The sequence below is a fragment of the Lithobates pipiens genome, unplaced genomic scaffold, assembly GCF_037356315.1.
Source record: "Lithobates pipiens isolate NorthernLeopardFrog02 unplaced genomic scaffold, aLitPip1_a1.2 Scaffold_22, whole genome shotgun sequence".
Taxonomy (NCBI): Eukaryota; Metazoa; Chordata; class Amphibia; order Anura; family Ranidae; genus Lithobates; species Lithobates pipiens.
The window spans coordinates 313,866,565-313,938,653 of record NW_027507784.1 but is presented as its reverse complement, the minus strand read 5'-3'; the positions used below and the strand labels follow the sequence as shown (position 1 = coordinate 313,938,653).

General features: G+C 44.6%; 1 non-coding gene across 1 annotated transcript; it reads left to right on the top strand.

Moving 5' to 3' along the window:
- Positions 1-49,851: 49,851 nt before the first annotated feature.
- TRNAV-UAC (transfer RNA valine (anticodon UAC)) lies at positions 49,852-49,924 on the top strand. Its single transcript has one exon. It is a non-coding gene; the product is annotated as a tRNA-Val (tRNA).
- The last annotated feature ends 22,165 nt before the right edge of the window (positions 49,925-72,089 follow it).

The following is a 72,089-nucleotide window of genomic DNA, read 5'->3' as shown; positions in this document are numbered from 1 at the left end:
AAGCTTTTATGAGCAGGGTCTTCTTAACCCTGTATTTTTTTGTATTGTAACTGTACTGTCACCCTGTATATGGGGTCAGCTCCAGGGGGCTCGTGTGGCCACCCTGACATATTAACATACCCGCCTCCAGAAAATCTAAGAAGTCATCCCGCCCTGGGAGATGGGAGGCTGAGCTGGGAGGGGAAAAGGATTTATACCAGGAGAGGTGATGGGGGGACTTGGGAGAGGGAGGACAATCTAGTCAAAGATGAGGATTTAGGGGTGGAAATCATCACTCTGTACATAGCACCCTCCTGGACCCTGAACTCTGTACATAGCACCCTCCTGAACCCTGCACTCTGTACAAAGCACCCTCCTGAACCCTGCACTCTGTATGTAGCACCCTCCTGAACTCTTTACCCTGTACGAAGCACCCTCCTGGACCCTGCACCTATGTTCACATATCCGCCCGCACGTTCTAGCACTAGTTCTCTACCCTCCCAGAGTACCCATCCCCAATACGTATCTGACTACCCCAACCCCTTAGCACAAGTCCACTTTCCTTACAAAGAGCCCCCCAGCACTTATTCGATCCCCTTCTCTGACCAGCCCCACACAATAATCTATCCATCCGATCTGCAATGTCCAGGAACCAGGCACCTGGTAAAAAAACATACTGTTCAGTGTTCACGGTGTTTGTGACAGATTGCCCTCTCTGTCCCTCTAATAATTAAATCCCCTACCACAAGTATCCGTTTATCTTTTTTTGTAACCTTGCCCCCATCTTTACCGGAGGAGATGTTCCCATGGTTCCCCTTGCATTTTGGTGGAGTCTCAATGTCTGGTACAGTCCCAATGTGCACATCACACTCTACTGGAGTTTGCACATGAGTGTCACACTCTGCTGAAGTCTCAACGTTAGTGTCACACTCTTCTGGAGTCTCAACTTGAGCGTCACACTCTTCTGGAGCCTGAACGTGAGTGTCACACTCTTCTGGAGCCTGAACGTGAGTGTCACACTCTTCTGGAGCCTGAACGTGAGTGTCACACTCTTCTGGAGCCTGAACGTGAGTGTCACACTCTTCTGGAGCCTGAACGTGGGTGACACACTCTTCTGGAGCTTGAAAATGGATGACACATTCTTCTGGAGCTTGAACGTGGGATTGTCTGAATGTGGGTGACAGTATATTGGAGTCTGAATGTGGATGACACACTCTTCTGGAGCCTGAATGTGGACGACACACTCTTCTGGAGCCTGAACGGCCCACCATTCTGGAGCCTGAAGGGCCCACTGTGCTGGAGCTTGAATGGCCCACCCTTCAGGAGTCTGAATGGTCCACCCTTCTGGAGTCTGAATGGTCCACCCTTCTGGAGTCTGAATGGTCCACCCTTCTGGAGTCTGAGCGGCCCACTCTTCTGGAGCCTGAAAGGCCCACGCTTCTAGAGCCTGAATGGCCCACCCTTCTGGAGCCTGAACAGCCCATCCTTCTGGAGCCTGAATGGCCCATCCTTCTGGAGCCTGAATGGCCCATCCTTCTGGAGCCTGAACGGCCCACCCTTCTGCAGCCTGAATGTGTGTCTGAATCACTGAGAGCATGTGGCCTGGTACAGTTTAGGAGGAGGGGGTTGCTCTCTTGTCCCCCCTTTTCCTGTGGCCTGCCAGGTTGCATGCTCAGATAATGGTCTGCCATGGATTTTGGGGGGTCCCTCACACCATTTTTTTTATTATATCTTTTCATGTGGCAACACTGTAGAAATTACACTTTGTTACAATGTAAAGTAGTGAGTGTACAGCTTGTATAACAGAGTCAATTTGCTGTCCCCTCACCGCTGGTAACAAAAGTGAGTACACCCCTAAGTGAAAATGTCCAAATTAGGCCCAATTAGCCATTTTCCCTCCCCGGTGTCATGTGACTCATTAGTGTTACAAGGTCTCTGGTGTAAATGGAGAGCAGGTGTGTTAAATTTGGTGTTATCACTCTCACTATTTCATACTGGTCACTGGAAGTTCAATACGGCACCTCATGGCAAAGAACTCTCTGAGGTTCTGAAAAAAGCTAAGCTATAAGAAAATTGGCAAGACCCTGAAACGGAGCTGCAGCATGGTGGCCAAGACCATACAGCAGTTTAACAGGACAGGATCCACTCAGAACAGGCCTCGTCATCGTCGACCAATGAAGTTGAGTGCACATGTTCAGCGTCATATCCAGAGGTTGAGAGAGAGAAATTCTTACTGCAGAGTATGCCTAAAATTCAACTTGGATCTAAGACCCCTTTCACACCAGGGCGTTTTGCAGGCGCTATAGCGTTAGAAATAGCGCCTGCAAAACGCCCTAAAGAAGCTGCACCATTGTGTGTAGTGTGAAAGCCCCGAGGGCTTTCACACTGCAGCGGTGCGCTGGCAGGACGTCAGAAAAAAGTCCTGCCAGCAGCTTCTTTGGAGCGGTGAAGGAGCGGTGTGTTTACCGCTCCTCCACCGCTGCTGCCCATTGAAATCAATTGGGCAGCGCTGTATTGCCGGCGGTTTTAACCCTTTCGCGGCCGCTAGCGGGGGGTAAAAGCGCCCGCTAGTGGCCGAAATGTGCCGCAAATCCGCCGCAAATCCGGCGGTAAAACGCCGCTAAAAATAGCGGCGTTTTACCGCCGATGCAAGGTGCGGTGTGGTGTGAAAGGGGTCTTAGTGCAAACATCTGAGAAAATCATTAAGCCAATAACACGAGAAGGAAATTACATTTCTGGGGGTGTTCTGTACACCAGCAATGTACAGAATGTCACCAGGTTGCCATATTGAATCACATTTTTTGCCAGTTTTACAAAATCGCATCTTCAGATGGAAATATAAAGGAAATTTTTTTAATAACAATTACATTTCAAAATGACTTGTTTGGCAATATTATATGCTACATTACTTTCTTTAATTAAAGTAGAATATCCCTTTAAAGCTAAAACGTATTCAGTTTTAGATATATTAGGGCAAGGTTTAGAACCTCTGACTATTTTTATTTTTTGCTGTCTCTGTTAGGCTCGGTTCACACCTGCAGTTTGCTTTTGGTCCTTTCTGCAGTGCTTTTTGCTGTGCATTTTGTGTTTTTGCACACCATTTTACCCTGATTTAGCCATGATATACATTTAAAAATGTTTATCCTTTTTTTTTGACCAATTTGTGGTCAGGCAGATTTAAAAATGCAAAATGCAAATTGTGCTGGTAAAATTGCGGCAAAATCGCAGCAAAAACGCACTACGTGCTTTTCTGCAGCTTCTCCTTTGAAGTCTATTGAAACAAATAAGATTAATAGGAAACCCTGTGAAATGAGCTGTAGTACGTTTCAACAAAAAGCACCAAAAAACACATAGGTGTGAACCAGGCCTAAATGGGGCTCACCTTCTTTATTTGTAATGATGACCATTGTCACAAGGACAAAAGGTTATAGAAAATCCAAAACGTCATGGATTTATCCTCGGTTTACACTAGATGCGGTGCGAATTGACAGCGAATTTGCTGCGGATTTCACACCCCATCAAAATCTCAACCTGTTCCTGCAAACCGTTTGCGGAGTGTGTGTTAAGTTAACAACACCCCAAAATTAGTTTGCAAAATATGCAGTGCGATTTGCAGAATCAAATCGCATGGGTTTTCCGATTCTGGCACGGACAACAAAAGGGTCCTGCGCAAGTTTGTCGCAAATGCGGTGCGATTTGAGCCATACAAATCCATAGCTCAATTGGGACACCTGTTGAGGTGACAACTGTCCATCTTAATGCAAGGGCACTCCTGGGCACTGCCCAGGGGCCCCAGGTACATTGGGGGCCCACAATAATCTTGCATTAAATCATACTTGCCAACTGTCCCGGATTTGCTGGGACAGTCATGCTTTTTACTGACTGTATAAGGGTCTGGTAGGTGTTGACTGGTCTTTGATTTATGGAATGTTTTCTTTTTGTAAAATCGATTTTATTGAAAGTACTAATGAATATGTGTTTAATTCTATCAACTATTTATACTTTATTTCTTGAAAGTAGGTGTGGAAATTGGGGCACGCTGGTAGGGGCCCAAGTGCATTACTTTGCACAGGGGCCCATGATGATATTAAGAAGACCCCAGTCTAAGGAGGGAGGGATAAGGAGGACTCATCTCACTTCTTGAATATTTGGAACACAAACTCAAGGGAGGAAACCTCACCAACGAGACACAGACAGAAAACAAAAACTAACAGCGGTTTTGATTCTTCCCTACCCTATCCAAACCCAAAACAAAAATGGATTTAGATATACTTAAGACTCCAGGAGGCAGATGGCAGAAGTGTACTCAGCTGTGCCTTTCTCTGTTCTGGCAGAACAGTCACTACGGGGTCTCCAATTGTTTCCATGGAGGTCAGCTTAGCGGGACACCGTCCCTTCTTAAGCGAGTAAAAAGTGCGCCGTGTTCTTATGAGTTGCCAGCGAACCCATGCAATGGCTAGTCTACTCAGCTATTTCCTCTTGTCGAAGAACAAAAAAACGATATTTGGCGTTTAAGCAGCTCTGCTATGCAGCCTATTGTTTCATGTTGGCTGCCAATGAGGCTCGCATGTCGTTTTCTTCCTTAAGATTATACAGAGGAGATGGCTCCCTACATTTTACTTCAATTCCAGCCAAGATGAAACATCCATTTCTATTAGCCTGTGAACTGTACTTAGTAAATCATTGGTGAGAATATCACTAGAGTCGAATTTACAGAACTCTTGCAGCATTTTTCCTATACATAATCAATTTTTATTGATTTTTATTTATTAATGAGAGTTTTTTTTTTTTTATAAATACAAAAAAAAGGAAGAGAAAAAAGGACTGAAGGACTCACAGTAGCTTAGGTGAGTCTGGGCAATTGCTGTTGGTTCAGATACCACAACTTAGTGGGTGGGGGTATGGCGTTGGCAGTCTGAATATTCAAGGGGTCTATGAATATCCCTGGGCAAGGACAGCCCAAAAGGTGGGGAGATGGCCCTTAAATATTGAAAAGGCTGGCCAGTGGTATTTTTTTTTTTTTGCTGTGGCTGGTTGGAATATGGAGTGCTGAGCTGAAGATCATGAGGCCTGGGAGGGGACCCTGGGGCTGGGGGGCTCTTCCTCTAGGCTTAAGCTGAGGAAAGAAGGAGAGGAAGAGGGATTAGAGGGATCTTCACCACTCTTCACTCTTATTCAGGAGACACCTTGTCTGGCATAAGAAGACCTGTACAGCAGGAGGCTTGAACAGCAGTCTTAGCAAAATTAGCAAGAGTCAAAGGTAAAGTGTGAGTATATCTACCTATCATCCCCAGAGACAACTAAGGCCTCATGCACACGAGACGCAGTTAAACGCGCGTTCAGATGCAGTTGGACAGTTTTTTCAACTGCACCTGAACTCATTCAATGTTATCCTATGTGTCCATGCACACAGTCTCGTTTTTTTCCGTTTATATGCAGTTGCGTTTAATCTCGTTTTTCCAGAAGCAAAAAAATGCGTTCAGAAACAAAAATTTCTGCGTTTCAGACGCAAAACGCGGCTAAACGCGGCACCCGCGTTTAGCCGCGTTTGCGTTTATATGCGTTTTTAAAGGTGACCTTTTTTTTTACATTAAAAATCTCAAAAATGATTGCAAATGATGAAAAACCATTAGAAAAATATTTTATTCCACAACTTGTGGCAAGTGACATGGCAGGTGGCAAGTGATGTGGCAAGTGGACAATCCACAACTTGTGGCAAGTGACGTGGCAGGTGAAGTGGCAAGTGACGTGGAAAGTGGACAATCCACAACTTGTGGCAGGTGACGTGGCAAGTGACCTGGCAGGTGACGCGGCAAGTGACTTGGCAGGTGACGTGGCAAGTGGAAAATCAACAACTTGTGGCAGGTGACTGGCATGTGACGTGGCAAGTGGACAATCCATAACTTGTGGCAGGTGACGTGGCAAGTGACGTGGCAAGTGGACAATCCACTTGTGGCAGGGGACGTGGCAAGTGACGTGGCAAGTGGACAATCCACTTGTGGCAGGTGATGTGGCAAGTGACGTGGCGAGTGGACAATCCACAACTTGTGGCAGGTGATGTGGCAAGTGATGTGGCAAGTGGACAATCCACTTGTGGCAGGTGACGTGGCAGGGGACGTGGCAAGGGACGTGGCAAGTGGACAATCCACAACTTATGGCAGGTGATGTGGCTGGTGACGTGGCAAGTGGACAATCCACATCTTGTGGCAGGTGACGTGGCAGGTGACGTGGAAAGTGGTGTGGCAAGTGGACAATCCACAACTTGTGGCAGGTGATGTGGCTGGTGACGTGGTAAGTGGACAATCCACAACTTGTGGCAGATGGCATGGCAGGTGACGTGGAAAGTGGACAATCCACATCTTGTGGCAAGTGACGTGGCAGGTGATGTGGCAAGTGACGTGGCAAGTGGACAATCCACAACTTGTGGCAGGTGACGTGGCAGGTGATGTGGCAAGTGATGTGGCAGGTGATGTGACAAGTGGACAATCCACATCTTGTGGCAAGTGACGTGGCAGGTGACATGGCAAGTGACGTGGCAGGTGACGTGGCAAGTGACATGGCAAGTGGACAATCCACATCTCGTGGCAAGTGACGTGGCAGGTGATGTGGCAAGTGACGTGGCAAGTGGACAATCCACAACTTGTGGCAGGTGACGTGGCAGGTGATGTGGCAAGTGACGTGGCAGCTGACGTGGCAAGTGACATGGCAAGTGGACAATCCAAAACTTGTGGCAGGTGACGTGGCAAGTGACGTGGCAGGTGACGTGGCAGGTGACGTGGCAAGTGATGTGGCAAGTGGACAATCCACAGCTTGTGGCAAGTGACGTGGCAAGTGGACAATCCACAACTTGTGGCAGGTGACGTGGCAGGTGACGTGGCAAGTGAACAATCCACAACTTGTGGCAGGTGACGTGGCAAGTGACGTGGCAGGTGATGTGGCAAGTGACGCGGCAAGTAGACAATCCACAACTTGTGGCAGGTGATGTGGCAAGTGACGTGGCAGGTGATGTGGCAAGTCACGTGGCAAGTGGACAATCCACAACTTGTGGCAGGTGATGTGGCTGGTGACGTGGCAAGTGGACAATCCACAGCTTGTGGCAGGTGGCATGGCAGATGACGTGGAAAGTGGACAATCCACATCTCGTGGCAAGTGACGTGGCAGCTGACGTGGCAAGTGACGTGGCAAGTGGACAATCCAAAACTTGTGGCAGGTGACGTGGCAAGTGACGTGGCAGGTGACGTGGCAAGTGATGTGGCAAGTGGACAATCCACAGCTTGTGGCAAGTGAACAATCCACAGCTTGTGGCAGGTGGCATGGCAGATGACGTGGAAAGTGGACAATCCACATCTCGTGGCAAGTGACGTGGCAGCTGACGTGGCAAGTGACGTGGCAAGTGGACAATCCAAAACTTGTGGCAGGTGACGTGGCAAGTGACGTGGCAGGTGACGTGGCAAGTGATGTGGCAAGTGGACAATCCACAGCTTGTGGCAAGTGACGTGGCAAGTGGACAATCCATAACTTGTGGCAGGTGACGTGGCAAGTGACGTGGCAGGTGACGTGGCAAGTGATGTGGCAAGTGGACAATCCACAGCTTGTGGCAAGTGACGTGGCAAGTGGACAATCCACAACTTGTGGCAGGTGACGTGGCAGGTGACGTGGCAAGTGAACAATCCACAACTTGTGGCAGGTGACGTGGCAAGTGACGTGGCAGGTGATGTGGCAAGTGACGCGGCAAGTAGACAATCCACAACTTGTGGCAGGTGACGTGGCAGGTGACGTGGCAAGTGAACAATCCACAACTTGTGGCAGGTGACGTGGCAAGTGACGTGGCAGGTGATGTGGCAAGTGACGCGGCAAGTAGACAATCCACAACTTGTGGCAGGTGATGTGGCAAGTGACGTGGCAGGTGATGTGGCAAGTCACGTGGCAAGTGGACAATCCACAACTTGTGGCAGGTGATGTGGCTGGTGACGTGGCAAGTGGACAATCCACAGCTTGTGGCAGGTGGCATGGCAGATGACGTGGAAAGTGGACAATCCACATCTCGTGGCAAGTGACGTGGCAGGTGATGTGGCAAGTGACGTGGCAAGTGGACAATCCACAATTTGTGGCAGGTGGCGTGGCAGGTGATGTGGCAAGTGGACAATCCCCAACTTGTGGCAAGTGACGTGGCAAGTGGACAATCCACAACTTGTGGCAGGTGCCGTGGCAAGTGACACGGCAAATGCAAGTGTACAACTGCTCTCTATGCTGCTGCTGCTCACTCTGATCAAAATAGCAGAAATAGTTAAAAAAAATGCTTTGAGAGCTTGGGGAGGGTCTACATGATGTTATCTTTATAAACGCGTTTAAACGCAAACGCGTTTAAACGCAAACGCGTCTAAACGCGTCTAAACGCGTCTAAATGCGACATGCAAACGCGGCAAAACGCGCGTTTCTAAATGCGCGTTTCAGCTTTTTTTTAACAGAGGTTTCATCTGCGTCTCGTGTGCATGAGGCCTAAGGGAGAAGGCAGTGGGATGCAATATTCAGCCAGCCTTTAAAGAGACAGTGTCACAGTTTACCTAAAACCCTTGCTCTGGGACACATTCAAGGAAGCAAGGTGCGCCTGTATTTTGCCAAAATAGGTAGCATAGAGCACCTGCAAACAGTTGGGATGTTGCCATTTGCACTGCGGGGGCAATTGAGCTCCTGCAAACAGTTGAGATGTTGCCATTTGCAGTGAGGGGACATAGAGCTCCTACTAGCAATTGGGACATTAGATACTACACAGGGTGACTTAGCCCACGTACACACGATCAGAGATTTTGCCAACCAAATCCGTCGGATTTTGCCCATCGGATTTAGTCTGACGGATTGTGTCCGAAACTGTTGCATACACACGGTTGGGCCAAGTTGGCGAAAAATCCGATCTTTCAGAACGTGGTGACGTAATTTCGTTACGATGGGACTACATTCAGGCTAGTAGCCAATAGCTTTGATGTAGGAATTTGATCTGAGCATGCGTGGCACTTGGTCCGATGAAAATGCTCTACACATGATCGGATTAGGTCCGTCCAGCCCAGTTGGTCGGGAAATATTTCCAACATGTTGGAAAATTGAGTCGGACGGAGATTCGGACGGAATCAGTCCGATGCATACCACACACAGTCGGATTATCTGACGACACGGTCCGATAAGACTCATTCCGACAGATTCTCTGACCGTGTGTACAAGGGCTTAGACATAGGAGGTGCATGAGGAGCTGAAACAAGGTTTTCCCAACCACCCCAATGGATATTATATAAGTTATTCCATCACACTAATCATGTAAGGACTGAAATTTTCCCAGAGGGAGTAATGTCTGGGATTCATTTTTCTTTCCTGCAAGCAGTATATAGTGAAGTTTTTCCTCTTATCTATTGAATTCAGTTTTGGGCATCCCCTAAGCCCTTTTTCCTATCCAAGCTTTATTCCCCCAATAAAACATAAAAACAAGCCTGCATTGGTTTATTGACCATAAATGCAAGTTAGAAAATGCGTGCTACCTGGCTGTGCAGATGTAGGGGGACCAAAATCTAGCAGCTCTATAGGTGGTAGCTCTACATTTATACCTAACTGCTCTGTGCCCCGATCCTCCTCTTCCTGGGTCTCTCGCCGATTACTTCTTTTTCTTTGGAGAGTGCCCCATAGGTAGCTGCTTCCTATGGGGGGCCCTCACCCACCTTGTCTGCATCCAATGACACAGACAGGGCGGCTCAGCCCTGCCCCCTGCTCCCTCGTCACAGATTTAGATTGACAGCAATGGGAGCCAATAGCTGATGCTGCTATCAATCTGAGCGGTGAGGAGGGACAGACCCAGGATAATGCTGGATCAGGATCAGGACCTGGCTCAGGTAAGTATAAGGGGAGGGGGACACATGTAGCACAGATGTTTTTTTAACTTAATGCATTAAGGTAAAAACCCTAATGCCCCATACACACGAGCGGAAATTCTGCAAGCAAAAGTCCGATGGGAGCCTATGTGTCGGAAATTGTGACTGTGTGTATGCTCCATCAGACTTTTGCTGGCGTAATTCCAGCCAGCAAAAGATTGAGAGCATGTTCTCTATTTTTTTGGTCAGAAAAAGTTCCAATCGTCTGTACCAATTCCAATGTGCAAAATTCCTACGCATGCTCGGAAACAATTCGTCGCGTGCTCGGAAGCATTGAACTTCATTTTCTTGGCTCGTCGTAGTGTTGTACATCACCGCGTTCTTGGCGTTTGAAAGTTCAGAGAACTTTTGTGTGACCGTGTGTATGCAAGCCAAGCTTGAGCAGAATTCCGTCAGAAAAACCATCCAAGATTTTTCAGATGGAAATTCCGCTTGTGTGTATGGGGCATTAGGCTTTACAACCACTTTAAGGCAATATACTGTATGTAGAAGTTTGTAAAGAGGTACTGCATATTGTTTGTTTCAGTTAGGTTTTGTATGTCGACCTATTGCTAGCTGCCTTCTCTATGCCTCTAGCGCAGACTTTTTTTTTACTATTTGCAAAACTAGGGTTATTACAACAGGAAAGACAGCCAACTTCAGATTTGATAGTGAAGAAACAGTAGACAGCTTCTGCCTCCTTGGATCAATTATGAACAACAAAGCAGTCAAGACATCTGATGCAGACTGGCCCTTGGAAGTGCAAGGATGAAAGACCTAGAAAAGATCTTCAAAAGTACCGAGGTGTCTACAAGAACAAAGCTCAGAAATGTCCAGGCTATGTTTTTTTTTTTTGTCATTTTCTTAGGATGTGAAAGCTGGACAATGAAGATGCAAGACGAAAAAACATTAATGCCTTTGAACTTTAGCGTTGGCAAAGAATTTTGTGAATACCATGGACGGCAAAGAAAACAAATGAACCATCAACAAATGAAGCCCAGGCTTTAGCTGGCCATATACTGGCTGAAATTCACCCGGTTCAGCAGGAACTGGATGATTTTGATCCATCTATGGGCAGGCTGGTTTTACATTGGCAGGCTGGTTGTACTGGAGTTGATCTGTCAATCAACTTCAGTACAACCACCTTGCTTTTTTTTGCTTTTTTTGTAAGATCACTGCTGGCGGCTATAGATCATTATATTTTGATGGCAGGGAAACCTCCTGATGTCAGAATACAATAGCGCAGCGAGAGGGATTTCCCCATCTATGCTGGCTGTCTGATTGTCTTTTCTTCAACCCGTAGTTAAGGTTTCTCACATTTCCAGAATTGCATTACCTTTCTACAACACAGAACTGCACTATACGAGGGGGTGCTGATTAGGGATGAGCCGAACCCCCCCCCCCCCCCCCCGCCGGTTCGGTTCGCAGTAGAACATGTGAACAGGCATGCAAACACTGTTAAAGTCTATGGGACCCTTCAGGTCTGGTAAAGTGCCAAAATTTCTAATAAATGGTGTTGGGATCCCCCCAAAAATCCCTACCAGACCCTTATCCAAGCACGCAACCTGGCAGGAAAAGAGGGGGTGAGAGAGCAGCCCCCTCCTGAACCGTTCCAGACCACATGCCCTCAACATGGGGAGGGCGTTTTGGGGTAGCCCCCCAAAGCACCTTGTAGATGGGGACAAGGGAAGACCATGTAGATAGGGACAAGGGCCTCATCCCCACAACCATTGCCCGGTGGTTGTGGGGGTCTGCGGGCGGGGGGCTTATCAGAATCTGGAAGCCCCCTTTAACAAGGGGACCCCCAGATCCTGGGGCCCCCCTGTTTGAAATGGTAACAGATACATTGTACCCATACCATTTCACAAAAAAAATTCAAAATATAAAAAAAAAGACAATTTGGGACAAGTCCTTTATTTTAAAAAAATAAAAATGTCCCACGAAGTCCTTGCATGCTCGGATAAGGGTCTGGTATGGTTTTTAAGGGGGACCCCTACGCCATTTTTAAAAAGTAAATTGGCGCAGGGTTCCCCTTAATATTCATACCAGACCTGAAGGGCCTGGTATGGAATTTGGGGGGGACCCCCCCACACAATTTTTTTTTTTACCTTTTGGTTCAGGGTTCCCCTTAATATTCATACCAGACCCAAAGGGCCTGGGGGGATCCCATGCCATTTTTTTCAAAGACTTTTACCTGTATTGCCGGTACCCGACAATTCATTATAGCCGCTAGTAGTTTTAAATTACTTTTTTCCTTTAGAAATTTCATTTTGTGCAGGGACTGTTCTAAACACAGGAAACATGCGCCACTTTGCAGTCCCAGTTCCAGTTCCCATCCTTCTTGTGGGCACGTGAAGCATAATCTTCCGGGATACGGTGCTGAATAACCAGCATGCGCCGCCCGTTCTCGCGCATGCGCAGTATGCACAGCTCGCAGCGCAGGAAACTGCTAATCTCGCAATGATTAGCAGTGGTGATCCACACGGACTCCTGGGAATTATGACACTAAGCTCATAATTAGCGCCACCGGATATGACGGAGATATCCGCAGGTGAAAGAAGGAGGAAGCAATAGGGAAATACTTGGAAGGAAGGAAAGAAAATTATTGTCCCTTTTTAGATGTTTTTTTGAGATTGGGAACAGATAATAGTTAGAAGGAGCCAGATCAGGCGAATAGGGTATTCAGTTATTTGTTCATCTCAGCACAAGCTAGTGTGATAGACTGTATTGCATTGTCAAGGCAAGTCTGTCATTTTCATATAAAGGATAAATACATACATTTGCTTTATAGCGGTGTTTTCTGGAGAAAGTCGATTGCCTGGGAAGATGGTTTCTTTCAAGATAAATCAATTTTAAAAGGACGACACACTTAAAATGCTTTTTAGTTTGCAGTATCTTATGCCGTGTACACAGGGCCGGACTTTTCGTCAGTAAAGGTCCGACGGAACTAATCCATCCATCGACCATGTGTGGGCTTCATCGGACCTTTGCTGTCAAAAAATCAAAGGGACTTTAGATTTAGAACATGTTTAAAATCTTTCCAACGGACTTGAGTCCGGTCTAAAAATCCATTCGTCTCTATGATAGTCCGGTGGACGAAAACCAACGCTAGAGCAGCTATTGGCTACTGGCTATGAACTTCCTTATTCTAGTCCAGTCGTACTTTATCACGGTCACATCCCTTGGACTTTGGTTTGATTGTGTGTAGACAAGTCCGATTCGACGAAAGTTCATCGAAACTCTGTTGAAAAGTCAGACGGAATTCAGTCCTTCGAAAAGTCCGTTGTGTGTACACGGCATCAGAGTAGAAGTAGGGCCAAAGCTTTTTTGGCCCTACTTTTCCTGGGGATCACAGGAGTGCATTTAGTTCTGCATTCCTGTGACACAGTTTCTGTTGACAGTGGGCTAAAGCCTGCTGTTGGTTGATGTCACTCAGCCGGTCCAGGCTCTGGAGAGATCCCGACTTTTTTGAATGAAGAGCAGAAGAGTGTGTGGGTATATTGTGGAAAATCTCCAAGTGTCTAGCTGAAGGAAAATCAGAGAGATGCCCAGGGAAGACTATACTCAGCAATAGACATGTACAATTTGTTTAGTTCCGAATTAGTTTTTTAATGAATTTTGACAAATTCGTTAATTTCCGAATTTTTCAATTTCCGAAATTCAGAATTTCGGAAATTTAGAAATTCAGAAATTTGAAATTTTGGAAATTCGATAATTCGGAAATTGCAGAAATGATGAATTTCGGAAATTCAAAATTCAGAAATTTGGAATTCGAAAATTCGGAAATTTGGAAATTCGAAAATTCTAATTTTTGTATTTCTGAAATTTCCGAATTCCAGATTTTCAAATTTACGAATTTTCTAATTTCTGAATTTCCGAAAAAAGCTAAAAAAGAACGAAACGAAAACGAACACATTTTTTGTTAGTGCACATGTCTACTCAGCAACCCCTATGGGGGCAGTGCTGCATACACTAACTATTCTGTAGAGGGAAAATATATATACTTACTAGGGCACTCCAGTGCAGTCACGTGATCTCCCCGGTGGCCAGCTTCAGGAGAGATGGATGAAATGCCAGGGCAGTGACGTAACCCATATGCTTACTATGGGGCATTCCTTGACGGCAGTCCCTCCTCTACACTGAAGCTGTCTACTGGGAGCTGACCACATGGCTTGACTGGAGCACCCTGAAAATAGGGAAATATAAGCATCTACCTTCTATTGGGTAGTTAGTATATGGGACAATCTTAGAAGAAAACCTGTCATGCCGCGTATACATGGTCGGAATTTCGGCCAGCAAAAGACAGATGAGAGCTTTTCATCTGAAAAAGTGACCGTGTGTAAGCTCCATTGGAATTTTGCTGGCCGAATTTCTGCCAGCAAAAGATTGAGAGCAGGTTCTCAATTTTTCCGACGGAAATTCCGATCGTGTGTATACAGTTCCAACGCGCAAAAACTCACGCATGCTCTGATTCAACTAAGAGACGGAAGCTATTGGCTACTGGCTATTGAACTTCCCTTTTCTAGTCCCGTTGTACGTCACCGCATTCGTGACAGTTGGAATTTGTTGTGACCGTTGACAGCTTGAGCGAAATCCCGTCGGAATTCCGTCGGGAAAACCATCAGAGCTTTTTCCGACCAAAATTCCGATCGTGTGTATGGGGCATTAGAGTCTGCAAAAGACTTGAGACTGGGTGGAGGTTCACCTTCCAGCAGGGCAATGACCCTAAACATACAACCAGAGCTACAATGGAATGGTTTAGATCAAAGCATATTCATGTGTTAGAATGGCCCAGTCAAAGTCCAGACCTAAATCCAATCGAGAATCTGTGGCAAGACTTAAAAATTGCTGATCACAAATGTTTTTCATCCAATCTGACAGAGCTTGAGCTATTTTTCAAAGAAGGATTTCACTCTCTAGTGCAAAGCTGCAGAGAAAGGCAGTTCTACAAAGTATAGACTCAGGGGGGCTGAATACAAATGCACCCCACACTTTTCAGATATTTATTTGTAAAAAATCTTGAAAACCATTTATCATTTTCCTTCCACTTCACAATTATGTGCCACTTTGTGTTGGTCTATCAAATAAAATCCCAACAAAATACATTTACGTTTTTGGTTGTAACATGACAAAATGTGGAAAATTTCAAGGGGTATGAATACTTTTTAAGGCACTGTCTAATCCTAGCACTGCAAGTCAAAAACAGTGAGGATCCTAAAGGATCCTGATTTTATTTGAGGTCGAACCTTTCGCATATACAGCTACTTATAGGGGGGTTTACCTTTAAAATGCCCCCTCCTGCGATCAAAATTTTAATTAATCCTGAAAACACTAAAGTGACATTCTATTGAGTCCGCAGTGGTCTCTTGTAATGGGAATTGTCTAAGGCTTAAACAGTTGGCGTGTAGCCAGCATAATTATTAGGTTCCCCTGTAACTGATTTCATCCCCCGAAGCATGCTAATCCCCTGGTGTTGTGCAGCGAGACCTGTCTGCATCACCCTTGTCTCCCTTCATTAGGAGCCAGGCGCTGAGGTAGAAGGCAGAGAGCTCGCAGGTATGGAAACTTCCCTGCCGAATGTGGCAAAACATCTGGAGAGTGTTTGTATAGCACTGCACACACGTGATTAGTACTTGCCATTATTACATTGTGCATCATAAAAGTTATTACAAGTAGTGTGAGTGTCTGAAGGATAGGAAGTACCCACATAGCTCCCAGCTCTGTCTTTGTTGAATTCAACCCCTCCTCCGCTACTCGTACCTTCATAGCTGTCCTTATTTCAGGTCTGCTGTATAGATCGCTACATAAATGTACTATGCAAACTTTCTCTCTTTTGCATAGATTATGGTTAGAACCCCTGTCCATTTATTTTTTTTCTATGTCCCCATTTGAGAGATTTCACTTCACTTCCTGTCCTGGTAACCAAAGAGGAAGTAAAAAGAATCTCCACAATGGGGGGCATGGACAGCAGTTTCCACGTTTATCAGCGTATAACACGCACCCTCATTTTCAGAGGGAAGTTTCAGGAAAAAAACATATTTTTAAAATAAACAACTTTGAAGCAAATTAAGGGCCAGTGCCCATCAATGTCCATCTGCAGCCTAAATAAAGTCCTCAATGCAGCCTGATTAATGCATCAATGCAGCCTGATCAATGCATCAATGTAGCCTGATCAATGCAGCCTGATTAATGCATCAATGCAGCCTGATTAATGCATCAATGCAGCCTGATCAATGCATCAATGTAGCCTGATCAATGCAGCCTGATTAATGCATCAATGCAGCCTGATTAATGCATCAATGCAGTCTGATCAATGCATCAATGCAGCCTGATTAATGCCGTTTTTTTTAAACTACCTTAATCTGCAGCCTCACCATGTTTCATAAAAACAGCCTGAATCAGGAAATCACCGAGCTGCCATCTCCTCTCTACTCAGCTCTCACGTCACACACACACAGTCCCGCCTCTGCCATCGGCATTGTACCAGCTACTGTTATGGGCAGAACCCTGGTCCAATGCCAGTGGCAGAGGCGCGACTGTGTGTGTGTGTGACATGAGAGCCAAGGAGCCGAGTGGAGAGGAGATGGCGGCTCGGTGAATTCCGGCGGCGCTCGTCCCCCTCCGAGGTACGATGTCGGAGGGGGGCATATCTCAGAGGGGGTACCTCGATTTTCAGGGGAAAAGGGTACGTGTTATACGGCAATAGATGCGGTAAATCCCACAGATGCTTTCCATTCCTCACTTTGAGTTGACCTTCTACTATAAGCAAAAACTTACACCAATATTTTTTTTTTTTTTATTAAAGTGGAGGTCCACCAATTTTTTTTGTTTTTTAAAGCTAACATCTAGAAATACTGCAGCTGCTGACTTTTAAAATAAGGACACTTATCTGTCCAGGGCACCCGTGATGTCGGCACCTAAGGCCGAACCGCCCCTCGGTCCTCGGATGATCCCATCACCATCTTCGGTAAGGGAATCAGGAAGTAAAGCCTTGCGGCTTTTCTTCCTGATTCCCTACTGCGCATGCGCAAGTCACATTGTGCAATCCAAATGATCCCTGCTGTCTCTGGGACCTGTGTGTCTCTCAGCAGACAGCGGGGAAGGTACGGGAAGTGATGTAGGTCACCGCGATCACCGCTGTGATCTATGCCAGGAAGTTGGTGCAATTCTACACCCCCCTCCCCCCCTGAAAAGTGGCAAATGTGACACTGGGAGGGGGGGAGGGTTCCTGAAAAGCAGAAGTTCCATTTTTGTGTGGACCTCCGCTTTAACAAAAAGAGAACTAACTCTACTGATGCCAAAACTTTTTAGACTGCACTCAGATTTAGACTAGGGAATGTATATTGTTTTAGTATACAGTATATGAAAAAAATTGCATGCATATAAATGATATGTAGAGCAATAAAGTCCTGTTAGCTGTGATGAAATATTGAATCAAAGTTCCAGAATAAAGTGTTTTCCAACGAGAAAAAAAGGGTGGTGTCTCCCAGTGTCCAAAGAAAACCTTCCAGCTTGAATCTTAACACGCCACCACTTAAGCTCAGTGCCCAGCAATGCACTCACCAGATTCTATGCTGCCATTAGCAGTCTCATCTGACCATAACACCTTTTTCCATGTGTCCTCAGGATCTTCAAGGTGCGTTTTAAGGTGGTCAGATGAGACTAAAATTGAATTGTTTGGCCTCAACAACAAGCAATATGTCTGGCAGAAATCCAATACAGTTTACCATTCAAATATCACCATTCCTACAGCATGCAGGTGGTAATATCCTGGCATGGGGGTGTTTCTCTGCAGCAGAGACTGGAGCACTTGTCAGGATAGAAGATAAATGGATGGGGCAAAATACCATCAAATTCTTGAGGAAAATCTGCTGCCCTCTGCCATAAAGTTGTCAATGGGGAAGACGGTTTACCTTCCAACATGACAATGACCCAAAGCACACAGCAAAAATGACCACACAGTGTTTGAAGGAGAAAAAGGCGAATGTCCTTGCATGACCTAGTCAGAGCCCAGACTTAAACCCCATTGAAAAGCTGTGAAATTACTTGAAGACTGCAGTCCACAAGCGTCACTACCAAATTTAGCTGAACTTGAGCAGTTCTGCAAAGAAGTGTGGGCAAACATTGCAAAATCTAGATGTGCAAAGTTAGTAGAGACATATCCCAGCACACTAAAGGCTGCAATTAAAGCAAAAGGTGGTTCAACAAAATACGGACATAAGGGGGTGATCCTTTTTCCAACTCAGTGATTCTGTTTTTGATTTTTTTCTGACATGTTGGTGTTATATCTTTCACTTGGATATTATAATTTGTAAATACAGCTGGATAAAACAAGAACTGTGTCTGTCTTCATTTCAGGCTGCAAAGCAACAAAATGTGATTATTTTAAGGGGGGGGGGGTGATTCTTTGCTCTACCCACAGTAATTTTGTATAGATGTACTACACATTATTGTTTATATACCAGTATACCCTAGTTTTATTAATTTTTAGCTGAAATCCCATCACTTCACTCTGTTCTTTAACTGTTAATATGAGCGTTTTGAAGTCTTCCAAAGTTTTCAATTATGAGAGTAGTGTCATCAGCATATTGAAGACTGTAATGCCGCATACACACGATCGGAATTTCGGCCAACAAAACACCGATGAGAGCTTTTCATCGGAAAATGCGACCGTGTGTATGCTCCATCGAATTCCCGCCAGCAAAAATTTGATAGCATGTTCTCAATTTTCCTGATGGAAAAACTTTCTATCAGAAATTCCGATCGTGTGTATGCAATTCCGACACGCAAAAACTCACACATGCTCAGATTCAACTACGAGATGGAAGCTATTGGCTACTAGGTATTGAACTTCCTTTTTTTTGTCCCATCGTACGTGTTGTACGTCACCGCGTTCTTGGCGGTCGGAATTTGGTGTGACCATGTGTAGGCAAGACAGTTTGAGCGGAATTCCGTCGGAATTCTGACGGGAAAACCATCAGAGCTTTTTCCGACAAGAATTCCGATCGTGTGTACGCGGCATTAATGTTTTTTCCACCAATCTTGAAATTTCTCTCATCTTCCTCCGGCCTTTCTAATCTCGTTATATCCACTTCTGTGTTAATGTGTATGTCGGGGTACATTTAAAAAAGTAAAGGACACGGAATTCTTTGTGATCGCGCTGAGATGTTCAAATGCTGTGGATAGTCAGTGCATTGGAGGTGAGCAGCCAACAGATTTTGTGTCCTGCTAATTAGCAGGACAAGGCATACAATGTGGGCGTTCTTCAGCCAAGCTTCAGGTAGATAAGTTCTAGTTTACACTTGTGGTTGGAAGGTGGTAAAAAAAGGTGGCTGAGCTGCATATGTACTCCCTCCCAACCGCCCCTTCCTTAAGCCGTAAAGAATGCGTGCTTTGGCAACTCCCCCACTGCCACCACCTCCATGTTTGGTGGGCAATACTGCTGCCATTCAGTAGTCAGCTGTAAAAAATGGGCATCTAGAAGGTGGCATTTAAAGGCAGCAGTATCGCCTCCTGAAGGCTTATCAGCTGCCACCTTTCTGCTCCATGAAAGGGGATCCACCTCTTTTCACAGTCATATACAAGTGTAAACAAGCCTTTACGCAGCATTTTATAAAACTACAGTACATTTTACTTGGAACCTTTTGTCTGAAAAACCTATTTTACTGAAAAAGATGAACATAACCTTTAAATGCATTGCAATAACATGCATATAGAAAATCCATAAACACGGATAACCTTTATCCTCAGAAACCAAAGAGAGAGAATATAAAAAACATAAATCCTTGAAAACCAGATGGGTGGGACGATGACAAATCTTTTAGCAGTATAGACTAGACATAGCTAAAACAGTCTCTGATGGGATCCAGTCACTTTCTCACCTGTAGCAGAGGTGGAATAGCATCTCAGATGTGGGAAGTAAAGCCTCGTACACACGATCAGATTTTCCGCAGACAAAGCCTCTGACTTTTTTCCGAATGGCGTTGGCCAAAAACTTGTCTTGCATACAAACGGCAAGCAATTGTCGGCCAACAAACACAAACGTAGTGATGTATTGGATGTACGACGAAACTACAAAGAGGAAGTTCAATTGTCATGCGCCACCCTTTGGGCTCCTTCTGCTAATTTCGTGTTAGTAGACGTTTGGTGAGTGTTAATTCGCACTTTTCATTTTATCGATTTTCAGTTTGTTTCTGAATGGCCGTTCATCAACCAGACATGTTGCGGAATCGGAGGAGATAACATGTTATTTATTATTGCCTTGGAGTTATTGCTTTGACCCAAGTCCAGTCCAAGAACAGGAGGAGGAGGAGTTCTTAGACCAAAAATTTGTTGCTTTATTAATCGTGACCAATTATGTCATATGCCTTTGCTGCGGGAGCTCCAGGAGAATAATCCGGAGGATTTCTGGAATTATCTCCGGATGCCGGACCCCTGCTTTCATCAACTCTTGGCATCGTTGACCTCCTATATTAAGAAGCAGGACACATGCATGAGGCTTTTATTTTATTTTTTGGTTGACTAATAATGATTTGATTTGGTATATTTTCTATATTTTTGGATGCATCAAATGCACTTTTTGGTTAAGTTCTATTGGCATATTTTTTTTTTATTTATTTTTTTATGCACAATAAAAAAAATTGTGGAGATTAATACTTGGCTATGTGTTTTACTTCAAATATCAGTTTGGGAGTAGGCAGTTACATTTTAAAAAACACAATGTAAAATTGACAAGGGACACCAACATGGCTGTATCTTTGATCTTAAAAACTATGGGATAATGGTGTTGTGGTAACTTGCCCAAAAAAACAAGCATAATAATATATTCTTGATATCACTAGAAAAAAAAAAGCCTTTGAAAATATGTTTGGCAGAACTCCATCAGTATCACCAGCAAAGCAGCTTCATTATTGTCACATTAAAGAAGAGAATTGTGCGCTGCATTTCGAGATTTCATAATTTTCCACGTCACAAATGTTAATTCTCCATTACGAGCGTTAGTTTACAAGACCGACTGCTTATGGCTCGTCCTTGCTTCCGAGCATTCAAGTTTGTACTTTGGACTTTTGTCTGATGGACTTGTGTACACACACGTGGAAAATCCAGCAACAGAAATGCCATCCAAAATTTGTCCATGGAAAGTTGGCCAACAATTGTCCGATGGAGCATACACAGTCGGATTTTCCACCAACAGCCTGCATTCACACAATTCCCATAAGAAAATCTGACCGTGTGTACGAGGGTTAAGGTACAGTGTTTTACAGACACGAGGAACCAGCTTAGCATAGAACTTCACCCAAAAGAGGAAAGTTCTGCTCTTCTTCTTTTGCCCAGTCCTCATTTTTTTTGAGAGGGGGGGTAGTGGGGACCTGATTTGACAGGTCCGACCCCCCACTTCAGGTCGGATTGCTGCAGTGGATCCCCCGGAATTTCCCCCCCCCCCCCCGCCCACAACCTTCTGGGATATGTCACGGGTCCCAGAAGGCTGCAGGACCAATCACAAAGCGTAGCGCAGATTGCGCTGCACAGTGGAAAACCAGCTGTAAAGCCACAAGGAGTCACATCCGTCTGCCCACAGGTATTGTGCCAGGGACCAGTGAAGAACCAGCTTGGGTGAGGATGGCGCTGGATCCTTGAACAGGTGAGTGTCTGTTTATTAAAAGTCAGCAGCTACAGGTTCTGTAGCTGCTATTTTTGAATTTTTCCAGAAGTGACTGAAGCTCCTCTTTAAGGAATAAAAAGCATTCCTGCATGATGATTGAGGAGGCTAGTTCCAATCATATTATTAGGTTTCTTACTGCTAGCAGGATTCCACAAGTTTCCTCACGGCAACGCTCAGTAACTTGCAGCGCCACTCCAAGTGCTCTTCATTACTGTCACTCAGGTGATCCACAAGCTCATTCAGCTGGCATTGAATCATAATGTGTGACAGATGCAGCACACTGCTGGCTCAGTGCTTGATAAAATGGCCTCAGCCTTGGCTCCTCCTAGGCCACAACTGACTCATTTCGCTTGCCGAAGAGGAAGAAGCGCCGCGGAATAGGAAGAGGCAGATTAGGAAAACTGCCTAGCAACAGCGGTTTCAGGTAAGTTAAAAAAAAAAGAAAAACATTTATTTTTCATTTTTTTAAGAATATTAATGACATTTTTTATTTTAGGGTGACCCTCCACTTTAAGTTCTATTGGCTGATAGCATGTTTAATTCTTTTTTTTTTTTTTTTAATGCACAATAAAAAAAAATAATGTAGAATAATACTTGGCTATGTGTTTTACTTCAAATGACAGTTTGGGAGTAGCAGTTACATTTTAAAAAATCTAATGTAAAATTGACAAGGGACACCAACATAGTTGTATCTTTGATCTTAAAAACTATGGGATAATGGTGTTGTGGTAACTTAAAAAAAAAAAAAAAAAAAAAAGCATAATAATATTATTCTTGATATCACTAGAAAAAAAAAGCCTTTTTGAAAATTTGTTTGCAATAACTCCATCAGTATCACCAGCAAAGCAGCTTCATTATTATCCCATTAAAGAAGAAGAGAATTGTGCGCTGCATTTGGAGATTTCATAATTTGCTACATCACAAATGTTAATTCTCCATTACAAATGCTAGTTTACAAGACTGACGGCTTCTGCTTCCGAGCATGCGTGTTTGTACTTTGGACTTTTGTCTGATGGAGTTGTGTACACACGATCGTCAAATCCAAACATTTGTTGGCGGAAAATTTGAAAACCTGCTAGCCAACATATGTAGGCGGAAAGTCTGACAACAATTGTCCGATGGAGCGTACACACGCTCGGATTGTCCGCCAACAGCCTGTCATCACACATTTCCTGTCAGAAAGTCTGATCGTGTGTACAGGGCTTTAGAGTGGACTTCTACTTTAATGGCTTTATCTCTGAGTAAGCTACCAGACACTCTACATGTAGTTTCATAGTTTAGTGGTAATCATGTCTGCTGTATAGGGATGAGCTTCGTGTTCGAGTCGAACGTACGTTCGACTCGAACATTGGCCGTTCGGCCGTTCGGCGAATTCCGAACGTTTTGGCCGTTCGCGTCAAAATTCGAGTGACGCGCGCGCGGACCACAATGCACTGCGTTGGCGCAGTGCATTGCTGCCCGATGATTGGCCAAGCATGCACTGTGACCCCGCATGCTTGGCCAATCGCAGCGCCGGCAGCGAGGAGAGCCATGATTGGCCACAGGCATCCTGCCTGTGGCCAATCATAGCTCAGGCTGTGTAGTGCACGCCCCACACTATATAAGGCCGCCTTTAAGGCGGCCTCCTGTAGTGTGTTACTTTGCATCTGAAGCAGTGGGTGTTCTGTGTACCTTCAACACAGTACACACCAATCGTTTTTGGCTGATTTCCTATCTTGCTGCTGTGTAGTGGTTGTTGTCTGTGCCCTGACTGCAGTATACACCACTATATTCACCTCACCTATATAGCTAGTGATCTAGCTTTAACCACTTAACAACTGCCCATTGCCGATTAACGGCTTCAGGGCGGTTGTTTAACTCAGAGAGGCCGTTAATTAACGGCCTCCCAGAATTCTGCTCTCGCGTGCCCCGAGGTGTGCGCACTCGAGAGCATCCGTGACCGCCGGGTCCATAGGACCCGGCGCATCACGGTAAACGGCCGCTCATAGCGGCCGTTTACCACGTGATTGCTCCGTCAAATGACGGAGTGATCACTTGGAAACAAACCGGCGTCATGTTATGACGCCTGTTCCTCCCTCCCCTTTCTGTACCGATCGGTACAGCGGAGGGGAAAGAGATCGGTGTCAGCAGCGATGTGGGCTGCATCTGCAGTGCCCACATCGCTGCTCACCGAATTTAACCCCTCAATTCCCTGCCAATACTCTGCAATACCAGTGCATACTCTGCAGTACCCTGCCATTACTCTGCAGTACCCCGCCATTACTCTGCAGTACCCCGCCATTACTCTGCAGTGCAGTACCCCGCCATTACTCTGCAGTGCAGTACCCTGCCATTACTCTGCAGTGCAGTACCCTGCCATTACTCTGTAGTACCCCGCCATTACTCTGCAGTGCAGTACCCCGCCATTACTCTGCAGTGCAGTACCCTGCCATTACTCTGCAGTGCAGTACCCCGCCATTACTCTGCAGTACCCCGCCATTACTCTGCAGTGCAGTACCCCGCCATTACTCTGCAGTGCAGTACCCCGCCATTACTCTGCAGTGCAGTACCCTGCCATTACTCTGCAGTGCAGTACCCTGCTATTACTCTGTAGTACCCCGCCATTACTCTGCAGTACCCCGCCATTACTCTGCAGTACCCCGCCATTACTCTGCAGTGCAGTACCCCACCATTACTCTGCAGTGCAGTACCCTGCCATTACTCTGCAGTGCAGTACCCTGCCATTACTCTGCAGTGCAGTACCCTGCCATTACTCTGCAGTGCAGTACCCTGCTATTACTCTGTAGTACCCCGCCAATACCCCACCAATACTCTGTAATACCCTGCCATAAATTGCCATACCCAGCCATACTCAGAGATACCCAGCCATACTCGGTGATACCCTGAAATACCCAGCCATAGACGCCCCCCACCCCTCACCGCCCTCCGGTGCTTCTACCAACTCGCCAGTACGATCAAAGCCAGAATCTTTTTTTTATTTTTTATTTCAGGCTTCCCAGCCTAGAGGTGAGATGTGGGGTCATATTGACCCCCCAGATTTCGCTGTAAAGAGGACCTGTCACCCCATATTCCTATTACAAGGGATGTTTACATTTCTTGTAATAGGAATAAAAGTGATCAAAAATATATTTTTGGGAAAAAAAATGTCAAACTAAAATAAATAAAGTAAAATGAACAATAAAAAAATAAAATAAAAATTAAAGCGCCCATGTCCCCATGTGCTCGCATGTGCCACACATGTGAGGTATCGCCGAGAATGTTAGAGCGAGAGCAATAATTCTAGTCCTAGACCTCCTCTGCAACTCAAAAGATGTAACCAGTAAAAAAATATTTAAAGCGTCGCCTATGGGGATTTTTTAAGTAGCGACGTTTGGCGCCATTCCACGGGCATGTGCAATTTTGAAGAGTGACATGTTTGATATCTATTTACTCAGCATAACTTCATCTTTCACTTTATGCAAACATTGGGCTAACAAGTGGTTAATAATAGAGCTTGCAGTCAGTAGTGTTAGGAGATAGTGCGTGCTGTCTGCGTGCTCTGTACCCAGTACATACCGCTATAATATAGGGCAGGCCCCTACTTTCAAACATCCAACTTACAAACATCTCCTACTTGCAAACGCAAGGAGACAGCAGCAAGTGAGATGAAAAAAGATGGACGACAAAACAAATTATACAGGGGTGATAACCCTTCCCTATGTTTTCCAAAAAGCTTAAAGATAGTTTTTTTGACTGGAGCTACACTTTAAAAATGTACCGGTTGAAAATGACAAACAGATTCAACTTAACACAACAAACCTACACAGTCCCTGTCTTGTTTGCACCGCCTGTATACTGCTGTTCTGAGTATATAGGGCCTGGGGGCCACACGCATTTCCTTTTTTTAATATGGGTACGGGGTTCCCCTTAATATGCGTACAAGACCCAAATAGGCTGGTAATGGGCAGGGAGGGCTACCCATGCCATGTTTCTCAATGATTTTCAACCATATTGCAGGAACCAGATATAACATTAAAACCGCAAGCAGTTTTAAATGGTGTTATTTCCGTTTAATGTCATTTTGTGCAGGGACTGTTCTAAACACGGGAAACACGTGGCACTTCACAGGCATACTACAGATACCCCCCAGGCACCATATTTAAAGGAATATTTCACTTTTTTTTTTTCACTTTAATCGTCATTAACCAGTTGCCGACCGCCGCACGCCGATGTACGTCGGTAGAATGGCACGGGCAGGCATAAGGACATACATGTACGTCCCTTGCCTCCCGCGGGTCGGGGGCCCGGTCGGGCCCCCGCCCGGTGCCTGCGGCGGTCGGTTTTCGTCCGGGAGCGATCCGGGACGAGGGGGCGGCCATTCATTCATGGCCACCCCCTCGCGATCGCTCCCGACGAATAGAAATCCCCGGTGACATCACTTCCTCTCCTGTAATGTAAACACAGGAGAGGAAGTGATGTATTCTCTCCTCCGTGTCGGTATTTTTCGTTCCGACACGGAGGAGAGCGGATCGGTGAGTTGCACCAACACTCTACACACACAGTAGAACATGCCAGGCACACTCACACCCCCCCTTTACCCCCCGATCACCCCCCCAATTACCCCTGCCCCCCAGTCACAGTGACACCAATGTCATTTTTTTTTTTTTTTTTTTGCATTGGTGTCATTTGTGACTGTAATAACTGTTAGGGCAGTTAGGGTTAGCCCCCTTTAGTTCTAATGTACCCCCCTAACCCCCCCAATAAAGGTTTAACCCCGTGATCACCCCCCGTCGCCAGTGTCACTAAGGCTGGGTTCACATTGCAGCGGTTTATGAGAACGAATGTGATTCGCACCGCACTGCAGTGCAAATCACATCCGATCTCTGTGCGATTCGAGTTCAGCCATTCGCCGCACCCGCCACACCCGCCGCACCCGCCGCAAATTCGCACGGGACCCTTTTTTTGGCCCGCAGCAGAATCGGATCGCATGGGTGTTCACACCATGCGATTTGAGTTTGCAGATCGCACTGCGATATGCGAACTGATCTGGGGGTGTCAGTAACATTTCACTGACACTCCCAGCAGTTCGCATAGGGCAGTGTGAACTGCCGCCGGGAGGCATGCGATGCGGGAACCCGCCGCGGATTCGCGGCGTTTCCGCATCGCTCCAGTGTGAACCCAGCCTAATAAGCGATCATTTTTCTGATCGCCGTATTAGTGTCACAGGTGACGCTAGTTAGGCAGGTAGGTATTTAGGTTCGCCGCAGCTTTTTATAGCGCCAGGGACCCCCATATACTACCGCATAAAGCCCCCTGATTGCCCCCTAGTTAACCCTTTCACCAGTGATCACCATATAACTGTTACAGGTGACGCTGGTTGGTTAGTTATTTTTTTATAGTTTCAGGGCACCCGCCATTTATTACCTAATAAAGGTTTAACCCCCTGATCACCCGGCGGGTGTCATTTGTGACTAATAACTGTTAGGGCAGTTAGGGTTAGCCCCCTTTAGTTCTAAGGTACCCCCCTAACCCCCCCAATAAAGGTTTAACCCCGTGATCACCCCCCGTCGCCAGTGTCACTAAGGCTGGGTTCACATTGCAGCGGTTTATGAGAACGGATGTGATTCGCACCGCACTGCAGTGCAAATCACATCCGATCTCTGTGCGATTCGAGTTCAGCCATTCGCCGCACCCGCCGCTCCCGCCGCAAATTCGCACGGGACCCTTTTTTTGGCCCGCAGCAGAATCGGATCGCATGGGTGTTCACACCATGCGATCCGAGTTTGCAGATCGCACTGCGATATGCGAACTGATCTGGGGGTGTCAGTAACATTTCACTGACACTCCCAGCAGTTTGCATAGGGCAGTGTGAACTGCCGCCGGGAGGCATGCGATGCGGGAACCCGCCGCGCATTCGTGGCGTTCCCGCATCGCTCCAGTGTGAACCCAGCCTAATAAGCGATCGTTTTTCTGATCGCTGTATTAGTGTCACAGGTGACGCTAGTTAGGCAGGTAGGTATTTAGGTTCGCTGCAGCTTTTTATAGCGCCAGGGACCCCCATATACTACCGCATAAAGCCCCCTGATTGCCCCCTAGTTAACCCTTTCACCAGTGATCACCATATAACTGTTACAGGTGACGCTGGTTGGTTAGTTATTTTTTTATAGTTTCAGGGCACCCGCCATTTATTACCTAGTCTCACTAGTGTACCCCTAAATTTAGGGGTGTCTACTTTCCAAAATGGGGTCATTTGGGGGGGGTTTGTGCCATCTTGGCATTTTATGGCCTTCAAAACTGTAACGCCCTTAGAAAGCCTGAAGGCGGTGCTTGGTTTTCGGGGCCCCGTACGCGGCTAGGCTCCCAAAAAGTCCCACATATGTGGTATCCCCGTACTCAGGAGAAGCAGCAGAATTTATTTTGGGGTGTCATTTCACATATGCCCATGGCATGCGTGAGCAATATATCATTTAGTGACAACTTTGTGAAAAAAAAAAAAAAAAGTTTGTAATTTTCCCGCAACTTGTGGCAAAATATAAAATATTCCATGGACTCAACATGCCTCTCAGCAAATAGCTTGGGGTGTCTACTTTCTAAAATGGGGTCATTTGTGGGGGTTTTGTGCCATCTTTGCATTTTATGGCCTTCAAAACTGTAATAGGTAGTGAGAAGTGAACTCAAAAATTTACGCCCTTAGAAAGCCTGAAGGCGGTGCTTGGTTTTCGGGGCCCCGTACGCGGCTAGGCTCCCAAAAAGTCCCACATATGTGGTATCCCCGTACTCAGGAGAAGCAGCAGAATTTATTTTGGGGTGTCATTTCACATATGCCCATGGCATGCATGAGCAATATATCATTTAGTGACAACTTTGTTAAAAAAAAAAAAAAAAAAAAAAGTTTGTAATTTTCCCGCAACTTGTGGCAAAATATAAAATATTCCATGAACTCAACATGCCTCTCAGCAAATAGCTTGGGGTGTCTACTTTCTAAAATGGGGTCATTTGTGGGGGTTTTGTGCCATCTTGGCATTTTATGGCCTTCAAAACTGTAATAGGTAGTGAGAAGTGAACTCAAAAATTTACGCCCTTAGAAAGCCTGAAGGCGGTGCTTGGTTTTCGGGGCCCCGTACGCGGCTAGGCTCCCAAAAAGTCCCACATATGTGGTATCCCCGTACTCAGGAGAAGCAGCAGAATTTATTTTGGGGTGTCATTTCACATACGCCCATAGCATGTGTGAGCAATATATCATTTAGTGACAACTTTGTGTAAAAAAAAAAAAAATTTTTTTTTTTGTCATTATTCAATCGCTTGAGGCAAAAAAATAAAATATTCAATGGGCTCAACATGCCTCTTATCAATTTCCTTAGGGGGTCTACTTTCCAAAATGGGGTCATTTGGGGGGGTTTTGTACTGCCCTGCCATTTTAGCACCTCAAGAAATGAGATAGGCAGTCGTAAACTAAAAGCTGCGTAAATTCCAGAAAACGTACCTTAGTTTGTAGATGTGACAACTTTTGCGCAAACCAATAAATATACAATTATTGACTTTTTTTTTACCAAAGACATGTGGCTGAATACATTTTGGCCTAAATGTATGACTAAAATTGAGTTTATTGGATTTTTCTAATAACAAAAAGTAGAAAATATCATTTTTTTTCAAAATTTGCGGTCTTTTTACGTTTATATCGCAAAAAATAAAAATCGCAGAGGCAATCAAATACCATCAAAAGAAAGCTCTATTTGTGGGAAGAAAAGGACGCAAATTTTGTTTGGGTACAACATTGCATGACCGCGCAATTACCAGTTAAAGCAGCGCAGTGCCAAAGTGTAAAAAGACCTCTGGTCATTTACCAGCAAAATGGTCCGGTCTGAAAGTGGTTAAAATCAGTGCTCCCGCCAAAACGGTAGTTTTTAAAACTTTTTTTTGCAGTGACCCATGTCCCCTGAGGCAGGAGGCAGGTCGCCAAACCCTTTTTAGGACACTATCTTGCATATTAGCCGTTAAAATGAGCACTTTCCAATTCGAACGTTCGAGTCCCATAGACTTCAATGGGGTTCTAACGTTCGTACCGAACGCGGGGGTCGTTCGCAAGTTCTGGTGCGAACCGAACCGGGGGGTGTTCGGCTCATCCCTACTGTTGTACATGCAGAAGGTCTTGGGTTCAATCCCTAGTTAAACCAGAGCATTGGGTGACATTGTTCATGTGTGTTTTAAATAGATTTCTATGTACTCCGATGATAGAAGCAGGGGTGGACTGACACCTCATGGGGCCCCCGGGCAATCAGAGATTATGGGGCCACACAGTATACACAAACACACATACATGTACACAAAGTATACACAGACATGTGTCTATTGGCTGAGAAGGTACTGGAGAGGTGGGGCAGCTATAATCTCAGGATTTTTAGACCAAAAGGATGTCGGTAAGGGACATTTCTGAGACAGATGTAAAAAAATCACAGATTTTTACATACCGTCCCTGGTTTTACTGAGGCTGGTAACCCTGATGAGGCCCCCTAGTGGCCCGGGGCCCTCGGGCAGTGCCGAGTGGACAAATGGTCAGTCCACCCAGGGATAGAAGTAGAATTCAAGGGAGGTTATCGTAGACTGTTACATACAAAGGGATGTTTTTTTTCGCAGGTAAAAAAGACCATTACTATCTGTGATCAGAATCAATTACGTATGTTTTACAGTCATGTTATGTCTGACACAGTTGTGACGTGAGATTTGGAGGAGGTGAAATCTGCGTTTGGTCTACCTAGACTACGGTTTTGTTAGAGCATTTGTGCCGAGAGATGACACTTCTAAAATCAATTTGGTTCGGGCATGGGTTCTCATACTGTGCAGTTGTGGAGCTCATAGGGTTTGCAGTAAACAAGAAGACTTAAGCCCCATACACACTATCAGATTTTCTACAGATTTTTTCCTTCAGATTTACCAAAACCATATAATATGAGGTCAAACCTTAGGAGTTTCAATGTGTATGCAATCAGGCAGGCCCTTCTACTACATGGTTTTGGTAAATCTGAAGGAAAAAATCAGCAGAAAATCTGATAGTGTGTATGGGGCTTTACCCATTCTTCGCTCTGGCATTATCATCAATGAACTATATGAGGCTGGAGATGCTCAGAGTCCTCACACTGTGCAGTTGTGGAGTTTGGGGTATTCACTTCAGGAAATGAAAAGCTTGGTCTTGGTCTTATCGCTAATGAACTGCAAGATGAGGGGAAAAAAAAAAAAAAGATTCTCAGGCTTGGCTGTTTAAAAGATTTCATAGTGTAGTGTTTATCATGTCTGCTTTACACGCCTATGGTCCTGGGTGTGAATCTAGGCTTTCTTTGAGTGGTTTGAGGTCTTTGCTCATAGTGCTTGGTTTTAAAACTGCATCCGGCCGTGAAAGTAGTAGAATTTAGCATATATTTTGCCATATTCAGACATACCAAAAAATGTTTCTTGCATTTTTGTAAGGTTTTATAGTGCGGTGAAGAAAATGGAAACATTTATGACAAATAATTACCGTAATTTTCTTTACCTGACGAGCTCCATGGCAGAACAGCTGGGTATAGTCCCCCCCATGCTTATGGGTCCACATCCGTCGGAAAAACATTTTGTTGTCGGAATGTCCGATCGTGTGTACACTGCATTAGTCTTATCGCAAGAATATAAAAAAACAATAAAAGGACTGGTATCTATGTTTCATAGTTTAGCGCTTATCACTTCTACTTTACAAGGAGAAGGTTCTGGGTTCAATCCCCAGTAAAACATAGCTCCCAACTGTCCCTGATTTAGAGGGACTGTCCCTGATTTGGAGCAATGTCCCTCTTTCCTCCTCATTTTGGTCTGATCTATATAGTTGTATGTAAAATACAATTTTTATCTTTCAAAAAGTGTTTCCCAGTGCTAAAACTTTCATCCAAATTCTAAATTGCTGCATTTGTAAAATTTAAAAGCCAATATAAAGGAATAGTCATGGTTAAAAAAAAAAAACCCTTGTGGATTTAAATAACCTTCTTTTTTTTTGTGTTAATTCTCCTTTAAGGGGGTGTGGCAGGGGGCATGTCCTATGCATTTATACGTTTGCTAGTAGGTGTCCCTCATTCCCATCTCAAATTTTTGGGAGGCATGAGTAAAACCAAAGTTTATTTGCATGGTCAGCAGCCTTCCCTGCTCATGCTGGATTTATAGATTTCTGTATTAACATTACAGCACATATGGGTCGGCGTCTCCAGCGACAGATGTAGGATCCAATGTAGTTTATTCCAGACTGAGACATACAAAAAGACCATGAAAAAGACCATCACTATCTGTGGTCAGGTTCAAGTGCTTTTTACTGTCAGTTAAAGGGGTTGTAAAGGTTAATTTTTTATTTTCTAAATACCGTATATACTCGAGTATAGGTCGACTCGAATATAAGCCGAGGCCCCTAATTTACCACAAAAAACTGGGAAAACTTATTGACTCGTGTATAAGCCGAGGGTGAGACATGCAGCAGCTACTGTTACAGCTTAAGACCCCATTCACACCTGAGCGTTTTGTAGCCCTACGCCTGAAGCTACAAAACGCTGGAGGGGAAAAAATACATTATTCTCAATGGAGATGGTTCACATCTCCACTCCAAGTCGCCTGAAGCCCTACGCCTGAAGCTCAAACAAGTTCCGGACCCTTTTTTGTCGCGCGAATCGGGCTGATTTGGGCGTTTTCATTCCCATAGAAACTAGTGGAAACGCTCAATTCGAGCGTTTAGCGCAACAACGAGCGTTTCTATGGGCGTTTTGACGCTGTATCTGCTCAATGCTTAACATTGGTGACCTTTGCCCTGCACAAATTCGCGACAAAACGCGGCAAAAAACGCTGCGAATCGCGGTAAAAAACGCAGCAAAAAACGCTTGAAAAAGCTACGCTCAGGTGTGAATGCAGCCTAAAAGAGTGGAAAAGAGGATCAACAATGCCCATCTGCAGCTGTATACCTCCCTGTGTCCATCACTGTGTCCAGTGATGGCGAACCTTGGCACCCCAGATGTTTTGGAACTACATTTTCCATGATGCTCCTGCACTTTGCAGTGTAGTGGAGCATCATGGGAAATGTAGTTCCAAAACATCTGGGGTGCCAAGGTTTGCCATCACTGACTGTGTCCATCCCTGTGTCCATCACTGTGTCCATCCCTGTGTCCATCCCTGTGTCCATCCCTGTGACCATCCCTGTGTCCATTGCAGCCTACCTGTGTCCTGTGCATGCCTCCGTGTGCCAATCTGCAGCCTCTGTGTCCTTCTGCAGCCTCTGTGTGCCATTTTGCACCGATCTGCATGTATAAAAAACATACGGCGGCCATGCCATTCAAAAGCCGCACCTCTCCTTCTCGTCTGTGACAGACGGCGGCCATTCCACTGTTCAAAAGCTGCGCCTCCGTCTGTGATAGGTGGAACACTCAATTTCCCAGCAGTCAGTGGTCCGCCTATCACGGACATCCTCTCATCCTCGTCCGTAGTATGAGGATGAGCGGATGTCCGTGATAGGTGGACCACTGACTGCTGGGAAATTGAGTGTTCCGCCTATCACAGACAGGGAGGCGCGGCTTTTGAATAGTGGAATGGCCGCCGTCTGTCTGCACGACACGCTGATCGGGTAGGCAGAGATGGCGGTGACTCGAGTATAAGCCGAGGGGGGCACTTTCAGCCTAAAAAAAGGGGCTGAAAATCTCGGCTTATACTCGAGTATATACGGTAGGTTCCTTTAAGCTAGTGCGTTGTTGGTTCACTTACCTTTTCCTTCTATTTCCCTTCTAAATGTTTTTTTTCTTTGTTTTCAATGTCTGAATTTCTCACTTCCTGTTTTTCCTCAGTAACTGTTCAGTAAGCTGTTCTGGCTGACTAAACACCGCCCGGATGATGGTGTGAAGTTTACTGAGGAGAAACAGGAAGTGAGAAATTCAGACAAAGAAAAAAAACATTTAGAAGGGAAATCAAAGGAAAAAGTAAGTGAACCATTTAACAATGCATTAGCTTAAAGGAACCTATTTAGAAAATAAAAAACTAAGCTTTACAACCCCTTTGATGTATCTGACACAGTTGTGACATGAACTTGGAGAATTTACTACTGAAAACAATCTGTGAATGAAGTAAGGGCAAATGAATGAAAGGTTAATCTCCTCCATTCATAGATTGTTTTTTTCCGATTTTTTTTTTTTTTTAACTGTTCTGACTAAATTTGAGCCTTTAACCCCTTCATGCCAAGGGGAAAAACACATTTAAATGCCTAAGCACAATTTTGCAATTTTGACATGTAAAACAGTACATATCATCACAACTTTTATTTTCTTCTGGACAAATTGGGCTTTCATTTGGTGGTAAATGGTAACAAATATCTCCTGATTATTTTTTCTACATCAAAGGATAACTGGCCCAAAATAGTAAAAAAAAAAAAAAAATAATAAAAATATTTTAACCACTTACGGACTGCCCACCACAGTTTTACGGTGGCTGTTTGAAGGAGGATTTATCGTTGTTATGGCAGCAGATAGCTGCCATAACCCCAGTATCCCCTTCTTTAGGGGGCGGTCCGCTACAAGATAAAAGTGGTCCCTGTAGCGGATTCACTGCAAGATCACTTTTATCAGTGCTAAGAGAGCCCCCCCCCCCCCCCCCCCGCAGCGATCCGGTGCCCTCTGCCACTTACCGGAGCTGTCGGCAGTGGCGGAGGCGATTGCGTCCTCCTGCTGGCTCAGTATGGAGACGAGTGAGGGGAAGATGGCCCCAACCCGTCTCCATACAATTGCTGGGTGGAATTTTTTTTAATAATTTTTTTAAATTGCAATTTATTTTTTATTGCATTTTTGTCTAAGTATGAGATCTGAGGACTTTTTGACCCCAGATCTCATATTTAAGAGGACCTGCCATGTTTTTTTCTATTACAAGGGATGTTTACATTCATTGTAATAGGAATAAAAGTGATTTTTTTTTAAACGCGCCCCGTCCCGCCGAGCTCACGCACAGTGAGTAGCACCCGCATATGAAAACTGTGTTCAAACCACACATGTGATGTGTCACCGCAATCAGTAGAGCGAGAGCAATAATTCTATCCCTAGACCTCCTCTGTAACGCAAAACATGCAACCTGTAGACATTTTTTAAACGTCGCCTATGGAGATTTTTAAGGGTAAACGTTTGTCGCCATTCCACGAGCGGGCGCAATTTTTAAGCATGACATGTTGGGTATCAATTTACTCGGCGTAACATTATCTTTCACAATATAAAAACAATTGGACTAATTTCACTGCTGTCTTATTTGTTTATTCAAAAAAGTGAATTTTTTCCAAAAAAGTGCGCTTGGAAGACCGCTGCGCAAATATGGTGTGAAAAAAAGTATTGCAATGACCGCCATTTTATTCTCTAGGGTGTTAGAAAAAAAACAATATATATTTGGGGGTTCTAAGTAATTTTCTAAAAAACTGTTTTAAACATGTAAACAACAAAATCTCAAAACGAGGCTGGTCCTTAAGTGGTTAAATGTAACTGTATATTTCTTGCTATTACCATAACTTTTTTTTTTAAATCATCTAAAACACACTGACACTAATACAAAAAAAAAAAAAATCCTATTAAAAAAAAATACTGACCCTGTCCTTTGTCTCTAACCTTTAACCTTCACCTTTGACCCTGACCTTGACCCAAACACTAACCCTGGCACCGACCTAGATCAAAACTTGATCTAGGTATTTAAAATATATATATATTATTTTTAAATTATTATTGTTTATTATTTTTTCTTCACACCCTTTTTTTTTTTATCTCTGCAAGGACAGAGAATGATAGAATGTATCTCTCTTGTACATTCACAGAGACAGCAAACACAGGGGTGGGCCTCACAGTGACTGATCACTGTGATAGCCAATCAGAGGCTATCAGCGATCAAGTGACCCGGAATCGGCCGCTACATTTGTATCTACTCTGTTTCGTTCATCTGCAGGTGAAAGGGATGGGCGTCAATCTGCATCTGATGTCAGTTACAGTAACTTGACTGGTAAAAAATAAGAAAATGTGTTAGTATTAACCACTTAAGCCCCAGACCAATTTGCATCCAAAGGACCAGGCCCTTTTTTGCGATTCGGCACTGTGTTGCTTTAACTGACAATTGCGCGGTCGTGCAACGTGGCTCCCAAACAAAATTTACGTCCTTTTTTTCCCACAAATAGAGCTTTATTTTGGTGGTATTTGATCACCTCTGCGGTTTTTATTTTTGGCGCTATAAACAAAAATAGAACGACAATTTTGAAAAAAATTCAATATTTTTTACTTTTTGGTATAATAAATATCCCCAAAATATCTAAAAAAAAACGTTTTTTCCCTCAGTTTAAGCCGATACGTATTCTTCTACATAATTTTGGTAAAAAAAAATCGTAATTAGCGATTATTCATTGGTTTGCACAAAAGTTATAGCGTTTACAAAATAGGGGATAGTTTTATAGCATTTTTATTAATATTTTTTTACTAGTAATGGTGGCGATCAGCGATTTTATTGACTGCTACATTATGGCGGAAACATCGGACACTTTTGACACATTTTTGGGACCGTTGACATTTATACAGCAATCAGTGCTATTTAAATGCACTGATTCCTGTGTAAATGACACTGGCAGTGAAGGAGTTAACCTCTAGGGGGTGGGGAGTTGTTAAGTGTGTGCGTGTGGTTTATTTTATTGTAGGGGGTCGTGGCGTGGTATGTGACATCACTGTTCGTCTTTCCCTATAACAGGGAACAGACGATCGGTGACAGCCACAGTAGGAAGCACGGGGAGAGGTTTGTTTACACAGACCTCTCCTCGTTCTTCAGCTCTGTGACCCGATCGTGGGACACCAGTGGCGATCGGGTCCGCTGGTCCCGCGGCCATGGTCACGGAGCTCAGAACCGGGTTAGGAGCGCGCCTCTGGCTGGGCACTTAAAGAGCAACGTACCAGTACGTGATTGTGCCCAGCCGTGCCATTCTGCCGACGTATATGTGCAGGAGGCGGTCCTTAAGCAGTTAAACCTCTTTCTCAACCCTCAGTTTCCCCTAATAACCTCAAATTAACTATTTTCGCTTCTCCCTTTAACTATTATTTTTCTGCAGATTTTTTTTACTTGTATTAATATTTAAACTTTATTTAAAATTTTGTATTAATTAAAGTATATTAGATAGTATATAGTATATACTTAGTATATAAGTATATTAAAGTGTATTAAATTTAAGTATTTTTTGTGTCAAATTTTAAAAGGCAAAAAATTGAAAAAAAAAAATGTTATTTCCTTAGTAAATAACTTTGCACTGCTTTGTACCAGAATCATAACAAAATTGTAATTTTAAACACATCAATTAATAGAATAAAATGCATCATTTTTATTTACAGTGACACTTTGTAATATTTTTTTTCCCATAAAAGTGGAGTTCCCCCTTAGGAATGACTAGGTTTAAGTCAAATCAATAGGCCCATAGCAGAAATGTAAAAATTGCTGTGGTCCATAGGCAGTGTGTACGGTAGGTGTGAGGGCTGAAATTTTTAAACTTTAACCAATCAATTAATAAGGATGATTACCATGAAATGTGAAAATCGGGTCATTTTTTATGAAGGATCCATTAACCTTTTTTGTATGGCGTATCATCTTTCACAATATAAAAAAATAAAAAAAATAAAAAAAAAAAAAAATTGGGCTAACTTTAACTGTTGTCTTATTTTTTAAATTAAAAAAGTGTATTTTTTAAAAAAAAAGTGCGATTGTATAACCGCTGCGCAAATATGGATTTCAACAGAAATTGAAAGTATTTCAACGACCGCCATTTTATTCTCTATGGAGTTAGAAAAAAAACATATAATGTTTGGGAGTTCTAAGTAATTTTCCAGCAAAAAAAAATAGATTTTAACTTGTAAACAGCAAGTTTGAAAAACTTCTTAAAGTGGTTAAAGCCTTGTCAGACTAGCTGTGGATTTCCATGCAGGAGAGGAGAGTGGAATGTGAACTGCCGTTAACAATATATATATCAAAGCGCCACGAGACCTGTTGTGGTCTTTGTTTAAGGTGAGCTGCTAGGGCACACTCTGGTTGAATGCCGGGATGGTGGGAGCAATTGTGTTCACAACTAGTGATGGATGAACTTCCGACGGGACGTTTCGCGAACGCGAACCGCGAACGGGGCCGATAGTTCGCAAACCATAACGTTCACAGCGGGCCCCATTGACTTCAATGGGAGGCAAACTTTGCAAACCTACAGGTCAAATTTGCAGCCACAAAATAATTACTAGCTGTGCAAACATAGTCCCACCACATGGCCAATGACATAACACATGTATGAGGTGAATCTGGGATCGACAACTACAAGCATTCTTTTTTTATATGTGAAATTGTGACAATTCAGGACTGTGGAGCGCATGAAGGCAATGGAGGAGAGGGAAGGTCAGGGTAGGCAAAGAAGAGTCATCTGACACCAGCACTGTGATAGAGTGATCTGACACCAGCAGCGTGACATACAGCAATGACACCTGCACCGTGATAGAGTGATCTGACACCAGCACCGTGATAGAGAGCACTGACATCAGCAGCGTGACATAAAGCACTGACACCAGCACCGTGATATACAGTACTGACACCAGCACCGTGATAGAGAGCACTGACATCAGCAGCGTGACATACAGCAATGACACCTGCACCATGATATAGTGATCTGACACCAGCACCGTGATAGAGAGCACTGACATCAGCAGCGTGACATAAAGCACTGACACCAGCACCGTGATATACAGCACTGACACCAGCACCGTGCTAGAGAGCACTGACATCAGCAGCGTGACATACAGCAATGACACCTGCACCGTGATAGAGTGATCTGACACCAGCACCGTGATAGAGAGCACTGACATCAGCAGCGTGACATAAAGCACTGACACCAGCACTGTGATATACAGCACTGACACCAGCACCGTGATAGAGAGCACTGACACTTGCACCGTAAGCAGCCCCAGGAGGAAGTCAGCACAGCACAGGGATGGTGGGAGCCCCTCATAATGAGCATAGCACAGGGATGGTGGGAGCCCCTCATAATAAGCAGCCCCAGGAGTAAGTCAGCACAGCACAGGGATGGTGGGAGCCCCTCATAATGAGCATAGCACAGGGATGGTGGGGGCCCCTCATAATAAGCATAGCACAGGGATGGTGGGAGCCCCTCATAATATGCACAGCAGAGGTACAGCCCCAGGAGGAAGTCAGCACAGCACAGGGATGGTGGGAGCCCCTCATAATAAGCAGCCCCAGGAGGATGTCAGCATAGCACAGGGATGGTGGGAGCCCCTCATAATAAGCAGCCCCAGGAGAAAGTCAGCACAGCACAGGGATGGTGGGAGCCCCTCATAATGAGCATAGCACAGGGATGGTGGGAGCCCCTCATAATGAGCATAGCACAGGGATAGTGGGAGCCCCTCATAATATGCACAGCAGAGGTACAGCCCCAGGAGGAAGTCAGCACAGCACAGGGATGGTGGGAGCCCCTCATAATAAGCATCCCCAGGAGGATGTGTGCATAGCACAGGGATGGTGGGAGCCCCTCATAATAAGCAGCCCCAGGAGGAAGTCAGCACAGGGATGGTGGGAGCCCCTCATAATGAGCATAGCACAGGGATGGTGGGAGCCCCTCATAATATGCACAGCAGAGGTACAGCCTCAGGAGGAAGTCAGCACAGCACAGGGATGGTGAACTTTACAAACCTACAGGTCATATTTGCAGCCACAAAATAATTACTATCTGTGCACACATAGTCCCACTACATGGCCAATGACATAACACATGTATGAGGTGAATCTGGGATCGACAACTACGAGCATTCTTTTTTTATATGTGAAATTCTGAAAATTCAGGAATCTTGAGACAATGGAGGCGAGGGAAGGTGAGGGTAGGCAAAGAAGAGGATGCAGGAGATGATCACCAGCACCAGCACCGTGATACAGAGCACTGACACCTGCACCGTGATAGAGTGATCTGACACCAGCACCGTGACATAACACATGTATGAGGTGAATCTGGGATCGACAACTACAAGCATTCTTTTTTTATATGTGAAATTCTGAAAATTCAGTAATCTTGAGACAATGGAGGCGAGGGAAGGTGAGGGTAGGCAAAGAAGAGGGTGCAGGAGATGATCACCAGCACCGTGATATAGAGCACTGACACCTGCACCGTGATAGAGTGATCTGACACCAGCACCGTGATATAACACATGTATGAGGTGAATCTGGGATCGACAACTACAAGCATTCTTTTTTTATATGTGAAATTCTGAAAATTCAGGAATCTTGAGACAATGGAGGCGAGGGAAGGTCAGGGTAGGCAAAGAAGAGGGTGCAGGAGATGATCACCAGCACCGTGATAAAGAGCACTGACACCTGCACCGTGATAGAGTGATCTGACACCTGCACCGAGATAGAGAGCACTAACAGCAGCACTGATACCAGCAACTTGCTGCTGGGCCCCAAAAATATGACACCGCTCAACCTCTTCAAACTGGAGGGTACGGGCATATAGTACGGTGTGCTTTTTTTGGACAAGGAAGTGAGCCAAATGAAGAAAGAAGGTCTGTGTGCTCGATTAAAAAAAATGTTTATAGACATATACATGGTCTACTGGTCACATGTGTTGAATTCCTCCGAGATCCATGCCTCATTCATTTTTAGAAATGTGAGGTAGTTAACACTGTCGTGAGCTAGGCGAGTACGCTTATCGGTCACGATCCCCCCTGCTGCGCTGAACGTCCTTTCGGAGAGGACACTGGACGAGGGGCAAGCCAACAGTTCGATTGCAAATTGGGCAAGCTCTGGCCAGAGGTCAAGCCTATATATTGTGGACCTATACCAGTCCTTAAGGATTAGCAGACTGTACCTCACTCAACCCTATATACTGTAGTACGCTATACCTTACCAGTCCTTATAAGGACCTTTGTGCAACTAGTAGGTTGTGAATGATTAGCAGACTGTACCTCAGTCCCTATACTCATAAAGAACTGCTGCAGTATAGGGCAGCAGTCAGCAGTAGTGCACCTCAACCCTATATATTGTGGTCCTATGCCAGTCCTTAAGGAATAGCAGACTGTACCTCACTCAACCCTATGTACTGTAGTACACTATACCTTACCAGTTCTTATAAGGACCTTTGTGCAACTAGTAGGTTGTGAATAGCAGACTGTACCTCAGTCCCTATACTGATAAAGGACTGCTGAAGAATAGGGCAGCAGTCAGCAGTAGTGCACCTCAACCCTATATATTGTGGACCTATACCAGTCCTTAAGGAATAGCAGACTGTACCTCACTCAACCCTATGTACTGTAGTACACTATACCTTACCAGTCATTATAAGGACCTTTGTGCAACTAGTAGGTTGTGAATAGCAGACTGTACCTCAGTCCCTATACTGATAAAGGACTGCTGCAGAATAGGGCAGCAGTCAGCAGTAGTGCACCTCAACCCTATATATTGTGGACCTATACCAGTCCTTAAGGAATAGCAGACTGTACCTCACTCAACCCTATATACTGTAGTACGCTATACCTTACCAGTCCTTATAAGGACCTTTGTGGAACTAGTAGGTTGTGAATGATTAGCAGACTGTACCTCAGTCCCTATACTCATAAAGGACTACTGCAGCAGAAGGGCAGCAGTCAAGTATAATATTCTTTCTATATTTGGAAGAAAGAATATTATACGTGTACAAGCCTATCACCATACCAGTCCTGAAAAGAACCTTTGTGGACCTAATAGTAACAGCTACTGATTTAACTGACTGTCCCTCACTGCCACACACAGCTTCCTGCCCGTCCCTATTTAAACTGACAAAACACAGGCTCCTGCAACAAGAACTTGAATAGCACTCAAAACTATATCCTGTACTACTTTACCATACCAGTCCTGAAAAAGACTTTTGTGGACCTAATAGTAACAGCTAATGATTAAACTGACTGTCCCTGCTGCACACAGCGTCCTGTCCCTCTCTCAGCCCTGACAAAAGACAATCTGCAGCAACAATGACTTGAATAGCAGTGCCTCAAACCTATATCCTGAACTACACCTAACACCTATACCATACCAGTCCTTAAAAGAACTTTTGTGGACCTAATAGCTAGCGATTTGGGTCACTGCAGTCTCTCCCTGCTCCACACAGCAACCTCTCCCTATAGTGACAGAAGAAAGAATGTAAAATGGCCGCCAGAACGGGTCTATTTATAAGTTAGGGGGAATGTCCAAGTGTCTATGTGCTGTAATGTCTCAATTTGGCTGTCCTGTACCACATGATGGATGTGTCATCATAGGTCAAAGTTCTTTTACACAGTAAAAACACGAAAGTCTGCCGGGCGAACAGCGGCAATAGTCCTCCGATCGGGCGGACCGAGAACAGCCGAAATTCGCCGCGAACCGATCGCCGGGCGAACCGTTCGGCCATCCCTATTCACAACTTTAAAGAGCAGTTTTTGGAGCACTTGATCTTCACATCTCATCACTTTTTGATGCACATCCACTTTATTATCTGGGAATTATTTTTTTTTTTTTTATGTAAAATCAGATGAATATCTGCCTTTGATCCAAGCACTTTATCACTGTTTCACATATTGTCCCATATTATCGCATATTACTGCATTTTTAAAAAAAAAATAATAATATTAGGGATAGTCATTCATGCATATGTTTTTATTTTTGCTGTACAGCTTCTTGAATTAGTGCACTTTATTACTGCTTCACAATATTATTGCATATTATCGCATATTACTGAATTTATTTATTTTTCTTTCTTTTGATATAAGGGATAATCATTGTTGCATATTTGTTTATTTTTGCTGCTTAGCTTCTTGAATTAGTGCACCATTTTTTATTATTACCATGTCATTGCTGTTAGAAAACAGTCCTATTATGCCGCGTACACACGATCGGACATTCCGGCAGACTTGGTCCGGCGGACCGTAATCCGTCAGACAATTTGATCGCGTGTGGCCTCCAGCTGACTTCCGTTTCGTTCAGAAAGTCCGTCGGGAAAACCATCGGACCTAGTCTGTCAAAGTCTGGTCACATTAGGTTTTTCATCAAATTTTGGCTAAGCCACATGCATTGCCAAAATGTAGGTTTATTTTGATAAAATCAAAATGTTTAATTAGGTTTGCCAAGATGACTCTGTTCACCCCAATTTGTGAACTGGGAGTGATATCCAGCACTGCTGTAACTATGCTAAGGTCAGAAAGTTCTCTCTACTCAATGCTCCAGGAAACTTGAATGATCTAACCTCTCAAAGACGTTTCAGTGAAGAAGAGAAACAGAGGTTTGCCCCATTGACAAGCAAAGTCAAGCAAAAAAAGTATAGTCTGTGAGCAGGCAGGCGTCAGAGCAGGCAGTTATGCCCCATACACACGATCAGAAATTCCGCCAGCAAAAGTCCAATGTGAGCTTTTGGTCAGAAATTCCGATCGTGTGTATGCTCCATCTGACTTTTTCTGGCAGAATTCCAGCCAGCAAACGATTGAGAGCAGGTTCTCTATTTTTCGGTCGGAAAAAGTTCCGATCAGAAATTCCAACACGGAAAATTCCTACGCATGCTCAGAAACAATTTGACGCATGCTCGGAAGCATTAAACTTAATTTTCTCGGCTCGTCGTAGTGTTGTACGTCACTGCATTCTTGACGGTTGAAAGTTCAGAGAACTTTTGTGTGACCATGTGTATGCAAGCCAAGCTTGAGCGGAATTCCGTCAGAAAAACCATCCAAATTTTTTCAGACGGAAAATCCACTCATTTGTACGAGGCATAAGTTCAGACAGAGGAACATCAGAAACCACCAGAGCCTCAACTTAAGCCCCATACACACCATCAGTTTTTCTGCTGATTTTTTCCTTCAAGTTTACCAAAACCATGTAGTGCAAGGACCTGTCTGATTGCATAAAATTTAAACTGCTAAGGTTTGACCTCATATTATATAGTTTTAGTAAATCTGCAGTAACAAATCAGCAGAAATTCTGATAGTGTGTATGGGGCTTTAGGTTTTAACCAGGGTAGCACAGGGATGGAGGATAGGTTCCCAGGCAATAGGGATGAGCTTGAGTTTGGACTGAACCCAGAAAGCATTTTTCTGTAATGGGCAAATGAGTTGTGGGTAGATATTCTAATATGCCTATGTGGCCCCAATGTGCAAGTGCAGCTGTGGGGCAGGGAATTTCTGGACTGCAGCTCTTTAGCCGAGAAATGACAGCTAAAATCCTTGTTTGGCCAAACCTAAATTTTGACCATGCCTATAATCACCACTGCTAGGCAATGTAGCAGCTTTGTATCACCAACACCTTTGAATGACATTGATAAGGATTGCAATGGACATAGAAAAGCCCTTCCATTTGAATTATTTGCACTTGCCAAGGTCCCATCAAACACCAAGCACCAACAAGTGCATCCTTCTAAGCCCTTGTACACACGGTCGGAGAATCTGTCGGAATGTGTCCTATCGGACCGTGTCGTCGGATAATCTGACTGTGTGTGGTATGCATCAGATTGATTCCGTTGGAATATCCGTCGGACCCAATTTTCCAACATGTTGGAAATATTTCCCGACCAACTGGGCCGGTCGGACATACTCCGATCATGTGTAGAGAATTTTGATCGGACCAAGTGCCACGCATGCTCCGATCAAATTCCTACATCAAAGCTATTGGCTACTAGCCTGAATGTAGTCCCATCGTAACGAAATTACATCATCACGTTCTGAAAGATCGGATTTTTCGCCAACTTGGTCCGACCGTGTGTATGCAACAGTTTCGGACAAGATCCGACGGACAAAATCCGACGGGCAAAATCCGACGGATTTGGTTGTGGAAATCTCCGACCGTGTGTACAGGGGCTATGTGAAGTGACAGGGAGGTGCACAGCTTCATTGCACTATACTCCTGGGTTATAGCAGGAGAAGGAGGAATGTAGTTGGACTTCCTCAACATCCACTGAGCCCAAGGCTCCTGACCATGCTGTTTTGTGGGTGATCCTGCCCTGGGGTAGCAGGCACACAATGCACGTCCTAAAGGTTACAAATAACAAGAATCTTTAGTTCAGACACCAGGCACAAAGTAGAGTTTAAACTTGTTACCAGCACACTGAGCTTCTCTGTTTAGAATGCTCACGTGACCTTATACTGGCATGAGAGCTAGATGTTCATTACAAAACAGTAAGAACATATAGGTTACGTGAGGAATAAAAATCAAACCAAGAATGGCAATATTATAGGCTGGGTGGTCTATGTACTTCGGCCTTATGCCAACTAGGCATTCAACCCTGGTGCAAGGAGCTCCAGCATTAAGGTGTGGACAGAGGGCACAAGTGTACCAGGGGCACACAGTAGGATGCAGCCCTGCTGCCAGTGCCAGCAGCATGTCAAACTTTGAGAGGGTGACAGCTGCTGTGGCTGAACAGTGCAATCAGTGCAACTTACATTTTGGTCAGTATGCCCCAAGGGACAAATGCCCAGAATGGAGACTTCTTGCATTTGCCCCTCGGTGAATACTATGCTAAAACGTACGTACTGCTGCAGCAGCTGTCTGCCTCTCATAGAGTTTTACAAGCTACCAGCAGCAGGGCTGGACAGAGCACCTGTGTCCTCCGCCCGCACCGAAACGCCAGAGCCTTACAGCCTCATAAAGTTTGACAACCTGCCAGCAGTGGGGTTAGACAGGGCACCTGTGCCCTATGTCCACAGCTAAATGCTAGAGCCCCATGCAACTGGGCTAAACACCCAGTGTGCATGGGGCCTTATCCACCATTGTGACACTTGTCAGCCAAGCTAAAAGTGAATGTAAGGCCAAACCTTTTTTTGATTTGGATAGGTTAGTAAGGTCTTAAGACATCCGTTTTTATTGCCGTCTGCTCTGGGGAGTCTCTTCCTCTCTATTTATCCTTGTGACCATTGTCACCATGACAGAAGATGATGAGAAATCCTTAATTTGCTGTTGTCATAGAGGTCACTTCTTCTTACACAGCCTTTCTTAATGTTTTTATCCTACAGGAACCCTTTAAATCAGGCTTTCTCAACCTTTTAACCCTAGAGGAACCCCAAAAATAATTTTCAAGTCTCGAGGAACCCTTACTAAAACCAATTCATCAGGGGTCAATAGAACAATTCCCCTTATACTGGTGGCCAATAGGAAGAATATTCCCCTTTAAAATTGTGCTCAGAATGCCACCCTTAACCGGTTCCCGACCAGCGCACGCCGATTTACGTCGGCAGAATGGCACGGGCAGGCATATTGGCGTACAGGTACGTCCAATCTTCAATGCCGCCCTCCCGGTCGGGACCCCCGTGAGTCCGGTCGCGGGTCCCATGGACACAATCAGCGCGGGCATACCCGCGATTGTCTCACGGGACGGCTGAATGGAGAAATGTTGTTGTAAACAGCATTTCTCCATTCTGCCTAGCAACTAGTGACGCTGATCTCTGCTCCATGTGATTGAAGCAGAGATCAGTGTTCACTAAATGAAAGCCCAACCCCCCACAGTTAGTAACACACCCCTAGGAACACTTAACCCCTACACTGCCACCCACTGGTTAACCCCTTTACTGCCAGTGTCATTTACACAGGAATGTGTCCGCCATAATGTCGCAGTGACAATAAAAATCGCTGATCGCCCGCCATTACTAGTAAAAAAAATAAAATAATAAAAAATTATTAAAAATGCCATAAAACTATTCCTATTTTGTAAATTCTATAATTTTTGCGCAAACCAATCAATAATCGCTTATTGCGATTTTTTTTTTTACCAAAAATATGTGGAAGAATACGTATCGGCCTAAACTGAGGGAAAAAAATGTTTTTTTATATATTTTTGGGGGATATTTATTATAACAAAAAGTAAAAATTAATGCGTTTTTATTCTGAAAATTGTCGCTCTATTTTTGTTTATAGCGCAAAAAATAAAAACCGCAGGGATGATCAAATACCACCAAAAGAAAGCTCTATTTGTGAGAAAAAAAGGACGTCAATTTTGTTTGGGAGCCACGTCGCACGACCGCGCAATTGTCAGTTAAAGTGACGCAGTGCCGAATTGCAAAAAGTGGTCTGGTCTTTGACCAGCAAAATGGTCCGGTCTGTAAGTGGTTAAAGACAGCTAAAAACATATTTGGTGTCATGCTGCTGGCTTTGCTAAGTGATGCTGAACCTTGAACTCTGTTGGCACCATCAAAAAGGTGGCTCATCAGCCACAGCTCAAGGAACCCCTAGCAACCTCTGGATGGAGGAACCCCAGGATTCCACGGAACCCTGGTTGAAAATGGCTGCTTTAAATAATTGTCAGGTCTTGAAGAACTTCTCCTAAAACCAATGCATCCAGAATCAGTGGGAAAAATGGCGCTTCCATTGTTGGTCAGTGGGAAGAATGCCCCCTTACAGTGGTGACCAGAATACCACCCTTACAGATAACCAAAATGCTAATTGTTCTCATACCACTGACTCTGCCATGTGGTGTTGACCCTGGCACCATGCAGGCACCATCAAATGGAAGGTCCACCAGGCACAGCTTAAGGAACCCCCCTAGCAACCTCAGGAGGAACCTTAGGGTTCCCTAGAGCCCCAGTTGAGAATGGCTGTTCCAATTTGGAAAAACCTATTCTATTGACATATAGGATCGGATATCCCATAGCTTTGGGGAGATCTTTCCTATTCTTCTGAAGTGATTCTGGGACAGAAAGTGAAGGGAGATCTTCTGAACAGCAAAAGAAAAAAAACCTGACAAGGATCTTAACTAGTTCCTGTATTATCCGAAACGATACAAATAGCTTTACATACACTTCAACCGCATCTTCTATAAGCATTCTAATATACTTGGTACCCTCACAAGTCACTCTTTGTTTAAAATGTAAAGAATACATTTTATTTGACGAAGGTGGCAGGGGCCCACTTGAATTATCTTTGCCTTGGGCCCACTTATGTCTTAAAGTGTCCCTGTCTGCTACACGGCATATGTTTCTCAATGCGCATATTAAAATAATCACAAGCAATAACCTGAGTTGATCTTATGGCTCCCAAATGAGAAGCCCCGGGCCGTCTGGATGTGGAGCCTCTCACAACAGATGTCCCCGTGATGCTGATGAATGTATAATATGTCTCCTGCTGGGACTGTTACATGATCGGGCCTCTTCACTTTATGTCTTTAACAGAACACAGCCTTATGCTGAAATATTGTCAATTTATTTCCTTTCAATATCTCATTTGGAGTGGTTAGTCCTGGGAACAAAGCTCTGCTCTGACTTTGTACACGTCAGTGGCTCAACAAATACATAATTCGCTGTTCTTGAAGGAATTATAGAATTCTATGTAAAAGCTCATCTGCAGGAAAAAAAACGAACAAATAAAAGCCTCAAAAATGTTTTGATATATATGCACTACATTGTCATAAGTATCGAGAAGCCTGCCTTTTAACACACATAAACTTTAATGGAATCCCAGTCTTAGTCTGTGGGGTTCAATACTGAGTTGGCCCACAATTTGCAGCTATAACAGCTTCAACTCTTCTGGGAAGGCCGTCCACAAGGTTTAGGAGTGTGTCTATGGGAATGTTTGACCATTCTTCCAGAAGGGCATTTGTGAGGTCAGGCACTGATGTTGGATGAGAAGGCCCGGCTCGCAGTCTCTGCTCTAGGTCATCCCAAAAGTGTTCTTTTGGGTTGAGGCCAGTCAAGTTCTTCCACCCCAAACTTGCTCACCCATGTCTTTATGGACCTTGCTTTTTGCACTGTCCAAATCATTTGGTGGAGGGGGGGGGGGGGATTATAGTGTGGGGTTGTTTTTTAAAGGGTTGGGCTTGTCCCCTTAGTTCCAGTGAAGGGAACTCTTAAAGCGTCAGCATACATAGACATTTTGGACAATTTCATACTCCCAACTTTGTGGGAACAGCTTGAGGATGTTTCAACAGGACTTCGTTCAAGTGCACAAATCAAGGTCCATAAAGACATGGATAAGTGAGTTTCGGGTGTAGGAACTTGACTGACCTGCACAGCATCCTGACCTCAACCCAATAGAACACCTTAGGGATGAATTAGAACGAAGACTGCAGGCCAAGCCTTCTCGTCCACATCTGTGCCTGACCTCACAAATGCACTTCTGGAAGAATGGTCAAACATACCTATAAACCTTGTGGATAGACTTCCCGAAAGAGTTGAAGCTGTTATAGCGACAAAGGGTGGTCCAACTCAATATTGAGCCCTACAGACTAAGACTGGGATGCCATTAAAGATTAAGGTTCATGCATGTGAAAAGGCAGGTGTCCCAATGATTTATGATAATAATAATTATTTTGACAATAAAGTGTGTGTTATGGTTGCTACCTTTTCTTCAAGTCAAACCCGAACACTTCAGCATCGCAGAGCAATTTTATTTTTCATAGTATGCATAGATATTGTTATTAAATAATATGAAGTTAATCACAAGAGTCCCCCGTTACATCAGAGTCCACAGAGTTCTCCCTTTACATCAGATTCCACAGAGTTTCCCTTTACATCAGATTCCACAGAGTCTCCTTTTTTACATTTGAGCTCACAGAGTTCTCTGTCGCTGTAATGGGAGACTCTGATGTAAGGGAGAACTCTGGGAACTCTAATATAAGGGATGCTCCGTTGTGTAAATAAGGACTCTGATGTAAGGGGGAGCTCTGATGTAATGAGTGCTCTGAGAACTCTGATTTACCTTAGCGTACTCACTTAGAGGCAGGAGAGAGAAAGGGGGGGAGACCTAGTCTGGTCTGAATAATGTGTCCGGGTCTCAGACAGTCTGAAACCCGGACGCATGATTCCAAACCCAAACTGTCCGGGTGAATCCCGAACAGGTGGTAACCCTAGTGTGTGTGTGTGTGTGTGTATATATACATACACACATATATATATATATATATATATATATATATATATATATATATATATATATATATATATATATCATTTATTTATTTTTTTAGCAACCAGAAATGTACAGTTCTATTCAGCCAATGTTAAGATTGAGACATTATTCCCACACTAAACAGTCTTTAAAAGCATCCAACATTTCTTGATTCAATATTAGATCTATCTTTGTCTCTTGCTCAGTTCACAATAGATTTGCAGTTTGATCACTAACAGTGTGCAGACTGGTGGTGGTAGCCACCAGAGGTGACACCGGAAGCTGTAAAGAAAGAGTGGCGTCACCTGACCTTTTGTGTAGTATGGGAGGTGTGTGAAGCACAAAAATTGTCACATGACAGTAACTGAGCAAAATCATTCTCTATTCCAGTATGAGGCTAAATGTAAAATGGTGTGATGACATCATCGCACTAGCACTGACATCATCACAGCTGGTTTCATAGTGTAGTGGTTATCACGTCTGCTTTACACGCAGAAGGTCCTGGGTTCGATCCCCAGTGAAACCATGTATGTATAGGTTTTTTTTTTTTTTTTTAATCAGCACTGGTTGTAATAACCTATGAACTTTTTTTTTTTAATGCCATAGCCTGGTCTGACCAGTCATTAAAGGTCCAAACATGATTCACTAACCATCATTTATATATCAGAGGACAACAACTGCATTGGAACCACGTCTTTGGGCTAAGGGAGTAATTAGCCATGATAGCCTGCAAAACCTCTAAACAGTTAATAAACAATTGTAAATATAATTAAGGCAAAGCCGGCAAAAAAACAGATACCCTTTAATGGCTGTCTTAAAAATATTTTAGTCTCCAAGCTCTAAGAAATTACATCCATTAGTCCAAAATCTCCCAAGCCAACAGCCTATTATTGAGGATTATTGACTTGTCTTAAACCAGTTTGGCCTGCGGTTAAGCAGAATCCTGGCTGAATATCTCTCAGTACAAAATTAAAACTTACACAAAATCCATAAGTTCTGTATGATTAAATTACATTTATACCGATCATCCTCCCGACTGTAGAATAGGATTAGAATCATTTGAAGGCCTCCTGCACATGCCCATGGCGTCTGACCTTCCAGGTGCTGTGTGCAGTCAGCCCACTGAGGTCCCTTGGGATGTAGCTGTGGGTTAGCAGCCTTGAACGCACATTGCAGGATTTAGATCAGCCATTCTCAACCAGGGTTCCGTGGAATCCTGGGGTTCCTCCAGAGGTCCCTAGGGGTTCCTTGAGCTGTGGCTGATCAACCACCTATTTGATGATGCCTACAGAGTTCAAGGTTCAGCACCACTTGGCAAAGCCAGCTGCATGACACCGAATATCTTTTTAGCTGTCTCTAAGGGTGGCATTCTTCCAATATCAACTCCACCAATATCAGGAGCATTGTTTCTATTGAGCCCTGATGATTTGGTTTTAGCAAGGGTTCCTCAACACATGATAATCATTTTTTGGGGTTCCTCTAGGGTTAAAAGGTTGAGAAAACCTGATTTAATTTAAAGATTTTTTTTTTTAGCCCAGAAAACGGAGATATGTTTTGGAGATGTGGCGTCTTTTTTCTAAACATTTTGGAGCTAAAAGTAGTACCTCTCCCATTTCAAAAGGAAGGTAAGGTATGTGAGGCTGGCAGTGGCGTAACTAGAACCTTCAGGGCCCCAATGCAAGAAACCATGAAGGGCCCCCCTGAACCCAAGCCAGGGCCCTTCCCTCCGAGTCCGGCGGTGGAACTCCAGGGCGTGGTCACAGGTATGACCTTTGTGAGCCCTGTAGTTCCACCACTGGCATCAGTAGTTTTTTTTTTATTTTTTTTTTTTATTTTTTTTAGGTGCCCCATTGGGGGACTGTCCCTAGGCAGGATGGTTTCCCCATCCCCAGAAGAGATGAGGTCCTTTTCTCCAGGGCAGATGAAGTTACTGCCCCCAGGTGAGAAGGGGTCCCCCAGTGGTCGGACTGAGCGGCAATGCATGGAACAGGAGAGGGGTACTCTGAGGAGCCAGCCGAGGACACAGGTCATGCGGGGAATGCACAACTAAAGAGCAGCCAGTGCGATAGTCAAGCATGGAGCTCTGCTAGTCACCCTCCACCCACCCGTGTGCATGGTGCACTGGTACCCCTGGCTGCCTTTGCTGCTGCCAGCCATATGTAGAGGGGGCTGCATGGGCCCCCTGCAGCACAGGGCCCAGTTGCGGTCGCGACTGCTGCACCCCCTATAGTTACGCCCCTGGAGGCTGGTATTATTTGGGCATTGTCTCTGTAACCAAGTTTTAAAGACCTTTTTCAGCAAACGCAGCCTGGAAGTAGCCGTTCGTAAATCAAGTGGTATAGAGTAAAGGAACCTGTATGCTGTAAATACTCCATCAAATGAGTATTAGCTAAAAGGAAGAATACATATTTCCTGCTCCTCTGACATAAACCAGCGGAGTCTGCAAAATGATTTGTGTCTCATATTGTGAAACAGATTAACCCGCTGATCTTCTCCTGCAGATATAATAGCGCAATCTCCCAGGTGGATGTTGATGTGTGGGTGGTTACAAGCATTTATTATAACTTTAAAACAACCTGTCCCTCTTGTAAAATCCCATACTTCAATCTCTTTTTTGTCGGTTGTGTGATTTTCTACTTACGTATTCCAGGAATTACAGACTGTAAAGGAATGGCTTAGTTTTCACAATGTAGCACTATTGGTACTTTAGATGACTAACAGCTACATTACAAATGTCCTAAACACTCTTACATGGCAAAGAGACCCCAAAGGTGCTGTTTCAGCATGCTCCAGCAGGATGTGCTAGAGAGATATCATTCTGTGCTATGAATGCTTAACCACTTCCGGACCGCCGCACGCCGATATATGTCCTAACTTTGAAGAGGGATATCTTTGTCATGGCAGCAGCTAGCTACCATAGCCCTAGTATCCTCTTCTTCGGCGGGCGGTCTAGTTTCAATAATAGTGGTCTCTGCAGCAGATTTGCGGCAAGATCATATTTATCCCAGTCCCCCCCCCCCCCCACCGCTCTCCAGTGCCCTCCGCTGCTTACAAGTCAGTAGCCGTCAGTAGCGGTGGAGGCGATTGGATCCTTGTCCTTGCTGGGTATGGAGACGAGGGGAAGATGGCCCACCCATCTTCATGCCATTACAGGGCAGAAGCAACCTCAAAACATCACTTCCGCCCATAGCTCTTAAAGGGCCATTTTTATTTTTTATTGCATTTTAGTGTAAATATGAGATCTGAGGTCTTTTTGACCCCAGATCTCATATTTAAGAGGTCCTGTCATGCTTTTTTTTCTATTACAAGAGGTGCTGTAATAGAAAAAAAGATGTTATTTTTTTAAAAGAACAGTGTAAAAATAAAAGATAAAATAAATAAGATTTTTTTTATTATTAAACGCGCGCCGTCCCGCCAAGCCCAGGTGCAGAAGCGAACGCATACATGAGTAACGCCCACATATGAAAACGGTGTTCAAACCACACATGTGAGGTATCGCCACGATCGGTAGAGCGAAATATCCCTAGATCTCCTCTGTAACGCAAAACATGCAACCTGTAGAATTCTTTAAATGTAGCCAATGGAGATTTTTAAGGGTAAAATTTTGTCGCCATTCCACAAGTGGGCGAAATTTTTAAGCACAACATGTTGGGTATCAATTTACTTGGTGTAACATTATCTTTCACAATATAAAAAAAACATTGGGGTAACTTTACTGTTGTCTTTTTTTTTTTTTTTTACAAAAAAAGTGTGCTTGTAAGACTGCTGCGCAAATACAGTGTGACAGAATGTATTGCATTTTGCATTTTATTCTCTAGGGTGTTAGAAAAAAAATGTATAATGTTTGGGGGTTCTAAGTAATTTTATAGCAGTGAAAACTGTTTTTAACTTGTAAACAGCAAATCTCAGAAAGAGGCTCGGTCCTTAAGTGGTAGAATAACTCCACTTTTGTTGAGAAAAAAACATTCCCCTCTGGGTGACCGATGTACATTGCAAGGATTATAACAAACTTTGTTGGAGATTTCTACCTTTTGTTATTCTGAAGAAATCCCTGTTTGTTGCTCTGTGCCTCTGTGCTAAGTGGGCCTAATGGGAGTGGTTTCATAATTATCTATCAGCTGTGCAGCTGCAGAGCACTAATTAGGAGTTACATTTTTGTTGCAGGGGCTGCCTGATATCTGACTTGTATCTTAGGCAGACTTCTGGGAAAATTGGTAAGCCAATCACACAATGTTTCAGGGGTGGTCAGTACACACTCTGTGTACAGAACAACTGCAGGCAGCCATATTGTATTGCATTTTCAGAAAATTACAGCGGCTGCAGATTTGCTATTTTTTCCCCACGAAAGTGGAGTTAAATTATTGTAAAGTCTTGTTTTTTTTTTTCTAAAAATTAACAAATATGTTATACTTACCTGCTCTGTGCAGTGGTTTTGCACAGAGCAGCCTGGATCTTCCACTTCTTGGGTCCCTCTCCGGCTCTCCTGGCCCCTCCCTCCTCGAGTGCCCCCACAGCAAGCAGCTTGCTATGGGGGTACCCTAAGCAAGACACATGTGCATCATTTTGTATTACCGGGTAGTGGGCCCGCGTGCACGCACCCACCGCCCCGGGTGTCCTGTCATTATCTACAGACAGGGCAGGTGCTTACCTATTCCATGCCTTAGGCAAGGTTAACACTCCTGCCCACCGGGGGTGGGGGGTGCCGTTAGTCTTGCCTAGGGATGCGCAGGTGACAGGATCAGAGAGCGAACTCACCAGACTGCAGCTGCATCTCCACCTCCTCAGTTTGCCGTTCACCTCCTCCACTGCGCAGACCTCATGCCTGATGCCTCCTCCGCTTCCCCAGCTGTTCCTGCCTTCTTCGCTGCTCTGACTTTATGCCCGGTGCCTCCTCTGCCTCCCCAACTGTGCCCGCCTCCTCCGCTGTGCTGACCTCATGCCCGGTGCCTCCCCTCTGCCTCCCCAGCTGTGCCTCCTCTGCCTCCCCAGCTGTGCCCGCCTACTTCGCTGTGCTGACCTCATGCCTGGTGCCTCCCCTCCTCCTCCCCAGGTGTGTCTCCTCTGCCTCCCCAGCTGTGCCCGCTTCCTTTGCTGCGCTGACCTCATGCCCAGCGCCTCCTCTGCCTCCCCAGCTGTGCCTGCCTCCTCCACTGACCTTATGTCTGGCGCCTTCCCAGCCGACCCCATGCCCGGTGTCTCCACCTCCCTATCGTGTTCCCTGGCCAGGCTACCAGGGAAGTCAGTGGGCCGTGGCTGTGCCCCCTGGGCAGCAGTGCACCCTAGACGGCTGCCTAGTTTGCCTAGTGGGAGCGCCGGCCCTGTCTACAGCACAAGCTGATCACTGGGTCCCGGCCAATGATGTATGGCCAGAACTCACTGATCGGCTGAGCGAATGACAGAAGGGAGCCTGTGGTTTTTACCAATACAGGCTCTCTACAGACAGCAGCGATCTGACAATTTTTCTTTTCTCCCTGCAAATGCAGACCACTCTGGCTGGACACTCACAGAGCTTTGGCACCTTAGCAATTGAGGTTCAGGCCATATCTCAGTTTTATTGTTCAAAGACAGGACAGCATGTAAAGATTCCTAAGTATACTCTTACTAATTAGGTGACTTCTGAAGGCAATTGGTTCCACTAAAATTTAGTTAGGGGGTATCAGAGTAAAGGGGGCTGAATACAAATACACACCACACTTTTCACATATTTATTTGTAAACAATTTTGAAAAACGTTTATCATTTTCCTTCCACTATTACAAATATCTTCCACTTTGTGTTGGTCTATCACATAATATCCCAATAAAATACATTTACATTTTTGATTGTAACATGACAAAATGTGGAAAATTCCAAAGGGTATGAATACTTTTTCAAGACACTGTATACAGTATATATATTTTAGCAGAGACCCTAGGGAACAAAATGGTATTTGCGCAGCTTAATTATATATATATATATATATATATATATATATATATATATATATATATAAAGTTTGGGGGATATAAGTAATTTTCTAGCAAAAAAATACTGATTTAAACTTGTAGCAAAAAGTTTTTGGTTGTAGCATGAGAAAGAAAATGTGGAAAATTTCAAGGGGACTGAATACTTTTTTAAGGCACTTTATTTACTAATGACAGAAGCATAAGGATTAAAAATAGTCATTGTTGATTGAGAGAGTGAAGTTCCACTTTAACCACTTGACCTCTGGAAGGTTTTACCCCCTTATTGACCAGGACATTTTTTTGCTATTCAGCACTGCACTACTTTAACTGGCAATTGCGTGGGCATGCAACACTGTAAGCAAATGAAATGTATATACTTTTTTGCACACAAATAGAGCTCTCTTTTGGTGGTATTTGACCACCACTGCATTTTTTTAATTTTTTTATTATATAAACAAAAAAAACTGACAATTTTGAAAAAAAATATTTTCTACTTTCTGTTATAAAACATATACAATAGAAAAAAATATGTAATTTCTTCATAAATTTCAGCCAAAATTTATTCTGCTACATGTCTCTGGTAAAAAAAAAAAAAAAAAAAATCCCAATAAGTTTATATTAATTGATTTGTGCAAAAGTTATAGCGTCTACAAACTATGGTATATACAGTGCCTTGAAAAAGTATTCATACCCCTTGACATTTTCCACATTTTGTCATGTTACAACCAAAAACTTAAATGTATTTTATTGGGATTTTATGTGATAGACCAACACAAAGTGGCACATAATTGTGAAGTGGAAGGAAAATGATAAATGGTTTCTAACATTTTTTACCGATAAATATGTGAAAAGTGTGGCGTGCATTTGTATTCAGCCCCCCTTAGTCAATTCTTTCTAGAACTGCCTTTCACTGCAATTACAGCTGCAAGTCTTTTTGGAGATGTCTCTACCAGCTTTGCACATCTAGAGAGTGACATTTTTTGCCCATTCTTCTTTGCAAAATAGCTCAAACTCTGTCAGATTGGATGGAGAGCGTCTGTGAACAGCAATTTTCAAATCTTGCCACAGATTCTCAGTTGGATTCAGGTCTGGACTTTGACTGGGCCATTCTAACACATGAATAGGCTTTGATCTAAACTATTCCATAGTAGCTCTGGCTGTATGTTTTGGGTCGTTGTGCTGCTGGAAGGTGAACCTCCACCCCAGTTTCAAGTCTTTTGCAGACTCTAATGCCCCATACACACGATAGGATTTTCCGACAACAAAATTCATGTTATTTTTCCGATGGATGTTGGCTCAAACTTGCCTTGCATCGGTCACATAAATCTTGTTGGAAATTCCCGAACGTGAAGAACGCAGTGACGTACAACACGTACGATGAGCCAAGAAAATTGAAGTTCAATAGCCAGTGTGGTTCTTCTGCTTGATTCCAATGCGTGCATGCGTGGAATTATGTACACACGATCGGAATTTGTTGTCCGAAAATTCGAGATCCAGATCTCAAATTTTGTGTGTCGGAAATTCCAATGGAAAATGTTTGGAGCCTACACGGTCAGAATTTCCAACAACAAGCTCCCAGCAAAAATTTTCTGTCGGAAAATCCGATCATGTGTACGCGGCATAACATGTTTTCTTCTAAGATTGCCCTGTATTTGGCTTCATCCATCTTCTCATCAACTCTGACCAGCTTCCCTGTCCCTGCTGAAGAAAAGCATCTCCACAACATGATGCCGCCACCACCATGTTTCACAGTGGAAATGGTGTGTTCAGGGTGATGTGCAGTGTTAGTTTTCTGCCACACATAGCGTTTTGCTTTTAGGCCAAAAAGTAAAATTTTGGCCTCATCTGACCAGAGCACCTTCTTCCACATGTTTGCTGTGTCCCCCACATGGCTTCTTGCAAACTGCAAATGGGACTTCTTATGGCTTTCTTTCAACAATGGCTTTCTTCTTGCCAATCTTCCACTCTACCAAGGCCAGATTTGTGGAGGACATGACTAATAGTTGTTCTGTGGACAGATTCTCCCACCTGAGCTGTGGATCTCTGCACCCCCTCCAGAGTTACCATGGGCCTCTTACCTGCTTCTCTGATGAATGCTCTCCTTGCCCGGCCTGTCAGTTTAGGTGGACGGCCATGTCTTGGTAGGTTTGCAGTTGTACCATACTCTTTCCATTTTCGGATGATGGATTGAACAGTGCTCCATGAGATGTTCAAAGCTTGGGATATTTTATATAACTTAACCCTGCTTTAAACTTCTCCACAACTTTATCCCTGACCTGTCTGGTGTGTTCCTTGGCCTTCATGATGCTGTTTGTTCACTAAGGTTCTCTAACAAACCTCTGAGGGCTTCACAGAACAGATGCATTTATACTGAAATTAAATTACACAGATGTGGATTCTATTTACTAATTAGGTGACTTCTGAAGGCAATTGGTTCCACTAGATTTTAGTTAGGGATATCAGAGTAAAGGGGGACTGAATACAAATCCACACCACACTTTTCAGATATTTATTTGTAAAAAAAAATGTTGCAAACCATTTATCATTTTCCATCCACTTCACACTTATGTGGCACTTTGTGTTGGTCTATCACATAAATTCCCAATAAAATGCATTTAGGTTTTTGGTTACAACATGACAAAATTTGTAAAATGTCAAGGGGTATGAATACTTTTTCAAGGCACTGTATAAAGGAATTTACGCAGCTATAGATGCTATACTATAATGGTGGTGATCAGCGACTTATAGAGTGACTGTGATAGGGTGGTGGGCAATCTGGCGCTAACTGACACTATCTGAGAGAGTCACTAACTGACACTGACTTCGCTAGGGACACTAATGTTGATCAGAGATAATACAGTACACTAATTTGCAGAGAGAAATTGGTCATGAGGCTTTGAATGAGGCATGTCAGAAATTAAAAAGTAACAATGTAAATCACATAGAAGGGTAAATAAGTAAAAATATTTATTTTACAAGCTGAAACATTTCATTATCTCAAGGTACAAATTACAATTGGTATGAGAACAGATCCCAAAAAGGCCATTCTAAGCTGACACCTGATAAATAACAAATAAAGCTTCATTCATAGAGATGTTTGCAACCATGGGTACATGATGAGTGTTTATTATGGAAATCGAAAAAATTTGAGGGCAGTTTAGAGTTACAGAGGAGGTCTAGTGCTAGAATTATTGCTCTCGCTCTGACGATCACGGCAATACCTCGCATGTATGATTTGATCACCGCTTACATATGTGGGCACGACTTCCGTATGCGTTTTCTTTGCTGCGCGAGCCCGCGGGGACAGGGACGCTTTAAAATTTTATTTATTTTTATATAATTAAATTGTGTTTAAAAAAATAAAAATAAAATGTGATTACATTCTTTGCGACAGCAATAAAAGTTAACATCCCTTGTGACACTACTAGATGGTGACAGATACTCTTTATGGAGGGATCGGGGGTCTAAAAGACGGTTTTCAGCAATTCTGAATACTGTATATTTTTTTAAAACCGGCGCCATTGGCAGTCGAGTAAACAGGAAGTGACGTCCTGACGTTGCTTCCGTGTTTACAATTAGGAGACTGGAACAAAGCCATTTCCGGCCGTGCTGGCTTCCTGCCAGCCTATCCATAGCCGCTGAAAGTGGCAGACAGAGGATTGGGTCTCCCGGTGGGATGTGAGGCCCGGTCAGAGTGGCGGGAGGGGGGACGTCCCTCCCGCAGCTTTTAGCCGCATCGGTTGTTATCTTTGGAAAGTCAATCGCCCGCAAAAGGGTACCGGGATGATGCCTGCAGCTGCGGGCATCTTCCCAGTATAACCCCCGAAAGCCCAGCGGAGCTTCGGGAGCAGAGCCGATCCACCCTTGGGGGCCCCCCACAGTGGCGGGTCCCTACGCAATTTGCGTAGTGAGCATATAGGGCGGATCGGCTCTGTATGTCGGCACAATGGCAGCGGTGGGTAAAGGAGCGTACCTGTACATCCCCTTTAATTGGCGGGGTCAGCCGGCGGGTGTCCCCTTTAATTGGCGGGGTCAGCCGTCGGGCCCATGCCCTTTTGACCCGCGGACTCAATGCCCGCCGGTCTCTCGTGTCACAGAGACGCAGAATGGGGAAGTGCCTATGTAAACTAGGTATTTCCCCGTTCTGCCTAGTGACAGGACAGAGATCACTGCTGCCTGTCATCGGGAGCAGTGATCGCTGTCATGTCAGTGGTAGCCCCCCCCCCAGAGTTAGAATCACTCCCTAGGACACACTTAACCCCTTAATCGCCCCTAGTGTTTAACCCCTTCCCTGCCAGTGTCATTTACACAGTAATCATTTAATTTTTATAGCACTGATCGCTGTATAAATGACAATAGTCCCAAAATAATGTCAAAAGTATCCGATGTGTCTGCCATAATGTCGCAGTCATGATAAGAATGACAGATCGTCACCATTACTAATAAAAAAAATTATAACAAAAATGCCATAAATTTTTCTCCTATTTTGTAGACGCTACAACTTTTGTGCAAACCAATCAATATACGCTAAGGCTGCTTTCACACTGGGGCGGTATTCAGGCGTTACAGCGCTATAAATAGCGCCTGTGTAACGCCTGAAAAAAACCGGCCCCTTTAACTCCAGTGTGAAAGCCGGAGGGCTTTCACACTGGAGCGATGCGCTGGCAGGACGGTGAAAAAAGTCCTGCCAGCCGCATCTTTGCAGCGGTGAAGGAGCGGTGTATTCACCGCTCCTATACCGCTGCTACCCATTGAAATCAATGGGACACCGCGGCAATACCGCCGGCAAAGCGCCGCTGCAGCGGCGCTTTGCGGGCGGGTTTAACCCCTTTTCGGCCGCTAGCGGGGGTTAAAACCACCCCGCTAGCGCCCGCACACCGCCGCTAAAACGACGGTAAAGCGCCGCTAAAAATAGCGGCGCTTTACCGCCGACGCTGCTCTCGCCCCAGTGTGAAAGCAGCCTTATTGCAATTTTTGTTTTACCAAAAATATGTAGAATACATATCGGCCTAAACTGAGGAAAAAATTTGTTTTTTTATATATTTTTGGGGGATAATTAAGCAAAAACTAATAAATATTGCTTTTTTTTTCAAAATTGTCGGTCTTTTTTTGTTTATAGCGCAAAAAATACAAACCGCAGAGATGATCAAATGCCACCAAAAGAAAGGTCTATTTGTGGGGAAAAAAGGACGTTGATTTTGTTTGGGTACAACGTCGCACGACCGCGCAATTGTCAGTTAAAGCGACGCAGTGCGGACCACAAAAAGTGCTCTGTCAGGAAGGGGGTAAAATCTTCCGGGGCTGAAGCGGTTAATGTTACATTAATTTAGATACTTTTTTTTTTAAACTGGCTCCCTGGCTCCTCCAGGAGTCTACACTGGACCTCCAATGCAACACTTTTAGCAAGTACATTGTAATAGCTCATTTCATTACTATATCTACTGAACAGAAGAATCTACCAAAAAGTTTGCAAAAATATTTATTTCATAGATGAGATCCTTTTAACTTTTATGTTCCATGTAGCTTAAAAAAAATTGGGTTTCTAACCAGAAGTTCATACTGGCAAGCCCTACAGACTTCCATAATGTGGTGTGGTAACACACACAAGTCTGCAATATAAATCCTACTTTATAATCTCAAATGTAATCCATTCACTGCCCATTATGTTATTATAAGTCAGCAGCCATACATTATTTCATAAAACAGACCATTTACACCGGTCGTGGGGGAAGGGTGAGGCGTTCCACTCCATTGGAACCATTTAAGTTCTTCAGCAAAGAAAAAGCAGAGCACTCCCTCTTGAAGAGGCTTCTCACCTTGAGCTGTGAGTGTAAAAACCGCTGAGTCCTTTAACCGCTTCAGCCCTGGAAGATTTGGCTGCTCAATGACCGGGCCATTTTTTACGATACGTCACTGCGGCGCTTTAACTGACAATTGCGAGGTCGTGCGTCGTTGCACCCAAACAAAATTGACGTCCTTTTTTTCCCCACAAATACAGCTTTCTTTTGGTGGTATTTGATAATCTCTGCGGCTTTTATTTTTTGCGCTATAAACAAAAAATAGAGCGACAATTTTGAACAAAACACAGCCTTTTGTACTTTTTGCTATAATTAATACCCCCATTTTATTTTAATTTTTTATAAAAAGCTAATTTTTTCTCAGTTTAGGCCAATATGTAGTCTTCTACATATTTTTGGTAATAAAAATCGCAATGAGCATATATTGATTGGTTTGCGCAAAGTTTATAGCGTCTACAAAATAGAGGATAGATCTATAGCATTTTTATTATTATTATTTTTTTTTTTTTACTAGTAATGGCGGCGATCTGTGATCTTTATCGGAACTGCGACTATGGCGGACACATCAGACACTTTTGACACATTTTTTGGGACCATTGTCATTTATACAGTGATTAGTGCTATAAAAATGCACTGATCACTGTAAAAATGTCTCTGGCAGGGAAGGGGTTAGCACTAGGGGGCGATCAAGGGGTTAACTGTGTTCCCTCTGTGTTCTAACTGAAGGGGGGATGGGACTGTCTAAAGGAGATGACAGATCGCTGTTCTTACTCTGTATGAACACACGATCTGTCTCTTCTCCCCTCAGAGAACCGGGATCTGTGTGTTTACACACACAGATCCCGGTTCTTGGGGTATCACGAGTGATAGCGAGAGCCCAGCAGTCATCGCACCCACCGGGCACTAGTATAGGCTCTGAGGGACAAGCAGCAGGCGAGAGCGCCCATAGTGGCAACAGGGCGAAGCGACGTAATGTTGTTTCGCCCAGCCATGCCGTTCTGCCACAGTAAAACTGTGGCGGCAGGTCGGCAAGTGGTTATCAAGTGTAAGGAAAGCTTATACCTATTTAGCCCCTATGGCAGTGATGGCGAACCTTGGCACCCCAGATGTTTTGGAACTACATTTCCCATGATGCTAATGCATTCTGCAGTGTAGTTGAGCATCATGGGAAATGTAGTTCAGAAACATCTGGGGTGCCAAGGTTTGCCATCACTGCCCTATGGCAACGTGCTCAGAGAGACCTTTACCAGGTACAGCCTCACATAGCCAACCTTCAGCCAGGCTGAAGAAGGGGGAACCTCTCCGGGGGTACAGGGGCTTCGCCTCGCAAGGGACTCTGAGGATTGTATTTTTCTGTTTCATCATTATAGAAGCACAATGTCCAATCGGCCAAAGTGTAGGTACATACACTGAGCAAAATTGTCCCTATTTATCATGAGCTGAACTCAAAGATCTATGACTTTTTTTCTATGTACACAAAAGACCTATTTCTCTCAAATATTGTTCACAAATCTGTCTAAATCTGTGTTAGGCCAGGTTCATACTGGTACAACAAACAGTCATGTTGCATGACGTGTGAAAATCAATGTTTCTCTATGAGAGCCGTCTTATCTGGTCCGACTTTGAAAATGCTCCCTGTACTACTTTGGTCCACCTTTGATCCTACTTCAGCCCTTTGAATATCACTGAAGTCGGATCGCCATCTTGCCTGATCCGCCTTTGGCATGTGACTTGTGCTCTGATGATCTTGAGGGGGACCTCCGCGCCAAATTTTGAATAAAAAACCGGAATGGGTTCCCCCTCTAAGAGCATACCAGGCCATTCAGTCTGAAATGGATTTTAAGAGGAACCCCCTACACAGAAGAAACGGCATGGGGGTCCCCCCAAAATCCATACCAGACCCTTATCCGAGCACACAGCCTGGCCGGTCAGGAAGGGGGGTGGGGAACAGCGAGCGCCCTCCCTTCTGAACCGTACCAGGCCGCATGCCCTCAACATGGGGGGGGTGGGTGCTTTGGGGAAGGGGGGCGCCCTGCTGCCCCCCCAACCCAAAGCACCTTGTCCCCATGTTGATGAGGACAAGGGCCTCTTCCCGACAACCCTGGCCATTGGTTGTCGAGGTCTACGGGTGGGGGGGCTTACCAGAATCTGGGAGCCCCCTTTAATAAGGAGGCCCCCAGATTCTGGTCCCCCCCCACCCTATGTGAATGAGTATGGGGTACATCGTACCTCTACCCATTCACCTGGGGGAAAAAAGTGTCAATAAAAAAAACACACTAGACCAGTTTTTAACCACTTGCTTACTGGGCACTTAAACACCCTTCCTGCCCAGACCAATTTTCAGCTTTTGGTGCTCTCACACTTTGAATGACAATTACTCAGTCATGCAACACTGTACCCAAATGAATTTTGTGTCCTTTTTTTCCCACAAATAGATCTTTCTTTTGGTGGTATTTGATCACCTCTGGGGTTTTTATTTTTTGCGCTAGAAATGAAAAAAGACCGAAAATTTTGAAAAAAAACGCATATTTCTTTGTTTCTGTGATAAAATTTTGCAAATTATAATTTTTTTTCATAAATTTTTGCCACAATTTATACTGCTACATATCTTTGGTAAAAATAACCCAAATTAGTGGATATTATTTGGTCTTTGTGAAAGTTAGAGAGTCTACAAGCTGTGGTGCGAATCGCACAATATTGATCACACCTGATGTACTGGTGGCCTATCTATTTCTTGCGACCCGAACAAGTCAGGAAAGTACAAATACCCCCCAAATGACCCCTTTTTTGAAAGTAGACATTCCAAGGTATTTACTAAGATGCATGGTGAGGTTTTTGATGTTGTCATCTTTTTCCCACAATTCTTTGCAAAATGAAGATTTTTTCTTTTTTTTTTTTTTTTTTCTCACAAAATTTTCAATGTAATAGGTTATTTCTCTCAGATGGCATGTGTATACCACAAATGACACCCCAAAATACGTTCTGCTACTCCTTCTGAGTATAACGATACCAAATGTGTGAGACTTTTACACAGCCTGGCCACATACAGAGGCCCAATATTGAAATAGCACCATCAGGCGTTCTAGGAGCATAAATTACACATGTTATTTCTCAACCACCTATTACAGTTTTGAAGGCCCTGGAGCACCAGGACAATGGAAATGCCCACAAAGTGACCCCACGTGGCACTGACAACACGTGGCACTGACGACACATGGCACTGACGACACGTGGCACTGGAGGCAGATGGCACTGGAGGCAGATGGGGCTGACAGATGGGGCTGGCAGATGGGGCTGGCAGATGGGGCTGGCAGATGGGGCTGACAGATGGGGCTGACAGATGTCGCTGACAGATGGCACTGGGGCTGGCACTGGCAGATGGTGCTGGCTATTTGCTCTGGCTAATTGCTCTGGCAAATGGGGCTGGCAGAGGGCACTGCGGCTGGCAGATGGCACTGGCGCTGGCAGGTGGCGCTGGCAGGTGGCACTGGCAGGTGGCACTGGCACTGGCGGCACTGGGGCTGACGGCACTGGGGCTGACGGATGGCACTGGCGCTGGCAGGTGGTACTGGCGCTGGCAGGTGGCACTGGCAGGTGGCACTGGCAGGTGGCACTGGCACGTGGCACTGGCGGCACTGGGGCTGACGGATGGCACTGGCGCTGGCAGGTGGCACTGGCGCTGGCACTGGCGCTGGCAGGTGGCACTGGCGCTGGCACTGGCGCTGGCAGGTGGCACTGGCGGCACTGGTGGTGGCAGGTGGCACTGGCAGGTGGCACTGGCGGCACTGGGGCTGACGGATGGCACTGGCGCTGGCAGGTGGCACTGGCGCTGGCAGGTGGCACTGGCACTGGCGGCACTGACGGCACTGGGGCTGACGGCACCGGGGCTGACGGATGGCACTGGCACTGGCGCTGGCAGGTGGCACTGGTGCTGGCAGGTGGCACTGGCACTGGCAGGTGGCACTGGGGCTGACGGCACTGGGGCTGGCGGCACTGACGGCACTGGGGCTGACGGATGGCACTGGGGCTGGCAGGTGGCACTGGCGCTGGCAGGTGGCACTGGCGGCACTAGCGCTGGAGGCATTGGCGCTGGCGGCACTGGGGCTGACGGCACTGGGGCTGACGGCAGGCACTGGCGCTGGCAGGTGGCACTGGCGGCACTGGCACTACTGGCAGATGGCACTGGGCTGACAGATGGCACTGGGCTGACAGATGGCACTGGGCTGACAGATGGCACTGGCACTGGGGCTGACAGATGGCACTGGGCTGACAGATGGCACTGGGCTGACAGATGGCACTGGCACTGGGGCTGACAGATGGCACTGGGGCTGACACAAGGCACTGGGGCTGACACAGATTGCTCTCCCTCCTCACACGCTGTCTCTGTGTGAGGAGGGAGAGACACGGCAATGGGAGATGATCTCATATGTTTACATATGAGATCATCTCCCATTGGCAGCTGCGATCGCGCTGTGAACGGCCGCTTTGATTGGCCGTTCACGGCGATCTGTATTTGCCTGTCTCCGGGAGACACGGCGAATACAATACTTCCGCGATGCGCGCCCCCGGTGGCGCGCATTGCGGAAGGAAACACCAGGCCGTCCAGGGACGGCCAGGCGAAGGAACCCGCCTGCTCTAAGGCCGTCATTCGGCTATAGAGTGGGCGGGAGGAGGTTAAAGTACTTTATTAGGCAGCTCTTCCGCCTTGGGGGGGGGTCTCTTCCGACTTCTCTGCTCTCTTCGGCCTCTTCTCCTGGTCTCCGGTGTCTTCTGCCGGGCTCCTCCAATATCTTCTGCTCTTTTGCCAGCTCTTTTGTTAGCATTGGCCCGGTCTTCTCCGTCGGCTTCTTCCCTCCGATCTTCTATCGATGTTGACATGACGCTCTCTCCTGCTGTAATGCCGTGTGAGCGGTGCGCAATGACTTATATAGGCATGGAGTGTGGTTACCGGGTGATGTCATCCAGTGACCCTGCCCCTTATGACGTCACCGCCTTGTGTAGGGGATATTTCATTGATATCAATATCAGATTGCTATAGAGATCATCTTATGTTCTTTCTAGCCCTGATGAAGGGGCCACTTGGACCCCTGAAACGCATAGGCTACTTTTTTTGGATTGTACCCCTGACTTTTAATGGAATAAAGTTGTATCTGCACCTCTTATGCCGCGTACACACGGGCGGACTGTATGGCGTACTTAGTCCGTCTAAACACATTTCAGCGGACAGTCCGCTCGTGTGTGGGCTTCAGCGGACTTTTTCAGCGTGCAGTCTGGCGTACTAAGTATTTCAGAATTTCAGTAATTCTGTCTGTCATATTTTGGTTTCAGCGGACAATACGGTCGTCAGTGTGCTAGTTGGACGGACTAAGAATGGCGCATGCCCAGAAAGGATTTACACGGCGGAAGGGTGCTTTGCTGTGTATTGGACTTCCTATTTCTAGTCCCGTCGTACGTGCTGTACACGTCATCGTGCAAGCTTTCGAGGGACTGTTCGTGTATCCGTGTGTGGTCAAGTCCATTCAGTGGAAAGTAGGACGGACTGTTCGTCGGATTGTATGACGGACTAAGTACGCCATACAGTCCGCTCGTGTGTACGCGGCATTAGCAGTGGTGTGGTGCTTCAATTCCAATTCTTGTTACATTCCAACTACAGACTTTGGCTCCATGCACACTAGAGTTTTTTCTAAGCTAAAAAAAACGCTGGATAAATAACGATGGTAATAGCTTTTTGTAGTAACATTTTAGCAGCGTTTTATGAGCATTAAAAAGCTCAAAAAACTGTACTAGTAGTGTTTAGGAGCGTTTCTGCTGGAAAAACACTCCAAGAAACTTTACAAAAACAGTTTTTTTTTGCTCCTGAAACTCAAAAAACGCTAATAGCCTAAAGTAGTGTGCATGTACACTTAGGATAACACTATTTATCTTCTGGGAGCATAAAAAATGCTAATAATGGCTTCTAGGGCCTTAAAAAAAAAAACGCTAGTGTGCATGGAGCAGGGTTGCCAACCGCCAGTTAACTTACTGACGGTTTATAAAAATCTTTGATTTTTTTTACAACTGCCAGTAAATATTGGGGGCTGATCATTTCATGCTGTGTTGACTTTTTAAGTGTAAATCAAGCAAATTACTTTGTTATAGGTATTGCCAGTGTTTCCATATCATGTTTATACTGTTTAAATGTTCACTGTGTTGGTTTTCAATAGGAGTTCTGTAATTTCTCAGGTTAAAAATGTGCTCCGCCAGTAAATTTTCCATGTGTTGAAAGTAAAAAATGCTGCCGGGAGGTTGGCAACCCTCCCTGGCATTGAGCCTTAAAGAAAAATTCCAGCCAGAACTTTTTTTTTAAGGTGATTGTGACATCACCGCCCCTCCTCTCCACTTTGCCCAATCAGAGAATGCCTTGTATTCCTAAAAAATAAATAAATACAAGACATTCTGTGAATGGTTTCAGTGCAGAGCAGGTTAGTGTGCAGTGCAGCCGCTTGGCACAGGACCTGGAAGATGGCAGCTTGAAGATTGATCACTGTAGTAGAGCCTACTACTACAGTGACTATCAGTGTCCACAGTAATCCATCAGGTATGAAAAATACATACACTATATTACCAAAAGTATTGGGACACATGCCTTTACACACACATGAACTTTAATGGCATCCCAGTCTTAGTCTATAGGGTTTAATATTGAGTTGGCCCACCCTTTGCAGCTATAACAGCTTCAGCTCTTCTGGGAAGGCTGTCCACAAGGTTTAGGAGTGTGTCTATGGGAATGTTTGACCATTCTTCCAGAAGCGCATTTGTGAGGTCACGCACTGATGTTGGACAAGAAGGCCTTGTTCGCAGTCTCCGATCTTATTCATCCCAAAGGTGTTCTATCGGGTTGAGGTCAGGACTCTGTGCAGACCAGTCGAGTTCCTCCACCCCAAACTTGCTCATCCATGTCTTTATATATATGTATATATATATATATATATATATATATATATATATATATATATATATATATATATATATATATAATGTATGTATATGTGATTCTGCACAGAAGAGCTGTCCTGTAGCAGTAAATCTTCTATGGGTCGAACGTCAAGTGGTTAAAAGCCAGAAGTTCTAACTGATTTTCATTGTATCAAAAATAAAATAAAGGCTTTGACTAGATAACATTTTGATGATGAGCACTGGAAGGAAGCTGTAACAGCTGTTTCTCCAAAAGAGGTAGCTATGTAAGCCATTTTAATATTTTCATCTAGTCAACCCAGCAAGACTATTAACATTGTTTTAAAAGATAAGTCCATCTTTCATGTTATACCCATACTCAGGACGAGACATGAAACACACTTAGCACCCTAGCCCCCCATCCCCATGACCCCATGGCTTCCAAGTATGAAGCTGCGTGTGAAACTATAAGTAATCCAGCACTTCCAAAAAGTCATACACCCCCCCCCCCCCAAAAAGATCAATAAAAGTCCTATGTGTGATTATATGTCAGTATTACATTGTATATCTCTGTATGTTGAGGTCGTTCAGGTGCTTATCTAATAGTTTCTTGAAACTATTGATGCTCCCCCTCTGAGACCACCACCTGTGGAAGGGAATTCCACATCCTTGCCGCTCTTACAGTAAAGAACCCTCTACGTAGTTTAAGGTTAAACCTCTTTTCTTCTAATTTTAATGAGTGGCCACGAGAATTGTTAAACTCCCTTCTGCTGAAACATTTTATCCCTATTGTGGGGTCACCAGTACAGTATTTGTATATTGAAATCATTTCCCCTCTCAAGCTTCTCTTCTCCAGAGACAATAAGTTCAGTGCTTGTAACCTTTCCTCATAACTAATATCCTCCAGACCCTTTATTAGGTTTGTTGCCCTTCTTTGTTCTCGCTCCATTTACAGTACATCTTTCCCGAGGACTGGTGCCCAGAACTGGACAGCACAGACTGGACTCAGTTTCTACCTGAGTGTTGAGAAATGTATACTAATGAAGGTGCATGTGACTCTTTCACTGTCCCCCAACAATGCTGGGTGCTTTAATAGCCAATCACCAGAGGCCAGTACTGTCCCATAGGGAGTAGGATAGCCACCTGTCCGGGATTGTCCCAGACAGTCCGGGTTTTGAATCAGCTCCCCAAGTAACTGAGTACCATGACCACCAAGTACATAGGTGTGCGCATGGGCCCTACCCCCATACATGCACAGGAGAGGAGAGAGGGCTCAATCTGAATCTCCTCCATCCATCCTCACCCCTCTGTCTGCCCATCCACACTCCAATCCCTGGTGTTCTGTGCCTCAGGGGATGGGTAAGTTAGAAATTTGAACCTCAGCAGCCGGCAGATACGTTGTGGATGAAAGGTGTCGATGCCTGAGCCTCCATCCTCGGGTGAGTGAACTCGCCATGCAATGTATGTGTGTCAGAAACCATGAAATCAGACCAAGACAGAAGTACAGTCAAATCACACTTGTTTAATAATAAAATTAAATAGAACAAACGTAGTCAAAACATAGCCAGAGTTCAGCAACCGGAACGGATAGTCAGACAAGCCAAACGTCAGGGAGCCAGAGATGAGTGTAGTAATACAGCAAGCAGGATCTGGAGCTAGAAGGGATTTCAGCCAAGCAAGTCTTTTAACAGAAATGCAGGAGTTTCTGTGATGTTGACCAAGGCGAAGGCGGAGATCCTCTGGGCTGGACGGCTTAAGTAGGCGGGACTGACGAGCAGGATATCAACAGCTGAGTAACTATAGAGAGAGATAGGAGCTGGCAATAAGCCGAGAGCTGAGTGGCCAGCTCAGAGAAGAAAGGGCTGAGCCCAGCCCTGACAATGTGACTGAAGTCTCCCCCTTCCCTCCCTTCTCTCTCCTGACTCTCCTGTTCCTCTCCTGGCTCAGATGAAAGGGGCGCCCTGTGGACTCTGATGTAAGGGAACATAAAGAAAAAAAAAGGAATTCAAAGATACCCTGTGATCAGACTTTAAAGGCACAACAAACACTGAAAGTACAAAAAATTATTTTAACATTTATTGAAAAATACATATAGTATAAAGACCAGAGACATGAAAGAAATAATCGATACATGATGTGAGCCCTAATGCGTCTACGTGTTTCATTGCACTTCTTCAGGACACAATTGGGGTTCAGTAGTTGCAAAGAAGAGAAGCATCTCACTATCTTGCAAGAGGGTCACGTAAAATATGTATTAATCAATCAGTGATTAGACAAAAAATGGTTTCCAATAAAGAAAAACATACGGAAAAACTCAGGAGCGACACAGCTCAATATAGCCGAAACACATAGAGGCTACCTGTGAGCTTATCATCAAAACCTTATTGAACAGGGAATATTAGATGGGAGATGGAGTATGCCATGGACCATGTTGATCAGATCAAAGAAGATCCTTGAGTCACAAAAAAAAGGAGCCACAGTTAGAAGCCTGACTGTTTATCCAATATGGTGGATCCAGATCCAAGCTACCATCATCCCAAACAAATAAGTATATGGTGGTATCACGAAAATCCCCTGGGAGAGAGTGAACAACATTTTTTGTGACTCAAGGATCTTCTTTGATCTGATCAACATGGTTCATGGCATACTCCATCTCCCATCTAATATCCCCTGTTCAATAAGGTTTTGATGCTCAGCTCACAGGTAGCCTCTATGTGTTTCGGCTATATTGAGCTGTGTTGCCCCTGAGTTGGTCCGTATGTTTTTCTTTATTGGAAACCATCTTTTGTCTAATCACTGATTGATTAATATGTATTTTACGTGACCCTCTTGCAAGATAGTGAGATCCTTCTCTTCTTTGCAACTACTGAACCCCAACTGTGTCCTGAAGAAGTACAACAAAACGCGTAGACACATTCGGGCTCACATCATGTATCGATTCTTATCTCTATATGTGATTTTTATTATTTCTTCCATGTCTCTGGTCTTTATACTATATGTATTTTTCAATAAATGTTAAAATCATTTTTTGTACTTTCAGTGTTTATTGTGCCTTTAAAGTCCGACCACAGGTTTTCTTTGAATTCCTTTTTTTTTTTCTTTATGTTCCCAATATTTGCAGATGAGGCAATGTGAGTGCTTTTTTTCTCTGTTTATTCATTTTCTGATGTAAGGGGTGCCCTGTGGACTCTGATGTAAGGGGGCTTTGGGAACCCTGATTTAAGGAGGAATGCTGGGAACTCTAAAATAAGTGGGAGCTTTGGTGAGCAGAAACACCCTTACACCAGAGTCCACAGCGTTTGCCCTAAAAAACAAAACAAATTGCCATGCGTCGCTAAAGTGTTTCGGTTTGGCTTGAAGAAAAGGTAACAACCCTACACGGGGAGTGGAGAGAGTTTTTAGCTCCATGTAAGCTCTGACCAGATCAACCTGGAGCTCAGGAATTGCTTTTTTGCTTCACTATAGCTTGAGGTGATGCAGAGGGAAGCTTAGCGAAAAAACATTCTCAAAGGCACTGAGAATGGGCAAACATAAAAATGCTAAAGATATTTATTTGAAAAATAGGACATTATCATGGACACAGGCAATCTTTCAGAGGCTGCATTAGGTACCCCTGTGTGTAGACCCCCGGGAGCCCCAACCTGCAGGGCATCATGTGTTAATCCTTCATGTTTTATACTGGCATTAGCACGCCGCACACAGAAGCCCTCCTCAAAGGGGTTAAACTGTGTACCATATGGACAGCACGCAATCCCTTTCTCTTTGTACCTGAGGCTCATGGATTTGAAGGTTTCACCCCTGTCTTTATTTCCCCGTGCCTGGCGCGTCCCTGGCGCAGTATATCACCTGTTTTATAGGGTCACGTGGGATCTGTTAATGGGGTGCTTGCTTCTTGATGACTTCAGGATGAGTGCTCCTATGGCACCTGGAACCTATTCTGCCACCTGGAGCAGCCTCAATTACCTTCATATGTGCATCCAGGGGCGGTTTTAAAATCAGTTATAGACTTCTCATAT